General features: G+C 38.2%; 2 protein-coding genes and 4 long non-coding RNA genes across 10 annotated transcripts in view; 3 read left to right on the top strand and 3 right to left on the bottom strand.

Annotated features, from left to right (window-relative positions):
• The window catches only part of LOC310730601, a 12,736-nt gene extending 4,220 nt beyond the window's left edge, over positions 1 to 8,516 (bottom strand). The window contains exons 1-4 of one of the 2 annotated variants that reach the window (XR_014534858.1): positions 8,389 to 8,516; positions 7,787 to 7,911; positions 7,498 to 7,649; positions 7,262 to 7,415 (exon numbers count right to left, since the gene is read on the bottom strand). This is a non-coding gene — a long non-coding RNA (uncharacterized lncRNA). Of the gene's footprint in view, positions 1 to 7,261; positions 7,416 to 7,497; positions 7,650 to 7,786; positions 7,915 to 8,388 lie in introns of both variants that reach the window. The other variant, XR_014534859.1, reaches the window with a different exon arrangement.
• Positions 8,517 to 16,121: 7,605 nt separating this feature from the next.
• Positions 16,122 to 20,352, bottom strand: LOC310730603. Its single transcript, XR_014534862.1, has 3 exons — positions 20,107 to 20,352; positions 17,629 to 17,776; positions 16,122 to 16,160 (listed from the first exon to the last, which is right to left on the bottom strand). It is a non-coding gene; the product is annotated as an uncharacterized lncRNA (long non-coding RNA).
• Positions 20,353 to 20,475: 123 nt separating this feature from the next.
• Positions 20,476 to 22,421, bottom strand: LOC310730602. 2 transcript variants are annotated; one of them, XR_014534861.1, is made up of 4 exons: positions 22,308 to 22,421; positions 22,075 to 22,177; positions 21,894 to 21,957; positions 20,476 to 21,407 (listed from the first exon to the last, which is right to left on the bottom strand). It is a non-coding gene; the product is annotated as an uncharacterized lncRNA (long non-coding RNA). The 2 variants fall into 2 exon arrangements; XR_014534860.1 differs by having other exon boundaries at positions 20,476 to 21,957.
• A 13,833-nt stretch (positions 22,422 to 36,254) lies between these two features.
• On the top strand, positions 36,255 to 40,678 carry LOC310730599 (uncharacterized protein). Of its 3 annotated transcripts, XM_083549631.1 has the most exons (7): positions 36,260 to 36,966; positions 37,155 to 37,305; positions 37,441 to 37,773; positions 38,381 to 38,470; positions 39,602 to 39,649; positions 39,756 to 40,022; positions 40,470 to 40,675. In XM_083549631.1, the coding sequence occupies exons 2-7, from the start codon at positions 37,248 to 37,250 to the stop codon at positions 40,523 to 40,525; spliced, it is 852 nt and encodes a 283-aa protein (XP_083405757.1). In that variant the 5' UTR covers positions 36,260 to 36,966; positions 37,155 to 37,247; the 3' UTR covers positions 40,526 to 40,675. The 3 variants fall into 3 exon arrangements, with proteins under 3 accessions (XP_083405758.1, XP_083405757.1, XP_083405756.1); XM_083549632.1 differs by having other exon boundaries at positions 36,255 to 37,305; positions 39,602 to 39,655; positions 39,771 to 40,022; positions 40,470 to 40,678; XM_083549630.1 differs by having other exon boundaries at positions 36,260 to 37,305.
• Positions 40,679 to 40,721: 43 nt separating this feature from the next.
• LOC310730600 lies at positions 40,722 to 43,027 on the top strand. Its single transcript, XR_014534857.1, has 4 exons — positions 40,722 to 40,782; positions 40,863 to 40,925; positions 41,779 to 41,835; positions 42,756 to 43,027. It is a non-coding gene; the product is annotated as an uncharacterized lncRNA (long non-coding RNA).
• A 7,024-nt stretch (positions 43,028 to 50,051) lies between these two features.
• Positions 50,052 to 71,188, top strand: dhx40 (DEAH (Asp-Glu-Ala-His) box polypeptide 40). Its single transcript, XM_083549622.1, has 16 exons — positions 50,052 to 50,553; positions 58,854 to 58,999; positions 59,099 to 59,218; positions 59,367 to 59,594; positions 59,704 to 59,770; positions 64,290 to 64,421; positions 65,209 to 65,308; positions 65,464 to 65,550; positions 65,652 to 65,834; positions 65,926 to 66,006; positions 66,668 to 66,825; positions 66,928 to 67,042; positions 67,134 to 67,242; positions 69,925 to 70,089; positions 70,175 to 70,403; positions 70,935 to 71,188. The coding sequence occupies exons 1-16, from the start codon at positions 50,379 to 50,381 to the stop codon at positions 71,051 to 71,053; spliced, it is 2,214 nt and encodes a 737-aa protein (XP_083405748.1). The 5' UTR covers positions 50,052 to 50,378; the 3' UTR covers positions 71,054 to 71,188.
• Positions 71,189 to 72,089: the final 901 nt, after the last annotated feature.

Raw genomic sequence — 72,089 nt, 5'->3', positions numbered from 1 at the left:
TCATTGACTGTAGTGTCGATTCTTATTAATTAATTCATTTATTTATTAATTCATTCATTCATTCAATCAGAGCAAGATGTGTGAATCCTATGCTGACAAAACTTATAAAGGATAGCATTAGCGTACCCATTTCTTCTTTAATAGGAGAACAGGATTATAAGAAGTGCCCACGCAAAGCGTACAGTAGCATTTTTAGCTACTTTGTTGATACATTTTCTTGTGATGGAAATACAATGAGCAATGTGAAAAGCTCAGTGGCTTACCAATACCTTCACAGTAATAAAGTCAGTTGTGTGTTATTAAATGAGTCAAAGCCTGAATGTGTCACATATAAAGCTTGGGTTTTAGTGTCAATGTCACAGGCCGGGGTGGCCTTCCCTCCCCTTCACAACGTACCACCTCGAGGAGTTACCCAGACACACCAACAGACCAGACAAGGTAATTAACATCAAAAACTTGTATTTTATTTAGTTAAAATAAGTCCAATCTCAAACTAAAATCCACCGACTGATCCTCCTCTCTCTTCTACCGGGTTGCGTGGGAAGTTCGCACAATGATCCCTCTTCAGACGGACAGAAGCAAACGATGGAGCAGACACTGGTAAGGGTCCAGACAACAGGTCCTCTTCGGCCGGAAGTAAGTAATGGAACAAGCACCGATAAGGATTCGCACAGCAACTCCTCTTCGGCCAAAGATGAGTAATGTAGCAGACACAGGTAAGGATCCGCCCAGCGGCTCCTCTTCAACCGGAGATAGGGGTTGCGGCAGGCACTGGTAGGAAATTGACAACAAGGGAAAGGGTTACTCTTCTCACAGGACAGCATCAATCATTTGAGTGTCACCTCTTTTTGGGATAGGGGGGAAGGATCGGGCAGGGGGTCATCTGACGCAATACAATAGTCCGTCGTAGATGGCACCCGGGGAGCTCTCTCGTTCCCTCCACGGGACGCACCCGCTAGCTGGGGGCCACTCCCCTTCCACAAGCCGACGGCCGTTGAAATACAGCGACGGACAGTAACTTCCTCACAGAACAGTGATGGACGCCTCCACTGGCAGAGGACAATTTCTCTACGTTCACAGGACAACCGTGGTGAGTACAGGATTTGACAATCAACAACTAGATCTTACCACAGAGCAGTAGTGGCAGCATCCAATGGCAGAGGACAGTTTCTCCATGTTCACAGAACAACCATGGTAAATACAGGATTTAACAATCAACAACTAGATCTTCTTACCACAGAGCAGTAGTGGCAGCATCCAATGGCAGAGGACAGTTTCTCTATGTTCACAGAACAACCGTGGTAAATACAGGATTTGACAATCAACAACTAGATTTTCTTACCACAGGGCAGTGATGGCATAGATCTCTCATAACTCCTCTTCAACTCAGACAGAATAGAGCTGCATTCCTGTACAGCATATGCTCAGCACACAGCAGTTAATTAATTTCAGTTTGACCTTCAGAGCCCACAAGTAGCCAAGTGGGTAACGGGCAGACACAAAATTACAGTTTCCACACCAGTGCACAATTCAGTCACTTCAAATGATCACACGTGTTCACTTCACATTAGGCACTGCAACTCACATCAACTCACAGTGAATAGGGTCTTTTCTCGTGGTCCCGGCCGACTCTCTCCGCTCAACTGACAAACTGTACATCCAAGCTGTGTAGGTGGTTGACTATGGGAACACAACTGACATTGAAAGACTTCAAAACAAAACTCACTGAACGCCGGGGCGGCTTTACCACATCATAGCGGGTAGCGGGCACTACAGGTATTAACTTCCTAATAGGACTGGCAGATAACACTTATCTGTTCAATGAGATAACGCAGTTCAATCATACCACTGCTCTCCAGCTCTTCCTTCTCTGCATACAGTCTTTCCCGTCCTTTAACGATCTGCCCTCTCGTGTACTGCTCGACGGGATCAACAGATCAACAACCAAAGATTTCCTCCAGTCTGCATCAACCCCAAAGATTTCGCTCCAAAGTTTTCTTCTCCTGCTGCACATCAACCGGATCCTTTTATAATCCCCCTCACAAATCCATATCCCTCGTGGCCCAATCTCTGCTTATTGCCCAGCTGCCACTCATTCCCTCATTAGCAAGCTCCGTCAACCTGTTTACACGGAAAAAACCCGGAACTGTTCTGGTGTTACATTAAACTCGCTCCCACCGGAAACAAGAATGGGGAGGAACAGTTCCGCTTATTCTTCACCCCGTGACATCAAACATCAGGTGTCATACAGACAGCAAGGTGCTCATGTATAGCAGGTCCAGAACGGTCATGTAGTCACATAGCTGCAATACTGTAGAAGGTCAATAAATGAAGTAAAAAAAAATTGTGAAGACCCACTTTGAATAAAGTTTGTTTAACAACTATGAACTAACATTTAGATTGATCATTTGAGACAATGCACTGTGAATTGTGTAAATAACGTATTTTCCGGACTATTTTGCACGCTTTAAACCCCGCAGCTTAAACCACGAAGCGGCTAATATATGGATTTTTCCTGGGTTTTTCCTGGTATCACAAACTTCAAGCCAAAAAATGCTTCACCAATGGCGATTTTTAAACGCACAACGATGCCAAAAGAAAAACTCCGGAGAGAAATAGTTGTGAAAGGAAGGAGGAAGACAGTAAACAATGACTTTCTTGGTAGGCTACTGTTTAGATACAAGCCTTTGTAATGCATTGAGTCAGGGTCATGGGAGAGCTCACTAACTCCAGTTGCAACAAAAATCATATAAGCACAGACAGGCTTCCAAAACTCGTGCTTTTTTATTTTTCTTGGCAACAGCGTTACGGGTTAGTCAAAGAAACTTAGAAATGAGCAACAGAAAATAATGACATATTTCTCGGTCTTGCACACATGCAGTAATAGCGGAAAAATGCGGCGGCAGGCTATACCCAAAATGCCGCTCTGCTCTTAAAGGAGCCTCAACATATTTCAACCATGTAACAGTCGGTAAAGTCTGTGTAAAGTTCATTAGTTTCAGTGTAGACAGGTGTGGCTTATAGACAGGTGCGGCTTATTTATGTTCAAAATAAAAATCTTTGTAAAATTCAGTGGGTACGGCTTATATATGGGTGCGCTTAATAGTTCGGAAATTACGGTAGGCTTTTCCATTGTACTTATATTTGCCTGAATGTAATTGCATCTAAAATTATGCTGTTAACCCTAAAAGATTTGTCGCATTGTACCTAACATGGTAATTAAAAAAGAAAATGTTTTAAACATATGCACATAGTCATTAAAGACACCTAGTATGAAGTGGGATTGATGATGATGATGATGATCGTGATTATATTATATTATTAGTATTATTATTAGTATTAGACTAGTATTAGAAGCACGATCTGAGCACTAACTAGTGTTAAATATCTGAAAGCTCTAATCCTAGAGAGGCAACAAATTAAGAGTAAGAAAGATTATTATTTCTTTTATAAAAGTTAGAGAATGCAGTAAGGCAGGGAAAAACTCACAAGTGCAGTTTGCTCTAACTTTAGGTTTGTGTATATACCACTGTGCTTTAAACCACAAATTAAGCATTGTCTGGTTCTAAGTGCAACCATGAACAGCACATTTTGTTCCTGAGCTTTTTAATTCCTGAACATATCCCCGAGTGAAAAACAAACCACACACAAACAAACTGAGTAGTTCACCTCTCAACTCTTCTTGTCCGAGTATCACGTGACTCCCATAGACGCTACAAAATGCAATAGATCAGGATTTTGACAGTATTGTTACAATAATTATGGGAGTCACGTGAAAAAGAATTAAAGTCACAGGCTGCTCATTCCGTTTTCTGTTCTGTCATTCTATTTTGTCCTGAGCTGCAATGTCATATCTTTTTCTGGTTTCTGGATCATGTTCACATGTGGCTTTTTATTTGCATGGTAAAGTTTAAATCTGCATTTGTATATGCAGTGTGAATCAATGTGTTCAATGAGAAAAATCTTTTCTGTATGTATTTCTGAGCCAGTGTAGTGAATTTCATTACACAATCATGTCTGTTTTTAATGCAGTGCCACTGAAGGCCCGAAGATTACAACCAATCAATACTGATTTTTTTATATTCAACGCATGTATGTTGAACATTACATCAGAATAGCCACAGTTTTTATACTGTCGATTGGTAAAACTTTGCTAATTTTTACCTCTGACTCGGCCCCTCTAAAATATACTTTTTATACCCAATCATGTTACTGAGCTTTTGCCAATTAACCTAAATAGTTGCAAAATGTCTCTCTAGCTGTTCCTTTTTAGTAACACCTACTTTTTTCAGCTTTTTGTTGCAACCATTAAATTCAAAATTACTGTACATTTCCTCAGTTTTATTGTGAATAAAATGTGTTTTATTTTATGAGATTTGCAAATCACTGCATTCTTTTTTTTCTTTTTTTTTTTTTTTTATAGTTTACATGTTCCCAAATTTTTTGGGGGGTTGAACATTTATCATTGGATTAGTGAAAAGAATTTTGATCCTTATTTAAATTGATTACAATTGTTCAAAATTAAGCTTTATATAAATGCTGTTCATAATTAAGCTTTATAAAGATTCTGTTCATTCATGTTAATTGAGCTTTCTATAGGTGCAATATCATTATTCTCATTATTCAACTGGGCTCAGAAGTGTTGCTCCCATGTATTGTGTAGAAAATTTCACATAGTATCAAAGGTGTATTTACTGATGCACTTCTTCTTCCATTGTTATTATAGTAACAGCTCGTTTACAGAGACCTGTATGGTACTAACAATCAGAGAAACCACCACTAAAAGGTTTTCAGTAGAATTGCTCAAGCAATTTTTTAGTTTTGGAAATGCTTAATAAAGTAAACTGATGATAGTTCTAGCAATAACTAACATTCTTCACAGATGGGTTATGTTACTTTAACTTAAGTAACATACATCCTGACAATTCTGTGTGGTATAAGAGGAATTAAACACTTCAAGGTATAAACATAATGAACTCTTAGTTAGTAACAGTACTGCTGGGACTGTGGGTGGATGCTGAAACAGGCAGTCAAATCTAAACCCAAATTGCCTCTGAGACCCTCTAGTGGCAGACAGCAGTATATTTTTTAACCCTGCCGATTTCAATGTTAATGGAGAAAGAGCCAACAGAGTCTCACAGAATTTCGTGATATAATCACGAACTTCAGTCTATTAATTCGTGTTTATGGACACGAATTTCAAACTTTTTTCGTGTCACTAAGCACAACTGCCTCCTTCTGGCTCCGTCTCCAGAGGATGTAGATGATCATGGGTAATGCTGACAGAAATGCCAAAGGTGATCTTTTTTTCTCCATTTTTATCAGAGAATAAGGCAGAAAATATACAGTTAGGGTAAAGGTTAGGCTCATACTGTAATAAAAGTGTGTGTCTCTAATTAAATCAGTCTCCTTAATTAAGAGAATATATTAAGGAGAATATACAGTATTAACTGTATTTTGACTGGAAGGAACCACTGATGATGGTTTATAACGAATATAAAGCTATAATAACAAAGCTGCTTAAATGTTGAGTAATTTTGCTTTAAGAAAATAAAAAAATCAATAACAAATGAGAAAAAAACAATACAGTGGCTGTGGTATCCAGTGTCAAAAAAAAAACTGGCGGAGGAAAAATACCAAAAATACTTCCTTTTGAAATACATTAAATGGAAAGTTGTAAAGGTTACAAATGCATAACACTACTATTAGTATGATCCCTCAATAATACAAGGCTTCTAATGGATTATTAAACTGTTATACACTGTTATAAACAAATGTCTAGCAGCGATAAAAGTCTTACTCAAACCAAACCCACAATAAATAAACTTCATGTGACACTATCTTGTTGCTTGCTGGTATGAAAATGGGAATCATATAAAAGTATTAAGTATAAATTAATTGGGGACCATAACATCTGTTTCTTGTTCAACTAAAGAGATAATTTTCTCCAATTTCATGTGGTTCATTCTTCAAAATGCAATTTCTTGCATTGAACAAATGTCAACTGATCATTTTCTGGTGTCTTTACAAACGTATATATTGCATTTTTCTGCTATTCACCATACTATCATTCTGTCATAGTAATAATTCATAATCTGTCATACTTGTATTCATAAAATAAAGTGACTTTCCACCCAAAATAACCTCAGCAATGATTAAACTATAAAAAAAAAAATGGACATTTGGTGGCACCCAGATAAGGATGGGTTCCCTTTTGAGTCTGGTTCCTCTTAAGGTTTCTTTCTCATACCATTCCATAGAGTTTATACTCGTCACTGTCGCCACTGTCTCGCTCATCAGGGAAAACTTAGAAACTTATTGTGTATTGCTGAATTTATTTGCTTCTGTAAATGTGGACTTATGTGCTTTATTGAATTTAAATACCAGCATACATTTACTACCATAACTAGATCTTGTAAATACAGAAATTATTCACTATAAAATTATAGATGTGCAGCTGTGGAAGAGTAGGTACACAAATGATATTACAGTTCCAAATAAGTGTCCTGACTCAGTCTTTACAGCAATTAATGCTACATTACCTGCATTTAAATATGCCACAACATATGCTTGTAGAAATTAAATTAATTCTAATTTATAATATTATAAAATCTTATTAACTACAGGTGCATCTCAATAAATTTGAATATCATTCAAAAGTTGATCTATTTTAGTAATTCAATACAAAAAGTTAAACTTGTATATTATATAGATTCATTACATACAGACTGATCTATTTTAAATGTTTATTTCTTTAGATGATTATGGCTTACAGGTAATGAAAACCCAAAAATCAGTATCTCAGAAAATGTGAATACTGTGAAAAAAGTTGTGGTGTCACACTCTAATCAGCTAATTAAATCCAAACACCTGCAAAGGTTTCCTAAACCTTTAAATGGTGTCTCAGTCTGGTTCAGGCTACACAATCATTGTCTGTGTGTGATGAATCTATATAATATACAAGTTTTATATTTTTTATTGAATTACTAAAATAAATTAATAAAATAAACTTTTTAATAATATTCAAATTTTTTGAGATGCACCTGTATGTACTGTAGTAAAATGGTGACAAGTGAATTTGCTTATTACATGCTCAGATTGCTCCAAATCACAGTATGCTTCATGCTTGCAATGTGTCTAAAATAACATTTTAAACAAAAATAAAAAAATTATGTATAAAATATGGCATACATTTTTTTTTAAGTGGGATATAAAATAGACATTTACAGCAACTCATGCACTGATGCATCTTCACACTTACCCCTATAGCATAACGAACAATCCCCTCCATCTGTGGCATGTTCAAAACCTCTGTGAGGGTTCTATTGTCTCCTCTCATTCTTCCATCCGACAGTAGAATAATAATTTTTGTTGCATTTTCTTTTGATCCACTTTGGGGATCAAAAACCTCTGTTCTGCAGGTGGTACAGGACACAAAGTGATTGTTTAAATATTGAGTGCCAGCTATTGACTTTTCTTTTGGGTCTAAGCACTTACAGAACATGGTAGATGGCTGAAGCAGTCTTGGTAATTTGACCAATTTGTTTTATGTTCTTCACCTTATCCAGTGCTCCTAAACTGTCAGTGTTTTCTTTCAAAGAGAGTTCTGTCCTAATATCTCTCCCATACTGCACTACTGCAAACCTGCACTGAGCAGATTATTATATCATTATATCATTTGTTGTATTAGAGACATTTTAAAGGCTTATGATTAAATTATAAATCACACTTTTAAAAAAATATATAATTTTTTAATACTACTTCAATTAATAAATGTCATACTTACACTGGAGCATGCTACCCAAATATTATTCATCACATTAATAATAAAGGCTTTGGCCCTTTCAAAATCCTCCTGCTCAATGCTACCAGAGCCATCCAGCACTAAAGCGATCTCAATTCCTGCATCTTCTTCTATAATACCAAGATAAATAAATGTCATTTGTTTTGGGTTGACATTGACCTCACTGTATACCACAATACCAAAAAAAGTTGGTACACATTAATGGTAACACATTAAGAACAGCAGAATCTAATATCTTCAAATCTCATAAACCCATATTTTATTTACTGCAGAATACAGATGAACAATTTTAAGGAATCAGTAAGGCAATTTTGATTTTGATGGCCACAACAGTCTCAAAAAATGTACCGTTACTCAACAGCTGGAGAAATTAACTTATTTAGTTAATTGGCAACAGGTCAGTAACATGATTAAATATTTAAAGTGTATTTTAGCGCATCTGTAGAGTCTCTGAAGTAAAGAAATTGCAAAACAATTGAGGAACAATTTCAGAATAATGTTCCTCAACATCAAAGACTTTGGACATTTAATGATCCAAAGTCTATATTATGAAAAGATTTAGAGAATCTGGAGAAATGTCTTACCCTCAGTCCTTATTATGTTTTGTTCCAAAGAATGGAGAATGTCTTAAATCAGCATAGTTAGTAACCTTGATAAATCGTTCTTCATTGCCAGCTATTTCTGTCATCTCTTTTCTTGCCCGTGATTTATCTCTGGCCCAATCTGAGAATAAAACACCAATGTATTAAAAAAGACAATACAGTGGAACCCACTTATCTCGACCTTGGTTAACTCGCCAACCCTATTAAGTCGACGTTTTTGAAGTGGAACCGCCAAATTCTCGCTCTGTCTTGGCATTTTTTAATCGGTTATGTCGATTCTTTTATGTCGCTGAACCCTGATATTTCGAGCACAAAGGGGGCAAATTTGCCACTTAATGTCGGTTATGTCAGGAATCCCCCTGCCACGCCCCCTTTGTCGGCGGCATTCCCCGAAGCACCCTGCTTCTTCTCACTCATCCCATCTCCTATTTAAGCCCCTCACCTCCACATACTTGGGGTCCGTTATTGTTTGTGCATGATCGTATGTGTTGGTTCATGGCGGTCTCTGTGGGTTCATGGCGGTCTGTGTAATCGTGTATACGTATCCCGCTATGTACCCTTCTTCTCGGACTTCGCATTCTCTCAACGGCACCCCTGCTTACCCCGATCCTGCTGTTTTCCATGTTCACGCTGTCTGCACCACGTTTATCTGTTGCTGCCCAGCGCTGCAACATAGCGCTGATCTGTGGATTCTCTAACTTTGTTTGCGTTTACTTTGGCTCCCGCCTCCTTATTTGCATTACAGGTTATCTCGATCCTCATGACCAATCAAACAAATCTCGGCAACGCTGTTGTGTAAAAAAACCTCCAAAAACACGTGCACATTCTCATTTAAATACGCACATCATGAACATAAAGAAATTTCAAGCACGTTAATATATTGCCGCCATATTGGTTTTCGTTTATCTCGATCATCGTTATCTCGATTATTACAGACATTCATTACCATTATTATTTATTTACACATATTGTAATATAAAGCATTATAATTTATTGTAATGTTAAACAGGCCAAAAGCAGTCATCAAAAAAACTTAAGTGACTTTTGTTAGTTTTTCAGTATGGGAAAGTGTTCAGGAGAGGAGATATAAGTTGCAGTTTTTAAGAGTTAGTATGAAACTTTTGTTGGGTTAAAAAGCAACAAAATTAAAGACTTCATGAGATACTGTAATTTGAAAATAATAACTCCAGGGTTGCTTTGCATCAGGTTCACCTAGTCATTGATTATTTTTCACCTAGTCTTTTGAGACTCACGCATGTTCTGTTTGTTTCTATGCAAAAAACACGTGAGAATTGGGCAGTTAATGACCAAAAGAAAGTTCTCTGAACAGATGAATTCATATTTAACATCTTTGGCTCTAGCTGTAGAACGTATCTAAGACAGAGGACAGGAGAGATGTTACTAGATTGCCTCACACCTACAGTCAAACCTGGAGGTGGAAACTTTATAGTTTGGAGTTTTTTTTAGAGCAGCAGAAAAACCAACAGAGATACCATTCCATTTTTCACCACCATTCACTTCCATCTGAAGAGAGAGCAAACAGTTAGCTAGAGTGTTATCATGGAATGGCCTCCCCATTTACTGCACCTGAATGATGCAAGAGGCATTGCAAATTATTTCAGCTGAATGTTTGTGTTTGTGTGTGTGTGTGTGTGTGTGTGTTTTACACAATATTTAATTTTCTTAAGACATCCTCTATTTAACTGTTCTACTTATTTCAGCATACTTTAACAAATGTATTCATTCCTTCCATCCTTTATTTATTCACTCCCTCGGTATGTGGAATTGTTAGGATTTTTAAGAGAAATTCTTGAAGCAACCACTAAAGAATTAAAAGCGTTGCCGGTGGCAGGAAGTATCACTGATTTTGTGCGTGCGCAAAATAAAATCTGGGTTTTACAATTCTCTACAAATCGTATTTTGGTGCACTACAAACTGTACTCCCTGTACGGAGTGAGCAGCCACAGTGACACGGCACTAACTCTAGTTTCTTTTTTATACCCCTGGCATTGTTGTGTATTTTTTCCAGGTTTAATAATAATAATAGTAAAAAAAAAAATGTTCCTGAGGGAACTTAAATTTTAACAATGTTCCACATGTAAAAAAGGATAATCATAATTAATCAATTCTGAACTGTAAAACTATAACTATAGAAATATATTTTCAAAAATACAATCCCCTTTTCTAATCTTTTAATTTTTTTTTTTATTTTTTTTTTTATTTTATTTTTTTTTATCTTTTCTAATCTTCTAATTTTCTATACTTATAAGTATAAATAAGTATATCTTAAATGTTTTTAACAATGTTTAAGATATACTTTGAGAAAAAGATTGACTATTAGTGTATACTCTATAGATTTTCTAAATGAATATAACAATAATACAATAATTGAAAAAACTATATTTGTTGAATAATACAGTGAATGAACCCATTTTTATTATTAATTGTTTTTAAACGGTTTTTAGCAGTTTTCAGTATGTCAATAATTATATTATTAGGTTTGTCTGGATAGCATACTATACATTTTTTCCACTCTGTTTGATGCCCCACTTACATTTAAACATGTTGTCCAAACATTTTTCATCACATTACTAATAAAGTCTTTGGCTTGTTCAAAATCCTCCCACTCAATGCTACCAGAGCCATCCAGCACAAAAGTGATCTCTTTCCTGATTTCCATCCCTGCATATTCAAACAAACAAAAGCACAAGGAATTTCACAAATATCGCCTATATGAGAATCTCCACTGTAGTTTAAGGAAGTGATGTACATCAGACACCACATACATCAGCCACCTGAACCAGTGTGCTCATAGTGTTCATGGACTGTTTTATTCATTATATATATATATATATATATACACACACACACACATACACACACAGTGAGGAAAATAAGTATTTGAACACCCTGCTATTTTGCAAGTTCTCCCACTTAGAAATCATGGAGGGGTCTGAAATTGTCATCGTAGGTGCATGTCCACTGTAAGAGACAATCTAAAAAAAAAAAAATCCAGAAATCACAATGTATGATTTTTAAACTATTTATTTGTATGATACAGCTGCAAATAAGTATTTGAACACCTGTCTATCAGCTAGAATTCTGACCCTCAAAGACCTGTTAGTCTGCCTTTAAAATGTCCACCTACACTACATTTATTATCCTAAATTAAATGCACCTGTTTAAGGTCGTTAGCTGCATAAAGACACCTGTCCACCCCATACGATCAGTAAGAATCCAACTACTAATATGGCCAAGACCAAAGAGCTGTCCAAAGACACTAGAGACAAAATTGTACACCTCCACAAGGCTGGAAAGGGCTACAGGGAAATTGCCAAGCAGCTTGGTGAAAAAAGGTCCACTGTTGGAGCAATCATTAGAAAATGGAAGAAGCTAAACATGACTGTCAATCTCCCTCGGACTGGGGCTCCATGCAAGATCTCACCTCGTGGGGTCTCAATGATTCAGCCCAGAACTACACGGGAGGAGCTGGTCAATGACCTGAAAAGAGCTGGGACCACCGTTTCCAAGGTTACTGTTGGTAATACACTAAGACGTCATGGTTTGAAATCATGCATGGCAGAGAAGGTTCCCCTGTTAAAACCAGCACATGTCCAGGCACATCTTAAGTTTGCCAATGACCATTTGGATGATCCAGAGAAGTCATGGGAGAAAGTCATGTGGTCAGATGAGACCAAAATAGAACTTTTGGGTCATAATTCCACTAAACGTGTTTGAAGGAAGAAGACTGATGAGTACCATTCCGAAAACACCATCCCTACTGTGAAGCATGGGGGTGGTAGCATCATGCTTTGGGGGTGTTTTTCTGCACATGGGACAGGGCGACTGCACTGTATTAAGGAGAGAATGACCGGGGCCATGTATTGCGAGATTTTGGGGAACAACCTTTTTCCCTCAGTTAGAGCATTGAAGATGGGTCGAGGCTGGGTCTTCCAACATGACAATGACCCGAAGCACACAGCCAGGATAAAGAGGGAGTGGCTCTGTAAGAAGCATATCAAGGTTCTGGTGTGGCCTAGCCAGTCTCCGGACCTAAACCCAATAGAGAATCTTTGAAGGGAGCTCAAACTACGTGTTTCTCAGTGACAGGCCAGAAACCTGACTGATCTAGAGAAGATCTGTGTGGAGGAGTGGGCCAAAATCCCTCCTGCAGTGTGTGCAAACCTGGTGAAAAACTACAGGACACGTTTGACCTCTGTAATTGCAAACAAACAAATATTAACAATGACTTTCTCAGGTGTTCAAATACTTATTTGCAGCTGTATCATACAAATAAATAGTAAAAAAAATCATATATTGTGATTTCTGGATTTTTTTTTTAGATTATGTCTCTTACAGTGGACATGCACCTACGATGACAATTTCAGACCCCTCCATGATTTCTAAGTGGGAGAACTTGCAAAATAGCAGAGTGTTCAAATACTTATTTTCCTCACTGTATATATATATATATATATATATATATATATATATATATATATATATATATATACACACACACACACATACATACACACACAGGTGCATCTCAATAAATTAGAATGTCGTGGAAAAATCCATTTATTTCAGTAATTCAACTCAAATTATGAAACTCATGTATTAAATAAATTCAATGCACACAGACTGAGGTAGTTTAAGTCTTTGATTCTTTAAATTGTAATGATTTTGGCTCACATTTAACAAAAACCCACAAATTCACTCAAAAAATTTAAATACTTAAGACCAATAAAACATTTTTAGTGAATGTTTTGCCTTCTGGAAAGTATATTAATTTACTGTATATGTACTCAATACTTGGTAGGGGCTCCTTTTGCTTTAATTACTGCCTCAATTTGGCATGGCATGGAGGTGATCAGTCTGTGGCACTGCTGAGGTTCTATGGAAGCCCAGGTTTCTTTGACAGTGTCCTTCAGCTCATCTGCATTTTTTGGTCTCTTGTTTCTTGTTTTTCTCTAGACAGTACCTCATAGATTCTCTATGGGGCTCAGGTCTGATGAGTTTAATGGTCATTTAATCAACTTTTGGTGCTTTTGGCAGTGTGGGAAGGTGCCAATTGAAATCAGCATCTTTAAGAAGCTGGTCAGCAGAAGGAAGCATGAAGTGCTAAAATATCTTGGTAAACGGGTGCAGTGACTTTGGTTTTAAAAACACAGTGGACCAACACCAGCAGATTACATTGCACCGCAAATCATCACAGACTGTGGCAACTTAACACTTGACTTCAAGCAACTTGGGCTATGAGCTTCTCCACCCTTCCTCCAGACTCTAGGATCTTAGTTTACAAATGAAATACAAAGCTTGCTCTCATCTGAAAAGAGGACTTGAGAAGAAGAATTGGACTGTTGCCCATTGGTCTATTCAGCCCAGGTAGGACGCCTCTGGTATTGTGTGCTTTAGGAGTGGCTTAACAAGAGGAATACATCAACTGTAGCAAAATTCCTTGACCTGTCTGTGTGTGGTGGCTCTTGATACCTTGACCCAAGCCTCAGTCCATTCCTTGTAAAGTTCACCCAAATTCTTGATTCGATGTTGCTTGACAAGTCTCTCAAGACTGAGGTTCTCACGGTTGGTTGTGCCTCTTTTTCTTCCAAACTTTTTCCTTCCACTTAACATTTTGTTAACATGCTTGGATACAGCACTCTGAACAGACAGCTTCTTTGGCAGTAAATGTTTGTGGCTTAATCTTCTTGTAAAGGGTGTAAATGATTGTCTTCTGGACAACTGTCAAATCAGCAGTCTTCCCCATGATTGTGTAGCCTAATGAACCAAACTGAGAGACAATTTTGAAGGCTCAGGAAACCTTTGCAGGTGTTTTGAGCTGATTGGCATGTCACCATATTCAAATAGTTTTAGTCTGTGTGCATTGCATTTATTTAATACACGAGTTTCACAATTTAGGTTGAATTACTGAAATAAATGAACTTTTCAACGACATTCTAATTCATTGAGATGCACCTCTCTCTTTCTCTATATACTATACGTAAATATTCAGTGCTTTTTTTTACTTTTAGTGAATGACCTACATTTTTTTTATTATAGTACACAGGGCTTACAATATAAGTGTGCACCTACAATTTGGCTTACATCCAATTTTAATTATCGTTTTTTTCCAGTGACGAGAGAATGTTATCCAAAGCAGCGTAATTGCAAACACCAAAAAAAAATAAATTAAAAAATAAATAAAAAATCGGTCTTCACTGCCAGCTATCTCTGTCATCTCTTTTACTGCCTGTGTTTTATTCAGAACCTCTGGCCCCACCTGAGAATAAAAAAATCAGTTCGCTGGTCTGAACCACTGAGGTGTGCATTACCACAATTTCAGATAGAAACAACATCAGCAATCACTTCAGAAAAGCAATTGTTGCTGCCCATTAATCTGGGAATAAGTCCATCATATGACAGTGGGGAACATTATTCACAAGTGAAAAACTATCAAGATTCCAATCGTCACACGAGTAAACATCTCAGCAAATTCACCCCAACATCAGACAGTAAAATCTTGCAAAAGATACATCTTAGACGCCGCAGACACTGGTTGGCATGACAGGAGATAGAAACAGAACAATGATCCCAATCACACAAAAAAAAAAATCTACATCAGAATGGCTGAAAAAGAACAGAATCAGGGTGTTACAATGGCCAGACCTCGTCCTGACTGAAATCCTGTGGGATCTTGAGAGAACTGTGCATAAAAAATGCCTGCAAACCTCAATGAACTCAACATTGTAAAGAGTGAGCCAAATTTCTCCAAAAACCTGTGAGACACTGATTAGGTCACACAGAACAATATTACTTCAAGTTATTTCTAAAGGTGGCTCTACAATCTCCTACATCATACGAATCTAGTGTAATAAATTTTTTACACATGGTTATTCTATTTTGGATTTATTTTTGGAAAAATAAACAGTGACGCTGTAATGTCATGTGTTGTTCTTCTGAAGTTTACCTATGTCACGCGACGTAGATGGAGGCGGAGGCAGAAATAGAAGCCGGTGTCTTTATTAAACAAAACAGGCAGAGCCAAAAAAAAAAAAAAACACCCGCAGCGCGGGATAAACCGGCAAACGGAAGTCCGAAATACAAATGATAAACAAATAATATCCACGGTGCGCGGTGTGGCGCGGAGGAAGAGACGGAGAAGCGTCAGAAGTCCGAGGCGCGCCGGGAAACTCACACGCCGCCGTGGAGAGAACGGGGAATCCGGAAGGCGAAGATGCGTAGCGTGGGAAGCATACGCGGAGCAGCGAGCTACCAGGAACCTGCACAGACCAACACGAAACTACACACACGTACATCTAATAACCGACAGTTCGTGAAGGTGAGTGCGGGGTTTATATGGGTGGTGTGATCGGACCCGGAGATGAGTCTCAGCTGCGCCTCGTGAAGCCCGATTGCGAGCAGCTGCATGCGGGCGGGGCACGCACGAGAACAGGAGTGCGGTGCGTCAGGGAATCCCCGGGAAAGACGGCCTCCGAAGGGGGCGTGACAGGGGGATTCCTGACAACCTAATTCTAAAACCTGATAAGGAACATATGATTATTGTTATGTACAGATGTGTAAAACCACAGAATATATATGACTGTATGACTGGTTTGGTAACAATGATCTATATCTATACCTTTGTTTGCTTTTTAAGTCATCTGGTGATTAACAGTATTCCTATTATACATTTTTATTTGATATGATAATGATAATTTTTTTGGTGTTCACTTTGAGGAACAAAAATGTCTGTGCTGCAGGTAAAATAGGATATGTACGGTGGCCGAGAAGTGCAAAACACATGAACAAATCCGAAAACAAATTAACAAATCCAAAAACAAAACAACAAATCCAAAAACAAAACAACAAATCCAAAAACAAATTACCAAATCCAAAAACAAATTAACAAACCCAAAAACAAATTTACAAATCCAAAAACAAATTAACAAACCCAAAAACAAATTAACAAATCCATAAACAAATTAACAAATCCAAAAACAAAACAACAAATCCGAAAACAAATTAACAAATTCAAAAACAAAACAACAAATCCAAAAACACATTAACAAATCCGAAAACAAATTAACAAATTCAAAAACAAAACAACAAATCCAAAGACACATTAACAAATCCGAAAACAAATTAACAAATTAGAAAACACTAACAAATCCAAAAACAAAATAACAAATCTGAAAACAAATTAACAAATTCAAAAACAAATTACCAAATCCGAAAACAAATTAACAAATTCAAAAACACATTAACAAATCCAAAAAACACAACGACAAGCCAGACAAACCGGAAAAGGTAGGTATAGTTTGCGAATGGATTGCAAGATCATTGGACAAGACACCTGTCAGTCAAGATATACAGGTGAGTGACAGGTATCTCGTCCAAAGATCTGTAAGTTTCCATTCGCAAACTATACCTACCTTTTCCGGTTTGTCTGGCTTGTCGTTGTGTTTTTTGGATTTGTTAATGTGTTTCGTGCAACGATTCAGACAAACCGGAAAAGGTAGGTAGTTTGTGAATGGAAACTTACAGATCATTGGACGAGACACCTGTCATTCACCTGTATATCTTGACTGACAGGTGTCTTGTCCAATGATCTGTAAGTTTCCATTCGCAAACTATACCTACCTTTTCCGGTTTGTCTGGCTTGTCGTTGTGTTTTTTGGATTTGTTAATGTGTTTTTGAATTTGTTCATTTGTTTTCGGATTTGTTAATTTATTTTTAAATTTGTTTTCGGATTTGTTAATTTGTTTTTAAATTTGTTTTCGGATTTGTTAATTTGTTTTTGAATTTGTATATTTTTTTTTGGATTTGTTATTTTGTTTTTGGATTTGTTAGTGTTTTCTAATTTGTTAATTTGTTTTCAGATTTGTTAATGTGTTTTTGGATTTGTTGTTTTGTTTTTGAATTTGTTAATTTGTTTTCGGATTTGTTGATTTGTTTTTAGATTTGTTGATTTGTTTTTGGATTTGTTAATTTGTTTTTCGATTTGTTAATTTGTTTTTGGATTTGGTAATCTGTTTTTGGATTTGGTCATTTGTTTTTGGATTTGGTCATTTGTTTTCGGATTTGGTAATTTGTTTTTGGATTTGTTAATTTGTTTTTGGATTTGTTAATGTGTTTTGCACTTCTCGGCCACCGTAGATATGGATGCTAATGAGGCATCAGCTATAGAAACTCATGATAAATTTTTGGGTTTGGGTACTCACAGAACATAGTAGAGAGCTGAAGCTGTCTTGGTGATTGCATGGATCTGTTTTATGTTCTTCACCTTGTGCATAGCTTTAAGACGTTCATCATTTTCATTCAGAGAGAGTTCCTTATGTCTCTCCCATATTGTACAACTGCGAACTTGCACTGAAGAGAAAATTTACATTTACATTTACAATAATACTACAATTATATAATATAATCCATTATATTATATTATATTATATTATATTATATTATATTATATTATATTATATTATATTATATTATATCATGAGCAATTTTGATAATGGCCTATGATTTAACTTGAAACCACATTGTTTTTGAAAATAATTTTAAAGTCTGCTTTGAATGCTTTAGTAGCCAGAAACTGTAATAGTAACACTACACACTTTATTATGTGTGATAGGGTCTGTCTATGGGGCTGCAACATTTATTAGAAAGGAGAAGAAGACAATAAACAGATAAAAAGGACTGAAGTGAAAGCAAGGGTTCTTGAATTCATCCTTTAATTTATTTGGCAGGTCAGAAATCTGGGTCCTGTCATTCCTGGGAAGAAGTAAATATTAAATAGACATGACTTGTGGGTCATGCTATACATTTGAAAATGAAAACTTATACAGTAGACAGTCCAACAAAAGGAATCCAAGAAGGCGTGAGGATAGGGGCCAGGGGCTGTCAGTGACGTGCAGATGACAGTGGCTCAGGGCTTGATTGATCATAAATCCAAACAAAGTCACCAATCGTTTTCAGAAAGTGTTTTGCTTCTTGCACAAAGTGTTTTGCTTCTCTGATGCTTCAGAGTTAGTAGACTGTGTTATACAAAACAAGGGTTTCTATTCTGAATAAGGATTCAGAATAAGAATAGTGATTTTATTCTGATTCTTTACATAAGATGAATTAATGCAACCACAGGAATAGTCCACTCTTGTCAACCTGCAGTATGCAAAGGTACATTGTGTCACCACTCTAGAAGACAAACATTTTCTAAGGTTTGTTTTTCATAGACAAGCATTTTAGTCACTGGTGGAAGTAAGTCAACTTCCCCTGTTGAGGGGACGGTCAAGAGTCACAGAGCAACGGAATGCTTTTTGAATCATAGCATCACGATTGAACATATTAGCTGGAGTTATAAACATTCATCTGGAATGCAAATACTTCTTACCATTTTCAAGATCAATACATCAGTATTCACCGAGACAGTGCTAACTTGTTGGCAGCATTATGTTCAGATACAATGACACATTTTTGTGAGAGTAGTGCATTATAATCAACACTGTGTGTTGACAATAACTGATGCCATGCAGCTCACATTTGAGTGGTCAAGGGTGAATCCCTCGATTAGAATATTTTTTTTGAAGACTGCTCTCCTAAGGCTATCATAGTCTTTTGAGACAGTAAGCAAATGCCATGGCAGCATGAGCCCAGAGCCCATACACAGTTAGGCTTTTTAAGAGGGCCTACTTTGCCAGGAATGCACAATATGAATGGCATCTGCATCTAACAGTATTGTCCCAGATTGGGACTTATAGCCATTCTAAAGGGATGAGATGCCTGTGTCTGGTACAATGTCCCAAGATCTCAGCTTGGGACCTCACACTTGTTTTTATTTTACAAAGATGCTTCACTTACACGCCCACACGGGATGTAAAAATGAGTTTGAAATCTGCTCTGATGTGCACTAGTGGCCAGATAATTTAATAGCAACTCAATTTAGGGTTCCTGATTCTCAACCACTGAGCAGTCTTTGCTATGCTCAGTACATACACTATATGGACAAAAGTATTGGGTCACCTGACCTTGGGTCACTTGTGGTTCCTCTCCCAACTGTTAAAACAAATCTGGATGCACACAATTTTTTAGGTGTCTTTGGATGTGGTATAATAAAATTTTGCTTTTCTTTTGAACTTGAAAACCCAAACCTGTTCCAGCATGGCAATGCCTCTGTGCACAAAGTGAGCTCCATGAAGATCTGGTTTGGAGAGGAAGATCTTGAGCTGCCTGCTATAGAGCTCTGATCTGAACACTACTGAACACCTTTGGGATAAATTTTAACATTGACCGCACCTTAGGCCTCCTCACCTACATCAGTACCTGCCTTTTGTAATACCCTTGTGGCTGATGAACACAAATGTTCACAAGCACACTCTAAAACCTAGTGGAAATCTTCCCAGAAGAGTGGAGGGAATTACAAGAGCAAATTAAGACTAAATATGGAATGCCATGCTCAAAAAGCACATACAATACTTATGATCAGGTGTCTGCAAACTGTTGTCAATATAGTCTAACCTACACAATTCTCTAAGCAGGCCCGATGTAAGTGTAGGGACACTAGCTGTTCTCCTATCTAAAAGTCATGTGGGCCAGGTGTTAAAAATCTACCCCAGTCATTAAAATGGTGTTTGTGTAATACAATTACTTAACCTTAAATTTTAATGTATGACTTTAGTGCTTGGTCAATTTGATGCATTACTTACACTGAGACATGTTGTCCAAACATTTCTCATCACATTATGAATAAATTCCTTGGCCCTTTCAAAATTCTCCTGCTCGATACTACCAGAGCCGTCCAACACAAAAGCGATCTCTGTCCCTGTAGCAGAAGGGTTTTACAAAATATTGAATATATTAAAATCTAATCTGTAGTAATTTATGTCAGAAACCACATGTTACAAATACCTGATATCAGTTTTTCTTATAGATTGATCGACAAAAATCTAAATACCTTCGTGATAGCATCATTTTATGGAGATCTTCTCTTCCTCAAGGGGTCTAATTAAAATCAATATTGACAATTTTTTAATATATTAAAATTGCATTGAAATAAAATAAAATAAAGAGGGGTTCATTATTTCATTTAAATTATTCATTTGATGTTCATACCTTGATAAAAAAGCAGGTTGATTAGCTTGGTATTTATTTTTATTGTTGCTGTTGCTCTTCATGGCATTTTGTTCCTGGAGCTGTAGTGCATGTTATTAGGTGAGGGTCTTTTAAGAAGTCTTGTGTATGATTTAGTGCAGACACATACCCAACTTACTGGGATACATTTTACTCTTCTTTTGATAGTTACAAACATACAGTAGATTTTAAGACAACAAATGTTTTATGTAAGGTTTATGAAATGTGGAAATTAATTAGATTTTCTTCATTTAACTTCAAACTGCCAGTGGAATAAATAAGTAGATAAGTTGTGTTTGAGGGATTTTGTGTTACTTATATAAATTAATGACTAACTAAATAAATAAAAAGAAATGAATGCATGAAAGAGCGAGCAAATTCATGTTAATGATTGTCAGATATACATTACTAAACATTTTCTGGCTAATAAATTATAATTAGGATATGCTTTATTCATCCTATAGAATAGTTTTTAAATTTATTTGGTAACATTAAGTTGTCTTAAACCAGATAATCCGAATTACAATGCAGATACGTGGAGATTGTTGTTAGGGAAGTTTCTTCTGTTTGGTTACACTAATAATAATTTGTATATATACTGTGAATCTGGTTTGCTCAGAAAAAGCCATGAGAGACTGGAGGTGGCTGTAGTACAGGGTAAAAAGAATTTAGCAGATTTGGTAAATGATCTTATTCAGAGTAAAATACAAAAGTCTTACTTGTACCTCAAAAGAGAGTTGGTCCAATTAAACAGTGCTAGAGACTTTTTTTAATTGAAATTGAAACCATGGTGTTAAAAGGGGGTAGAAAGTAATTAAAGGTATGTGGTTTGTTTTTGGCTTTTGTGGGTAAACAAGAAATGGCAGATTTTACCCATCTTTGATTTAGTAAAGTCATCAGCAGATAGAAAGAGGAAACAAAAATGCTGTGATTAGAAAATTCAGCAGGAAATATCTTCCAGAGCAACACATCTGACAGCTAAGGAGTAGGGTAGAAAGGCTGTCTACATCATCTGCCTAGTTGATATTAATCAATAGTATCATATTAAACCAGTTTTATCTACAGTCTACACTGTGTTTATTTCAGACTTCAGGTCAGCAGCTGCACCATTTTGTATCTTTTCCTTTCTAAGCTAATTTGTGATGGAAAACATCTTACTGCCTAAAAGAGAAGTCATAATCTCTAATGCATTTAGCAGCAGAAACTATGGAGAACTAGGCTGTCAGAAAAAGCAGAAATGAAATTACAGTTCTGACCTACAGTTTGAACAAAATTAACTTCTAATTTCCAAAACAATATATCAGTGAATTATCATGTAAGGCTTTCAATTTTTTTATCTAATTGAAAATATGAGACAATATACCAGAAGCTGATGTTCACCCCAGTTGGATGCTATACCTCCAGAAGTAGGAGTAGGATCAAAAACTCTGAAATAAATACAAACACAAACATTTAACTATACATAGTTAAATATTACATTATTACTAATCAATGTCTTAAATCAGCGATTTACCATATATCAAAATATAGTAAAAGATACTGACCCATCCTTTGAATGAACATTAAATGGACCAAACAGTGGATCTTCATTTGTAAATTTGCTTTCTGGCTTTTGGAATATGTTAAATCCTACTGCTGTGTGTATGCCTACAATTTAAAAAATATATTCAGAAAATTAAGAAGGTTTGAAACCTAGTAAAGATTATTAACAGAAACCTTTATCTTAGATGAAAATAAATATGATGCCAATATAAATCATGCAAATTTAAAATGATACCTGCTATAAACAGCACTGCTGCAAAGATCTTGCTGAGACAGTTAAGTAACTGCAGTGCAAGGAAAAAAGTGCTTGTTTGAGTTCTTATATTCTTACATATTTGGTATACTAAATGGTTTCACATCCTTGTCCAAAATGCAACATGTGACAAGGCGAACATAAAAAAAAAAAACTAAAATAAAATGGTCAAACAATTGTTGCAACCCCTGTATCACCTTCAAAAGGCTGTGATATTGCAACTACTACTGCAACCAAATTGTATCTTCTTATTATTGTGGAGGATTTTTTGGACCACTTCTAGAAGTGCTTAATTCAGCCAAAGTGGAAGGCATTTAAAGCTTAGACACAGTGTTGCCATTAAGTTCAGGACTTAATAACTAGGGGTCTCATTTATAAAAGTATTTACTAAAACTTACCAAAACTAAAACTTCTTACTAAAAGTGTACATGCGCCCGAAAGCAAAAAATATTCAGACTTATAAAACATAGAACAAGTAAGCAGTGTTTACTTTATAAATCACAAATCATCTGCAAGTGTGCATACGTGAATCAGGCTCATTTCCCACCCTGTACATGCCCACTTTTACCCATAAATACTGTAGTCAATGAAAATCACATCATGAATGCTGATGAGAAAAGAGAAAAAGAAACATAACAGACACTGAGATATGAGCCCTTATAGCAATATGAGTGCAGTCAATTGTGCTAATTACATTTGGGAAACTGGACATTGCTGCAAATAATTTTGTCCATTTCCATGTCTGCCATTAACCCCAAAGCGGTAAGGACCTGTATTTGGCCTTGGGTGGCATACAGTGCCTTGCAAAAGTGTTAACCCCCCTTGGCGTTTTTCCTATTTTGTTGGCTTACAAACTGGAATTAAAATGGATTTCTTGGGGGTTTGTATCATTTGATTTACACAACATGCCTACCACTTTGAAGATGCAAAATATTTTTTATTGTAAAACAAACAAGAAATAAGACAAAAAAAAAAAAACAGAAAACTTGAGCGTGCATAACTATTTACCCCCCCAAAGTCAATACTTTGTAGAGCCACCTTTTGCAGCAATTACAGCTGCAAGTCTCTTGGGGTATGTATCTATAAGCTTGGCACATCTAGCCACTGGGATTTTTGCCCATTCTTCAAGGCAAAACTGCTCCAGCTCCTTCAAGTTGGATGGGTTCCGCTGTCCCAGTCTCAAATCTCTGGAAGACTGAAACAGTTTTCCCTCAAGAATTTCCCTGTATTTAGCGCCATCCATCATTCCTTCAATTCTGACCAGTTTCCCAGTCCCTGCTGATGAAAAACATTCCCACAGCATGATGCTGCCACCACCATGCTTCACTGTGGGGATGGTGTTCTCGAGGTGATGAGAGGTGTTGGGTTTGCACCAGACATAGCGTTTTCCTTGATGGGCAAAAAGCTCAATTTTAGTCTCATCTGACCAGAGTACCTTCTTCCATATGTTTGGGGAGTCTCCCACATGCCTTTTGGCGAACACCAAACGTGTTTGCTTATTTCTTTCTTTAAGCAATGGCTTTTTTCTGGCCACTCTTCCGTAAAGCCCAGCTCTGCGGAGTGTACGGCTTAAAGTGGTCCTATAGACAGATACTCCAATCTCTACTGTGGAGCTTTGCAGCTCCTTCAGGGTTATCTTTGGTCTTTTTGTTGCCTCTCTGATTAATGCCCTCCTTGCCTGGTCCGCGAGTTTTGGTGGGCGGCCCTCTCTTGCCAGGTTTGTTGTGGTGCCATATTCTTTCCATTTTTCAATAATGGCTTTAATGGTGCTCCGTGGGATGTTGAAAGTTTTGGATATTTTTTTATAACCCACCCCTGATCTGTACTTCTCCACAACTTTGTCCCTGACCTGTTTGGCGAGCTCCTTGGTCTTCATGGTGCCGCTTGCTTGGTGGTGCCCCTTGCTTAGTGGTGTTGCAGACTCTGGGGCCTTTCAGAACAGGTGTATATATATATACTGAGATCATGTGACACTTAGATTGCACACAGGTGGACTTTATTTAAGTAATTACATGACTTCTGAAGGTAATTGGTTGCACCAGATCTTATTTAGAGGCTTAATAGCAAAGGGGGTGAATACATATGCACGCACCACTTTTCCGTTATTTCTTTTTTAGAATTTTTTGAAACAAGTTATTTTTTCATTTCACTTCACCAATGTGGTCTATTTTGTGTATGTCTATTACATGAAATCCAAATAAAAATCAATTTTAATTCCAAGTTGTAAGGCAACAAAATAGGAAAAACGTCAAGGGGGGTCAATACTTTTGCAAGGCACTGTAGATCCAAGAACAGAGCTCTAGCAAATCTAAATCGGCTTATTAGCCAGTCATCATAGGCCAGGAAATCATCATGGTCCATGAAGGATCTTTCTCTTCTTATTCTTCCATTGGCTTAATCCTCCAGCAGTGCCAGGGGTTCAATAATGCAAAAATTATGCACGGGGGTCACCGGAGCATTTATACTGTACTGTATGTTTTTGCAGCAATTAGAGTGACTTAACACCTTGCCAAAATTACAGCATGATTTAGTGGTATCCCCCGCCCAAGATAAAATTTGAAGACTGAAGTTAGGACTAAAATTGAGGACATAAGAGACTGGCTGTATTTTCAGATTTTGAAATTTGATGTTAGAGTTTACTTACAGGTGAGCACATTCTCCTGTCAGGTCAGCCTTTGCGTGGAAAGTGGCCTGTGGTTTCATTTATAAATAAGTATAGCTTTTTCAACCTACCACTGGTGTATCATTTCCTGGCTCTCACACACCACAGACGTAGGCTAGTTTACGAAGCTAATAACCAGCAAGGCAGAATGCAACAAGAAGTATGGGGTTAGACAGTGGAGGAGACAGAGGGAGTCAGTGATGCAAACATGACTGACAACAGAGACATTCCTGATCACCTGATCATCATCGTCTTTTCTCTGCTTGTGTTCTATATGGTGGTTGTTCGACCTTGATACATTCATTAGGTAACCACATTTTCTATTCTTATGTGTTAATATATTAATATGATGTGAGTTCCAGTTAGCAGCATATTGTGCCCTTATAGAACATAGCTATGCTCCACTAGACAGATAGCAAACACTCAAATAAAGTCCCAAGGCGTGCTTTTCTTGGTCATTACTCTCTACTTTTTGTAAAACTGAAAAATGCAAAAAATACAATTTATAAACAAAATAAAATATGAAATCATGATAAATATGAAACAAGTTCAGAAAGGCTGCCGTCCACTCTTATTTCCTAGCTTTACATCACACAATGATTCTTGTAAATAATAGTGTTCTTTTTAACTTTAAAACATGTTGCGTTAAATTAAACCATCTTGCTTGAAATTTGTAAACTTGCTTACAGTCAAACGTCTTCCAAGGTTAGATGGTTTAATAGACAAACTTCTCCTGCTCTCGTGGACAAATAAGGACTTTTTAAACTCTGCTGCTCTGTGTTTTACTGAAATCTGGCAGAATGAAGCCATCGCCAATCGCGAAGGTGGTGGGACATGCTTTTACATCATTCTAAAAGCACTCTTTATCAACTGTAAGCCTTTCTACTCATCACGGGGGTTTCCCTCTTTCGTTCTGGTCAGTGTTTACATTCCTCAGCAAGCGCATGTAAATGCAGCGTTGCTACAGCTGGCAGATCAGATAACATATCTGATTTGATCTGGATGAGCTTACAGACTCTGTAACATCTTATATTAGCTTCTGTGAGGATATATGCATTTATATCAGGACTCATTTAACATACAATACTCATACAGCTTTGCCAGGCCAAACAGGATGCCTACAGGAATGAGAACAGAATCTTGTACAATCAGGCCAGGAACACACTGACAAAGGAGATTAGATTGGTGAATAGGAGCTAGGAAATAAATTTTCAGCCAATGACTCTGCTTCAGTGTGGAAAGGCCTAAGAGACATCACAAGGTACATGACAACATCACCCAGCTCTGTAGGGAATCAACAACTGGTTTATGACCTCAATGAGTTTTACTGCAGATTTGAAACTCCCGGTCTCGCACCTCATACCCATCCTGACCATCTTACAACTCGACCATCAACACCTCCAGCAGCCTCCCTCTCCCCCTCCTGTGCTTCAGATCAGTGAAGATGATTTGCGTCAGGTCTTCAGGAAATAAAAAAGAAGGAAAGCATCAGGACCAGATGCCATTTGACCAGCCTGCTGTCCATCTTTTTACAGATCTTCAATAGATCACTGGAACTGTATGAAGTGCCTGCCTGCTTCAAACGTTCCACCATCATCCCCATTCCAAAGAAACCAAAAATCACTGGACTTAATGACTACAGACCTGTTGCCCTAACATCTGTGGTCATGAAGTCAATTGAGACACTGGTGTTGGCTTATCTGAAGGACATCACCGGACCCTTGCTGGACCCCCTGCAGTTTGCTTACCGAGCAAACAGCTCTGTGGACGATGCGGTGAACACGATGCGGACTGCACTTTATCCTGCAACATCTGGACAAAACAGGGACTTATCCTGTTTGTGGACTTCAGTTCAGTCTTTAATACCATCATCCTAACACTCCTCCAGACCAAACTAGCTCAGCTCTCTGTTTCTAGCTCTACCTGTCAGTGGATCAGCAGCTTTCTGACGGATAGAAAACGGATAATGAGTCGTACTATGGGCACTGGTGCCCCCCAGGGATGTGTTCTCTTCCAACTGCTTTTCTCCTTGTACACCAACGACTGCACCTCTACAGACCCTTCTGTCAAGATCCTGAAGTTTGCAGACAACACTACAGTCATCAGCCTCATCAAAGACGGTAATTAATCTGAATATAGAAGTGAGGTTGCAGTCTGGCTGCTGGTGCAGTCATAACAACCTGGAGCTTAACCCCGCTCAAAACAGTGGAGATGATTGATGATTTCAGGAGAAACCACCCCACAATCTGCCAAATCACCATCATGAACAGCACTGTCGCAAAAGTGGAGTCATTTAGGTTCCTGGACACCACCATCTGTCAGGGCCTGAAGTGGGACAATCACATCGACTCCATTGTTAAAAAGGCCCAACAGAGGATGCACTTAATTCGCCAGCTGGGGAACTTCAACCTGCCACAGGAGCTGTTTACACAGTTGCCCATTCTACAGGAACTGTACACATCCAGAATGAAAAAGGGCTCAGAAGATTACTTTGGCTCCCTCAATCAAACCATATGCTTTTTAAACTTTTGCCGTCTGTCCGACGCTACAGAGCACCAACACCAGGACAGGAGGCACATGAAAAGTTTCTTCCCTCATAAACACTTACATGCTCTCCCTTTTGTACAATAAATAAAAAATATGTGCAATACCACTTCTGTACCTTCTGTGCATTATTACTCCTTATTTATTTTTCTTTATAAAAATGTGCAATAACACTTTCTTATCCTTTTTTTTATCATTTTTATTACTTTAAGTTTATTGTTATTTATCATTAATAAAATGTGCAACTGGAAGCTTCTGTGACTAAAACAAATCCCTTGAAAGTGCAAACACACTTGGCAATAAAGAATCTTCTGATTCTGATTCTGATTCTAATGATAGCATGCATGAGTTGTGATACAATGGTTTCCCTTCTCTCACGTTTCTGAAGGTAATAGAGCACGTGCAGTTTCGCCATACACGCATTTTCAAAATAAAAGTAAAAAAAAAAAATCATTAATAATAATAATAATAATGATGATAATAATAATAATAATAATAATAATAATAATAATAATAATAATAATAATAATAATAAAAAATAATAATAAGATACCGGATGTTCAGGAACATGTTCAGGAACATTAGGAATAACAAAACTATGTTTTCACTAACACATTTCATATATTTGAAAGAAAAAAAAACATTACTGTATTACTAATTTTAAGTGATAAATTTATGTAAATAAATTCACATTTAGTGTTGAGTATGCATCAAAAAGGAAACAACTTACTTATAAATTCACTAAGGCGTCTTTGTGTCTGCCCCCAGGGGTAGGTCTCTGGTAGACACCTCTGCTTTCTGGCCGACGTGATGAGGTGGGGCAACGCCCTCTTCGGAGGTCTGAGATGAAGCGACGGCTTCTGCGGAGGTCTGAGGTGAAATGATGCCCTCTGCGGAGGTCTGAGGCGGCGCGACCTCTGCAGAGACCATGATGTCGGCGAAGCCCAAGGCCGAAGCCGTGTCGGGACTCTGGAGCAAAGCGTTGCCCTCTGGGGCAAAGAGACATCTTTGTCATAACTCAGGAGCGAAGCGTCCACCTTGTCATGGCAGGAAATGAGAAAAGTAGGCAGGAGTACAAGGAGACACGGAATCAGGTAAAAAGGGATGTGGCAAAAGCCAAGGAAAAGGCCTATGAGGAGCTGTATGAGAAGCTGGACACTAAGGAAGGAGAAAAGGATTTATATCGATTGGCCAGGCAGAGGGACCGAGCTGGGAAGGATGTGCTACAATTTAGAGCAATAAAGTATGCAGATGGAAATGTTTTAAAATAGTGTGTTGAAAAGGTGGAGGGAGTATTTTGAGCAGCTGATGAATGAGGAAAATAAAAGAAAGAGAGAAGGTTGGATGATGTGGAGATGGTAAAGCAGGTAATGGATAGGATCAGTAAAAAGGAAGTGAAAGCAGCCATTAAGAGGATGAAGAGTGGAAAGTCGGTTGGACCAGATGACATACCGGTAGAAGCATGGAGATGTTTAGGAAAAGTGGCAGTGGAGTTTTTAACCAGATTGTTTAACAAGATTTTGAAACTTGAGAGGATAGATAGATAGATAGATAGATAGATAGATAGATAGATAGATAGATAGATAGATAGATAGATAGATAGATAGATAGATAGATAGATAGATAGATAGATAGATAGATAGATAGATAGATAGAACTTTATTGTCATTGCATTGTACAGGTATACAGCAACGAAATGCAGTTTGGCATCTACCAGAAGTGCAAAATGTAGCAATCGTGCAAAAGTGCAGATAAATATGTGGCATATTTACAGCAAGTGATAAAGTCATAAATATGTAAACATATGTACAGTAAATAAATATAAAGGCAGTAACAGTGCAGAGATGTGTGGACATCATTATGAATTACAGAATGGCATTTTAGAAGTTAGCAAGTCGAATAAACAGTCGTATATATATATATATATATATATATATATATATATATATATATATATATATATATATATATATATATATATATATACACAGTGAGGAAAATAAGTATTTGAACACCCTGCTATTTTGCAAGTTCTCCTACTTAGAAATCATGGAGGGGTCTGAAAGTGTCATCGTAGGTGCATGTCCACTGTGAGAGACATAATCTAAAAAAAAAAATCCAGAAATCACAATATATGATTTTTAAACTATTTATTTGTATGATACAGCTGCAAATAAGTATTTGAACACCTGTCTATCAGCTAGAATTCTGACCCTCAAAAACCTGTTAGTCTGCCTTTAAAATGTCCACCTCCACTACATTTATTATCCTAAATTAGATGCACCTGTTTGAGGTTGTTAGCTGCATAAAGACACCTGTCCACCCCATACAATCAGTAAGAATCCAACTACTAACATGGCCAAGACCAAAGAGCTGTCCAAAGGCACTAGAGACAAAATTGTACACGTCCACAAGGCTGGAAAGGGCTACGGGGAAATTGCCAAGCAGCTTGGTGAAAAAAGGTCCACTGTTGGAGCAATCATTAGAAAATGGAAGAAGCTAAACATGACTGTCAATCACCCTCGGACTGGGGCTCCATGCAAGATCTCACCTTGTGGGGTCTCAATGATCCTAAGAAGGGTGAGAAATCAGCCCAGAACTACACGGGAGGAGCTGGTCAATGACCTGAAAAGAGCTAAGACCACCGTTTCCAAGGTAATACACTAAGACGTCATGGTTTGAAATCATGCATGGCATGGAAGGTTCCCCTGCTTAACCCGGGACATGTCCAGGCACGTCTTAAGTTTGCCAATGACCATTTGGATGATCCAGAGGAGTCTTGGGAGAAAGTCATGTGGTCAGATGAGACCAAAATATAACTTTTGGGTCATAATTCCACTAAACGTGTTTGGAGGAAAAAGAATGATTAATAACATCCCAAGAACACCATCCCTACTGTGAAGCATGGGGGTGGTAGCATCATGCTTTGGGGTGTTTTTCTGCACATGGGACAGGGCGACTGCACTGTATTAAGGAGAGGATGACCAGGGCCATGTATTGCGAGATTTTGGGGAACAACTTTCTTCCCTCAGTTAGAGCATTAAAGATGGGTCGAGGCTGGGTCTTCCAACATGACAATGACCCGAAGCACACAGCCAGGATAACCAAGGAGTGGCTCTGTAAGAAGCATATCAAGGTTCTGGCGTGGCCTAGCCAGTCTCCAGACCTAAACCCAATAGAGAATCTTTGGAGGGAGCTGAAACTCCGTGTTTCTCAGCGACAGGCCAGAGACCTGACTGATCTAGAGAAGATCTGTGTGGAGGAGTGGGCCAAAATCCCTCCTGCAGTGTGTGCAAACCTGGTGAAAAACTACAGGAAACGTTTGACCTCTGTAATTGCAAACAAAGGCTACTGTACCAAATATTAACATTGACTTTCTCAGGTGTTCAAATACTTATTTGCAGCTGTATCATACAAATAAATAGTTAAAAAATCATACATTGTGATTTCTGGATTTTTTTTTTTAGATTATGTCTCTCACAGTGGGCATGCACCTACGATGGCAATTTCAGACCCCTCCATGATTTCTAAGTGGGAGAACTTGCAAAATAGCAGGTTGTTCAAATACTTATTTTCCTCACTGTATATATATATATATATATATATATATATATATATATATATATATATATATATATATATATATATACACAAAGGTTATATACAGGTTACACAAAGGTTATATACACCTTTGTGTAATATACACACAAAGGTTATATACACAAATGAATTAAATGTCAGGCAGAATGTACAGTAGGGATATAAAGATACATAGATAAAAGTAGTGCAGATGTAATGAGTAATAAAAAATATGTAATATGAACATGTATATTACAGAGTTATATGCAGTGTTTTGTTTTGTGTTTTGTTTTGTAGTGATTTAGCGGTGTAGTGTAGAGTTCAGTAGTGTGATGGTGGATGGAAAAAAGCTGTCCCTGAACCTGCTGGTTCTGGAGCGTAAGTTCCTGTATCTCCTTCTTGATGGAAGGAGGTTAAACAGTTTATGACTGGGATGTGAAGAGTCCTTGATAATGTTGTGAGCTCTGCGCAGACATCTGCTGTGGTGAAGGTGTTTAATGGCAGGTAGTTGGGTGCCAGTGATGCATTGGGCAGTTTTGACCACCCTTTGCAGGGCTCCGTACCATATAGTGATGGAGTTGGTCAGGATGCTCTCAATGATGCAGCGGTAGAAACTCGTTAAAATCCCCAGGGACAGATGAGATTTCTTAAGACTTCTCAAGAAGTTCTGGTGCTGTTGTGCTTTTTTACCCAAGGCTGAAGTGTTCTGCTGCCATGTCAGATCCTCAGAGATGTGAGCTCCCAGGAACTTAAAGCTGGAGACTCGTTCTCCCTCAGTTCCATTGATGTTGACTGGTAGATGTCTCCTGCTGTTGGATTTCCGGAAGTCCACAATGAGCTCTTTGGTCTTCGTGGTGTTAAGGGGCAGGTTGTTGGTGGCACACCATGCTGCCAGATTACAGATCTCTTCCCTGTAGGCCGATTCGTTGTTGTCGATCTGGCCGACCACGGTGGTGTCATCTGCATACTTGATGAAGATATTGGAGTTATACAGAGGAGCACAAACGTGGGTGAACAGGGAGTAGAGTAGTGGGCTCAGAACACAGCCCTGCGGGATGCCAGTGTTCAGAATGAGGGTTGAGGATACCTGGTTGCCCAACCTGACAGATTGAGGTCTGTTGGTGAGAAAGTCCAGAATCCATCTGCAAGTGGAGGTGCAGATACCCAGGTCACTGAGCTTAGTGATCAGTACAGTGGGGAGGACTGTATTGAACACAGAGCTAAAGTCAATGAACAGCATTCTGATGTAGGTGTTGCTTTTATCCAGGTGGGTGAGGGTTGAATGAAGAGCCATGGAAACTGCATCCTTTGTTGACCTGTTCGGGCGATAGGAAAACTGGTGTGGGTCCAGTGTAGGTGGTAGGCCCGCAGTGAAGTGATTCAGAACCAGTTTCTCAAAGCACTTCATGTCGATAGAGGTGAGTGCAACCGGGCGAAAGTCATTCAGGCATTCGGCAGCTGAGTGCTTAGGCACAGGTATGATGGTAGTGGTCTTCAGGCATGTAGGAACCGTGGCTTGGGCCAATGAAAGGTTAAAAATGTCAGTGAAAACCTGTGCCAGTTGTCCAGCGCATGCTCTTTGCATGCATCCACTCTGCTAAACACTGAATAGACGTCCGTTGTTGAGAGTGGAAGTGGGCTGTAAGCTGTAGAAGAGGTGCCTGAGGAATGGAGAAGGAGTGTGCTGGTACTGTTTTTTTAAGAATAAGGGAGATGTGCAGACCTGCAGTAACTACAGGGATAAAAAGTTGATCAGTTACACCATGAATCTATGGGAAAGAGTAGTGGAAGCCAGGCTGAGAGAAGAGGTGACCATCTGTGAGTAACAGTATGGTTTCATGCCGAGGAAGAACACCACAGACGCATTATTTGCTTTGAGAAGTTAATGGAGAAGTATAGAGAAGGTCAGAAGCATTGTGTGTTTGTGGATTTTGAGAAAACGTATGACAGGGTGCCGAGAGAGGAATTGTGGTATTGTATGAGGAAGTCAGGTGTGTCAGAAAAGTATGTGAGGGTGATGCAGGACAGTGTAACAGCAGTGAAGTGTGCAGTAGGAACGACAGACTGGTTTAAGGTGGAGGTCGGACTGCATCAAGGATCGGCTCTAAGCCCTTTCCTGTTTGCAGTGGTGATAGACAGGTTGACAGATGAGGTCAGACAGGAGTATCTATGGACTATGATGTTGAATTGTGGAAAGAGTAGGTAGCAGGTTGAGAAGAGCCTGGAGAGGTGGAGGTATGCGCTGGAGAGAAGGGGAATGAAAGTCAGTAGGGGTACATGTGTGTGAATGAGTGGGAGGGCAGTGGAGTGGTGCGGTTGCAGGGAGAAGAGGTGGAGAAGGTGGATAAGTTTGGGTACCTGGGGTCAACATTGCAAAGTAATTGAGAATGTATTAGAGAAGTGAAGAAAAGAGTGCAGGCATCATAGCAGAATTTGGTGCTTGATTTAAGACTTAACACATTAGTAAAACAAATGTTTAGTGATTTAAAAAAAAAAATTTCACTTGTTTGTGTCAGTAAAAATATCTTTTATATTTTAGTTCTTACAAAGCTCTGGCACGGAAAACTATCAGGTCATACAATTACAAACAAGAATATAGAAATGAAGACATTATGAAAACTATTTTAAATACATATACTGTATATATATATACACATATACACACACATATATATATATATATATATATATATATATATATATATATATATATATATATATATATATATATATATATACACACACACACACACACACACACACACACACACACACACACACACACACACACACATGGACAAAATTGTTGGTACCCTTTGGTCAATGAAATAAAAACTCACACAATGGACACAGAAAAAACTTTAATCTGACAAAAGTAATAATAAATAAAAATTCTATGAATGTTAACCAATGAACGTCAGACATTGCTTTTTAACAATGCTTTAACAGAATTATTTAAAAAAATAAACTCATGGAACAGGCCTGGACAAAAATTATAGTACCCCTAGAAAAGATTGAAAATAATGTGACCAAAGGGATATGTTAATTCAAGGTGTGTACACTAATTAGCTTTACAGGTGTCTACAATCTTGTAATCAATCAGTGGGCCTATATATAGGGCTCCAGGTAGTCACTGTGTTGTCTGGTGACATGGTGTGTACCACACTCAACATGGACCAGAGGAAGCGAAGAAAAGAGTTGTCTCAGGAGATTAGAAAGAAAATTATAGACAAGCATGATAAAGGTAAAGGCTATAAGACCATCTCCAAGCAGCTAGATGTTCCTGTGACTACAGTTGCACATATTATTCAGAAATTTAAGATCCATTGGACTGTAGCCAACCTCCCTGGATGTGGCCGCAGGAGGAAAATTGATGACAAATCAAAGAGACAGATAATCCGAATGGTAACAAAAGAGCCCAGAAAGATTTCTAAAGAGATCCAAGGTGAACTCCACGCTCAAGGAACATCAGTGTCAGATTGCACCATCTGTCATTGGGAGACGACCAAGGGGATCAGGCCCACCACAACAGTGTCGTCAGCAAACTTGATGATGGTGGTGGAGTTGGAAGTGGCCACACAGTCATATGTGTACAGTGAGTACAGCAGGGGGTTTAGAAAACAACCCTGGGGAGCTCCAGTGCTGAGGGTAAGGGTGGATGAAGTGTGTTTGCCCACCTGTACGGCTTGTGGTCTGTCTGTCAGGAAGTAAGAGATCCATTGGCACCGGACCAGTCCCAGGACCTCCAACTTAGAGGTGAGTGTGGAGGGAATTATGGTGTTAAATGCTGAACTGTAGTCCACAAACAGCATCTTTGTATAATTCCCATTTCTTTGGTCCAGGTGGCTCATCGTAGTGTGAAGGAGATGAGCAATGGCGTCCTCAGTAGAATGGTTCTGACGGTACGTGAACTGTAGTGGGTCCAGTGTGTCTGGTAGTAATGCAGTGATGAAGTCTCTGACCAGTCTCTCAAAGCACTTCATCACTACTGAGGGTAAGGCTACAGGGCGGGCTGGGTTTTTTTCGGGTGGTGGACTGTTTGAAACATGAGGGGACAACAGTGTGTTCCAGTGAGAGGTTGAATATCTCAGTGAACACCGGTGCTAGCTGGTCAGCGCAGGCTTTCAGAACCCGACCTGTGATGCCATCTGGTCCTGCTGCCTTCCTGGTAATCACTCTCTTGAATGCCCTTCTCACGTCATGCTCCGAGATGGTGAACGTGTTTACGTCTCCGGCTCTTTCAGCGTGCATGCTGTTTGTGCTGCTAGCGCCACTAGCGTGGTTAGCTGCAGCCTCGAAGGTGTTTAGCTCGTCTGCCAGAGAAGACGAAGAAGGTGTTCTATAGTCCGTGATTGTTCTTAGTCCCTGCCACAGGCTCCTAGAGCCACCATGTTGAAACTGTGACTCTAGTTTTCTCCTGTAGCGCCGCTTTGCATCCTTCACCGCTCTGCGAACACTGTAAGACGCAGATATATATATATATATATATATATATATATATATATATATATATATATATATATATATATATATATATATATATATATATATATAAAATATTTGTATGTACATAAACATTTTAATTTAGCAATTTATAAAGCGTTGAAATTAGTTTGTAATTTACATATTAAAACTACTGGTGGAAATGGCAAATGTAGATTATATAATTTATTTATTTTTTTGCACCAAACTTTGCACATATGGTAATGGTCATGGAATATGTACATTAAAATACAGCAATACTTTGCCATTTAAAATATTGCATTTTATATTTAATTTTGCTACAACTATGCTTCCATAGTAGCCAGACTAAACTCAGTTATGGAAATCATTAAAACACAAACACCTTTAGTTATTATTATTATTATTATTATTATTATTATTATTATTATTATTAAAATAATCATTCATAAATAAGCCACTAAAACGTTCATGTTTACACAGTCACGTGGGGGCGCTGGTGTTTGATTGTTGTCACTTTATTACCCTGATTGTAACTAACCTGTGTTATGTAAAATAAGGTTTAAAACAAATGCTCTAGAAGGAGCAATTTAATTATAACATTTTGCTGCACTGGCTTTTTTTATTATACTTTTTCACGTTATATTAGGATCCATCCATCCATCCATGTGACCTACCTCTTCCTGAAACAATTGAATAGCACTTTTTCCTTATAAAGTTCCTAATTATATTATATAATTCCTCCCAACAGAGTTTAAGGCAGATGGTATCCTAAGTTTGCAACCTAATGAACCAGTGTTGATTTATTCATTGATGGAATCTATAAAAGCAATTTTGTGTGTCGCTCTGGATAAAGGCGTCTGCTAAATGCTGTAAATGTAAGAATTAACAAAAATGTTAAAGGATTTGAAGGAAACAGTGGTTTGATGCTTCTTTTTAAAAACAAGCATAGACCATGTGATAGTGTGGTTTTCATGCAACTCAGTGCTGCAAATCTGAAGTGAAAGAGGAGTGTGCACTTCACTGAGATCTTTATTTATCATTTTATCATTTCATGATCCAAATTCACAAGTTTCATAAGATAAGGTTAAACACTGGTGGAACTGAAAGTTGCAAGGATTGATCATTTTCCTTATTATTAGTGCAGTTTTATTCTTTTATTGTGGTTACCATGTATAATTTAATATCTAAATAAATAAAGTATTCGAGTTTAGACAGCACAAGCAATGATAGAAATGGAGGTTTTCATTTGTTTGATGTTCTGCTTAAATGTACAAGCTGTATCAAACTTACTTTCTAACAGGATGTGGTAAAGTGGATAGGCGCTAAAGTGAAACACTGCCTCAGTAAATGTGAACTCGACCAATTCCAACTGTTTCACAGATATCAGCAAGTGTACGCAAAAAGATTTTCCTTTGAATATGATGAAATATTGGTGTTGAAACATTGTTTGGGCTTTTGCACTGTATGCCGTAGCAAACATTATTCATTAGGAAATGTATTAAAATAACCAATACATACAGGTTTTATATTATACATTAACAAGTGTCCACGTCAAGGTTTAAAACGTGGGTGTCTTTCAGGAAATGACAGAGGACAGCCACATACAGGATGGACTATTTTTGTCCTTCACGTTACAGGTTTCATAGTAAATTTGCGTAGGTAACGGGCAAGACATGCGTGTGAAACACTTCGTTCAGCTTTTAACATTTTTCAGCGCCCTTGTGCCGAATGGTGAGTGAAAATTCCCTTTAAATATTCTGAATTAAAGATAATCATAAAACCTTATCTATACTATGAGCACTACTTAGTGCAAAATGGTTGATTAAGTTTTTGATGCGTCACATGTTATTCCCCATTGTTGTTCAGGATTAAATTGTCCAGTGTCGTGTAGGAGCATTTCTCTCACTGCTCGTCTGGGCTCGGAGGTCTTGCTGCCATGTAGCCTTTCGAAAAGTAGCAAAACCGAAGAAGCCAGGTGGAGCCAATCGTCCACGCTTCTGAGCATCAGGCCACATGGAAATATCACCTTTGAGGATCCTAAAGATGGGAGAATGACTGCATTCCCCTTACTGTTCAGCAGAGGAAACTTCTCCATCCTTGTTCATCAGTTCCAGACCAGTGACATGGGCATATACTGCTGTCAGCTGACCCATGAGTGCCAGAGAGTGGTAATAGAAAATTCAGAAGAACATGAAGGAGGTAACACTCGAAGACAAATAGTGTTTTATACAATATAATTAAAATAAATGTGTTATAGGAAAAAAACGGTTGGATAAGTTATAGTCTAATTAGACATCATTCAACAAAAAGTGACAGGGCGAAGGCTTTAAGTTGTAGTTTGCACATAGATCAACGGTGCTTCTGACCAGGTAAAGAATTTACTGAACATTTTTAATAGCTCGACAACGAAACTGTGCCATGCGTTATATTGAAAGGCCACAGTGATGGCATAGTAATAGGGTCAAATATTACACAAATTTAGAGTAATAAGCATTATGATTTCTAATGTGCTCAATGCCCTTTTGGGATCATGCTTTTATCCCAACCAAATACCAAATATAGTCATTTTGGAGAAGATGTTGCATTTTGGAGAAAAGTGGATTAATTGAGTAAAAAATTCATCTTATTCATGTTATGGATGCGTAAAATTATTATTTCTGTTTCATCACATTTACACCAGTCATAAGGCTCCACCTCTGTTTAAACCGTAATAAAAACACTGCCTCTAGCCACATATTGTAGATTAAGCCATGTTCAGGTTGACTTATGTCACTATACTGAGACTGTGGTCATTATGTGATTCCAGGTTTGAATTTCCCGTGGTACTACATTGCTGCTGGAGTTGTTTCATTTATTTTTCTCGTGTTTGTATTGTGTCTTGTCTGTATATTCAAAGGTGAGCAGTTTCACATTTCAATTTACTTGTTTTTACATAAGAATGTCCTTATGAAGGGAATGCTTTTTTTGTTTTTCTGTGTTTTGTTTTGTTTGGGTTTTTTTTACAAAATTGTGCTGTTGATTTAGATCATTCGAGCACTGGTTAACAGTAAAATACAAAATGTGTAGTGCGTTATCTCCTGTCATTAAAAGGTGTGAGAAAATCGATGCTCGTTGCAAACATGAGTGCAGAGAGAACGGTGCTTGAATCAGTGCAAACTAATAGAGCTCCCTGTGGTGGCACAGTGGTTAAAGCTTTGAGCTACTGAATAGAACGTTGTGTATTTAATTCCACCGCATTGTTTTGAACAAAACATTTTGCTCACTTGCAGCTGCTCCTTTCTCATCAGCCTTAATTTCCTTTTTTTTTTTTTAAACTTCAGACAAATGAGCAAATGGATTATGTCTTATTTAATACTGTAATTATATTAATCCTATTTAAGTGCCAAATTTACAGTTTTCAGTGCAACCTTGATACTCTCGGGGGTTATGTTCTGTGATTCTGAGTAACAAAAGATCACAAGGTTTTGACTCTTCTTTTGATGTACTGTACTGTAAACTCAACAAAAATTTGGAATTACTTGTCATAAATGTTTTATTGAATACTTTAAATGAATAATACAATAATACGATAGTTTCTTTAACATTTTTATGTAATTTATTAGTACAAACTCTGTTTTGAAATGTTACTTCAAACTTTGGAGCCACTCGCGGCTTCTCGCGAACGATCAGATTTTTGCCGAGTTACTCTTAGTCCGGTTCCAAAAGTCGCAAACTGTCAAGGTCGCGAGTATCGAGGTTCCACTGTATTGCTAGTAAATACAGTAATATAGTGTTTAAAATGTAATTATCTGCAAAGATATTACAGCACTTTATTGTAAATAGGTTTGGATTGTTCAATGTGAATTTAAATCACTTTGCTGCTAAAGCTATTAGCCTTAAATTGCTGTAAATTACAAATTAATTTAAAAATATATATATTTTAGAACACGATTTTCGTAGAGAAACACAAGTGTTTGCGTGCAATACAATTTGTGTGTACTGTAATTTATCTGGAAAATACAGTCGTATGTTTTCTCTGTGTAAGCAGGACATTGCCTAAAGAAATTATCTGATTCTTATTACATCAACTCGGAAGGTAAAGGTGCATAAAATTTGTTGTCATCCAACCATCTGTACAGGTTTATGAAAGCAAGCCAGTTTCCTTTGTCCACCCAACTTATATACATATATATGTATTGTAGAACAAGGAGAGGCAGAACATAAAGGGCCTATTGAGATCGCCAAGGTTGATGAGTGTGACGGTGAGTATGAAGACATTGAGAGTGAGCTACATGAAGCGGATTATGAAAACTCACCGGGAGCAGAACATGATGGCCAGTATGAAGATACAAGGAGTGATCAGCAGGATGAGGATTATGTCAACACTGACAGAAGAAATTATTACAATCAGCACAACGATACTGACAATGAGAACTCTGCGGTACACCATGTGGAGATAGTTATGCAAGGTAATGGATTGTTTTCTTACAAAATATCATATGAGAAATGATAATTTTTACTGCACTTGGTTTTATTTAGGAGCACTATTACCAGACACAAACCACTTACATTTCAAGCACCATCTTTATTATTATGTCAATACCTACAGTTTGCTGATCGCATTTTAAAGCTTAAATGAGAACAAAGCTCTGCATTGGGATTAGGATGAATAACGAACCAAGCTAATCAAGCTTATTAGCAACGATGTGCTTTGTTCATTGTCAAGTAATGTTCCATTAATTAGTTGAATTTGATAAGTTCAGGAAGTCAGTAATTAGTTTTCGGGTGGAAGACATATTTCAGCCACTAAATCTGAAATAAAAAAAACTTTATCAATTAATTGACAATTCACATTCAAGTGACCAGTTTATTTATTTGAATTAGTTTTAAGTGGCTTTTGTTCATTTTTTTTCCAGGTCAGCAGGCCAGAAAAAGTATCTATGGTATGCTTTTTACTGATTTAATAAGCTAATTTTCACTGAAACATGGTTCAATAAAATAATTACTCTTTATATAACACAATACAGTATGGAAATGTGTAATATTTATTTGGCATTGGTTTTATAAATGTCATTGGATACGAACATATTTATCTTTTCGTTCCCAAATACTACCCCCTGTTGTTCACTGTAAAAAAAAATTAATACATGTTGTCTGGGTTTTTTTTTTTTTTTTTTTTTAAAGACAATGAGCCCACTCCAAATCCAAGGTCAAAACCAACCAAAAAAGGTATTTTACTACATACTGTCAGAAAATTAAAAAACTTAATGCTTGTAAAAATCAAAAAGGTGACTGGAACTCTTCTTCAGCAGAAGCAGCGGCAGTATTCAGAAAAATGCCAAACCAGCAGCCAAATTCAGGACAATATTATGGTAGGTTGACATTTCTCAGATTTTTATATTTCTTTAGCATTTGATATGTACTAAAACATTGAAACACTCTTAATATAAGATAAAAAACATAAAACCAAGTTACATCTTTTCAGTTTTTCCACCTTCACCTACTGTGAACCTAAAAACCCCTTTAATTAATGTTTTGTTTGAAAATATTTTGAGCATTTGTTGTTTTTTTTTTTTTTTAGAGTCTTCTATTGAATTAGGCAATTTTATTCCAATTTCCAAGTTGAAAATGTTGCTCCGATGCACTGCCATCTTCAAATCATACCACAGATCTTCAATAGTATTTAAATCTGAGCTCCTTTTCTAAATCCATATTTTTACATTCATTTGAGCTGTGGGCTGTGATTGTACTAGAGGGTGAAACTGATCATCAGATAGATGTTGAGGACTTTCTTCTAGCCACTCTACACCATAGCCTACACATAAATAATGTAAATAATACAAAACATGTAGAGAGTAACCAGTACATGCCTTGTATTCCTGTAGCTATTTTAATATTGCTGTAAGTCTTTTGATTGGTTTGAAAATTCTTTGCTAAACTTGATTGATACCTTCCAATACCTAGATCCCGTGCATGCTTTGTAAGCTTCAGCGTTCAGATGAAATTGAGATTATATCGGAAAAATCCTGATGAAACAATTGATCTCTGGTTTGGGGTCAGTTATAATCGCTAACGGTTATTTGTGTGTCACTACAATTCGGTTGGTTCACAGGTCGCAAAAAGTTCTTTACTTATTTACTTATTTGTTTACATCATTGAACTTTAGTGTGCAGAAATTTGAAATCCACTGTGTATAAAAATACATCTTGTTCTTTTGTTATCCAGCCAATCAGTCCGAGATTAACAAGTCTGGCCATCCTCGAAAGAGAACCAAAGACAAAGGTACGCTGACACTACTGAAGAGTTTCATCTAAATTATACAATGTGGTTACATTCTTGAATATGACCGGCAGAAGGTTCGCGTTATTTTTGTAGGACTTGAGTCAAGTTAGCACAGTGATTTGAAGATTTTTAAAGGGGTTTAAAAAAACAAGTTGTTTAATAAAGATACAATTACAACCAATAACATGGTGAGGTTTTTTTTTTAGGAGATATGTGAACATGTAAGTCAGTAGATAAATTAAGCATTGTAGCAGTTTATTCCACAAGTCTTTGTGGTATAAACAGAATAACACACCTCAGACTCTGCGTTTATTCTAAAAATATATTCACGTCAGGGTCGAGTCACACCACCCCTGTTTGAATTCTTTTTGCACAACTGCATGGTCTGTCATGTTACTTCCTTACTATGTGGAATAGAACAAATGCCATATTGCAATAATACAACACTTTGATAAAGTTTTTTTTAAATGATCATGATATGAACATTTATTCTGATTTTATATATACTGTGTGTGTGTGTGTGTGTGTGTGTGTGTGTGTGTGTGTGTGTGTGTGTGTGTGTGTGTGTGTGTGTGTGTGTGTGTGTGTGTGTGTGTGTGTGTGTGTGTGTGTGTGTGTATGTATGTGTGTATATATATATATATATATATGTGAGCCTATCCAAACAAAGCTGATGCCTAATGGAATCTAGATCATACATAAAATTATTGATATTATATACCCACATGTTATGCTCTTTAACAGCCCAGTATGAACTGTATATATATCACAAATTTCAAAATTATTACTATAATATTTCATAGAAATATTTCTGTGGCCTATTCACTGAACAAGTCACGTTGACTTTAGAATTGTTATGAAGCTTTACACAAAATATTACACCAGAAAATGTATGTTTCTCCTTTCTCATTTCTTTACAGCAGAATATCAGTTCAAGAATCCATTATATGACCAAACTCCAGCGAACAATATATAATGTCATCTTTACTAAAAAATATGCCTGTGAAATGTAATATATTGTAATATTCTGTTAATTATTGAAACACTGGATTTGATTCCTGGATCTATTATGTGTAAAGATGGTTGAGGTCATGCAGGAATGTGATTTCTTTTATTGATGACTACTTATAATGAACATTTATATACATTTGAGATCTTTACCTTGTGGAAATAAACAAACTTCTCAACTCCTCTTTTGATTTTGATGATTATGTGCCGAGGTTATGCAACATGCAGAATTTATAAAACTATAAAAAGGCTTTTCTCTGAGGCTTGGTATTAGATCGATGAGGCCTTTGGCCTAAAGCATTAATATAAAGAGAGTGTACTTTAATTGATAAAAAAATCTGAAGATTTTTATATTTTATTTTGTTTAGCAGGGAAACACAGCAGCGTAGTTATCTAAAAAAAAAAAAAAAAAAAAAAAAGGTTGGATTAGAGATGCAATTTAACCTGTGGCCAACACAAAACATGCTGAAAATAAAACACTGACATCTTGCTTTCAACTCAAAATCTTAATTGTCCTGCCTAGTTAACCACTTAAGAAAGTGAACACTACACAAATTCAATATTCTTGTATTTAATGGGAGTGGAGTGTTCAACGTTGCTGGTTCCTCAAAACCCAAACAAAAGGGTGCCAAATTAGTTTAACCCAAAAGTTAAAAAGAAGTCAAAAGGACTGTTCAAAAATGAGTCAGGGAAATCTGTCATTAACCTTTGTTTAAGCCCAATGTGAATCAAAGTGAGCTGCGCCTACCTGATTAAGCAATTCCCCAAAGCAAGACACAGCATGTTTCAAATTTATACATGCATTCACCTCCTTTAGAACCAATTACTCCTATGTTGAGAATGAATTGTTGGCATTTTTGGCATTCAGGTAACTGGTTTGGGTGGCTGCATACACCCACACCTGGAGGAGTCATAGTTTGGTGCTTTATCATTTCCGTGCAACTAGACAGAGAAAAAAAACGTTAGGAAATTTTATTTGCAACCTGGCAACGTATGCCCCCTGGAACAAAAGAAAGGTGGGTGGGGAAATTGGGTAGGTGTTTTCAATGCAATGCATTGTGTTTTCTCACACTTTTCACTCATAGATCTTTCAGCATTTTGTGATACAGTTGCTCTCCTGTTGAATCAGATGAGGTGGCCTTCACTCCCCACATGCATCAATGAGCCTTGGGCACCCATGAACTTGTCATCAGTTCACCATTGTTCTTACTTGGGCAGATTTTGGAAGGTACTAACCACTGTACATCAGGACCACTCACACAACATGCCTTTTTTGAAGATGCTCTGGTCCAGTTGTCCAGCTATCAAAATTTGGCCCTGAAAGTTGCTCAGATCATTAAACTTCCCTGTTTTTTTCCTACTTGCAACACAAACTTCAAGCAGATTGATTACTTGCTTTCTAATATATCCTAACCCGTGACGGGTTCAAATGTAATGAGATTTTTTTTAAACGTTATTCGCAGTAGTGGACAGTAATGAAGTAAATGTAATTGTTATTGTACTTGAGTACTTTATTCTTGTATCTGTATTTTGCTGAAGTATTTCCATTTGGGGGACACTTTAACTTTACGACATTTTAAAGTTAAATATCTTACTTTTTACTTAACTACATTTAGTGATATCAGTGAAGTTATGACATGGTTTGGTAATGACAGCTAACAAGAAATTTATAAAGACAATTGACGATTGATAAAAAATTCCTTGGTATTCATGAGTGGATAAAAATGTAACTGGTTAATCACGCAGAAAGCCACCACTCAGGGTCAAACGTTCAAGTAATGAACTTGTTTTGATTGACGCTTGGTGGAATCTACTTACCACAACCATACAGTTCAGTGTCAGTTTAACAGGAAGCAGAACATTTTGAGAGTAAATAATAATGGTAGTAACTACTGACTCTAAGTTGCCACAACACCCTTTAACACCCCTTTTTTAAATAGTTGAAAAGAAGGTTTTTGGTTCAAGATAATTTTAATAGATATCAATCATTGTTTGACTTATTAATATTACTATTTTTTACTGCTTCCAGCCACTAGTGGGCCTCAGAGACATAACATTGGCTTCAAGTTGGTTTAATCGTCTGTTACAACATTCATCAAAAAGACTGCATACGAGTATTTGAGTTTTGGTTAATGTTGATGTCTCCCCATGTGTTTCCTCATGATTCATTTTATGAGTTATTCTGATAAATCCAAAAAAAGTTCATACATATATAATGAGTGCAAATGTTGACTGCTGTTTACCAGAGAATTTCCAGTGGGTACCTTACTTTAACTACAGATACTTACATTCCTTTGATTAAAGTGATGAATAATGTCAGCTTGCTTGCAAATATACAATCACAGTATATACAGTACACATTATTTGAAATGACATTGCAGGCGAGCTCCATAATGCCAAACTGATTGCCGGTAGGTGTTCACATGGCGTAACAGATACACCAGACTTCGTTTTTATACTGTTCGTATTCACAACACAGTAAGATCTTTTTTAACTTCTTGGTTAACACGGGCGTAGTGCTATCTAGACACTCTTCCTAGGAACATGGTGCAGTGTGCAGTGTATAGATAGGGAATTGGGCTATTGTCTGTCCATTGCACATGTGTACATCCCTGCATACTACAAAGAGATTTCATTGCTGTGGTACTTCTGTGGGGTCCAGTCATTTGTGTCGGCTTACCAAGAAGAAGCAGTACCTGTTTCCAACAGCTTACAAATCAGTGTTGGTTTTTGCAAGGTTATGCACTGTTTCATGACCTTTTACTGTACCACTGAATAAACAAAAGGTTTTACTGTATTTAATACTTTTTTATGCTCATAATTCTCCCAAAATACACTTGACCACACATAGTACATCTTAATTAAGAAGAATGAAGTCAATCCTCTATTAGAGTGCTCAAAAGTAACTGCACTGCCCACGTCTACTAAAAAATAGTTAGGTATAGGGCCGTGTACAGACATTTTGAGGGTCAGTGGACCAAACCAAAAACCGGACACTAAGGGGGTCGCTGCTTGTTAATACAAACTATCCAGTTGTTACAAATATACACTTAAAGAAGAACGTGGATCATTTGTACAAGGTGTTAACACTTTTAGAAGACCGAGAGCAAATAATATCAACAGAAATACAAAAATAAACTACAAAATAGCTCATTTAGAGGATCAACCACTGACTGTAATGTGGATTATAATGCATATACCTGCAACAACCTTTGGGAACTGTCGCCTCCACTCTCCGAAGAGAGGCACACAATTTCACACAAAGTGAGAAATTTAGGTGAGAGCGACACCGTGGTTGGTGACGGGATTTGTTAATTTTCTCTATTAAATAAACTTGCCATGTAGCTAAGATCATGTGAATTGACCAATTTTGCTGGTTAGGTGGTGTTAGTTCTAGTGCAGTGGTTCTTAACCTGGGTTCGATCGAACCCCAGGGGTTCGGTGAGTCAGTCTCAGGGGTTCGGCGGAGGTCAAGACACACACCCGACTCATATGATTCGTGATGACACGCCCCGCTTAAGAAGGGTTCGGTGGATGCGCATATGAAACTGGTGGGGGTCAGTACCTCCAACAAGGTTAAGAACCACTGTTCTAGTCTATGTGTGACAGTCGTTCAAAAAAAAATAATTATTTAAATTAAAGTTAGAAATCATACTTGGATTATCTGTATAAAAAACAGCTCACACACACGGATATGGATGCCCTACCTCTGGATGGAGTTGATGCAGCTGGGGATGGTTCCACCTCAACAGTATAAAGATCTATGAAGTTACTGAGCAACTCAAGAACTGGATTTGAGGATAAATTTGGACTGTAATTATTATAAAAAGTCTACTACAATGGATCAGGAAAACAGTTTGCATGAACATTTTTCCATTTAAGCCGCACACCTTAACAACGATGAACTATAATGAATGGAAATCTGGTTCCTCTCAAGGTTTGTTCCTCATGCCATCTCAGGGAGTTTTTCCTCGCCATAGTCGCCACTGGCTCGCTCATTAGGAATAAACTTACAAGTATAAAAATCAAACTTATAGGCACTAAACGAAAAAAGATTTGTATACAACTTTATAACTGCTTTATCTGTGTAAAACTACTTTGAGACTGAGTCCATTGTTGAAAGCACTATACAAGTAAAAATGAATTGAATTGAATATGGAGATTGTTGAGTGATGAATTAAGCGTTTTTTTGAAGATCTGGTTCACAAAATAAATATTACATTCTGGGAGAATATTGTGGAGGTAAAGTCTCCCCATTCCAAGCGGCGATCAATAGACACTCTTTTTCTGCAAACACGTATAATTAATGTTTTGATTAATGTTTAATTACATTTTTAACCCTTGCCTCTTGATTAAGTTTACTCGCCAACTGCTTTTTCCCAGACTAATTGTTTTGTACATACACACTGTGGCTAATAAGGTAAAATATTTAATATTAAAATAATGTTATTATAGCATTTAAGCAGCAGTACTGAGGACTTTTTTAGATTCTTCTTTAAGGAGCTTCTAAAACACCTCTTGTAAGCCACACTCTGGGGGGGTCTTGGTTTTGTGCTTAACGATTGTCGAGCCACACCCAGTCCTGACCCACATGATAAACTCAGATGGAATCTTCTTCACAGAGGGCACGTTATTCAGCTTTTTCGTTGATTATGTTTTCTATATATCCTTGGCCTGGTTTTATTTTTATACAGCTTTCATTCTTGCAATACAGTTTGTGGGCAAATAGATGTAATTAAGAAATCGCTTACTCGCTCATTCCCTCTTACTTTTGAGCTTGTGTAGGCATTAGATAAGGATATGCTATGCCTGTTTTCTCTGACCCTGTTTTACTTTAAAATGGACAGGAACTTTCTGTGGCTGACTGTGCATTTTTGGCATAAGAGACAGGATGTTCCAACATCAGCCCAATGCCTGGAAATGTAAAGAAAGTCGGAATCTAGCTGTAAGAGCAAAAAGGGGAAATATTCAAAATAAATTTTTGAATGAGGCCACGATGGACACACCACTAAGTAATGAAAGAAACGGATCTTTCTGTGTAGTGCAAAAGTTTTCAAGACTTTTTTCAAGTATTAGTAGTATGACAAGCTGCATTTTATTGTCTTTTTGTTTCATGAAGGCTGATAAGAGAACAGTTTATCTAATATAAGTAATAACATGAGCTGACTTAGTTAGTGGGTGTTCCCCAACGTTAAATACAACTCTATCCAGATAAAAAAGGATGAAAATATTGTAAGCATTGTAAACAAACTGCTGTAGGATAAGTGGCTTAAAACTCTTGGGGACATAATAAACTTGAGTGGAAATAGTAACTTTGCTTGCCACAATCTCTTTATCTAAAAAAATAACTAGCCTTGTTGGAGTGGATAACAGCACATGCTTTTTTTTAAAGCCAGGTAAAGTGTTTGAATGTCCACCATATACAAGGTGAAAATGTACAGTACGCAATAGGGATAAAGATTTACGGTTCCTTTAAAAATAGAATAACTCAAATGAATGCAATGCACTTTTTATTATATTGATTAAATTGAGTAATAAATTAAATTGGCACAAATTAAATTGATTAAATAAAATTAAATAAAGGGGGAAAAAATATTAAATCATTTACTTGTTTATTTAACAAATAGTTAAATTTTTAGACCCTATTTGGATAATACGGACTGAGTGACCACAGTGACACTGCGCTAACGCTAGTTTCTTTTTTATACTGCTGGCATTGTGTATGTTTTCAAGTTTAACTATAATAATAAAAAATGCACTCAAAGTGCGAGGTGTAAAATAAACAAACTCTCGGTCCCCACTTACCACCTACCTGTGGGAACTCAGATTTTTACTATGTTCCGCAAGTTAAAACGATTGAATTCAGTACACACATGTACATGTGTACCAAACAGAGAGCCCTGAACTGAAAGATTTCGGTACGAATACGTGTACTGTTACACCATAGTACACAATGAAACGAAACAATGTTCCTCCAGGACTAAAGTGCTGGAAATGGTATGGAAGTGGTAGCTCAGTGGTTAAGATGTTGGTCACAGTTGACAAGCTGCCACTAAAGGCCCTTAACCTTCATCTGCTCAATTGTGTTAGTGTTAGATACATGTAGATCGCTCTGGATAAGGGTGTCTGCCAAATGCAGTAAATGTGAATGTAATGTGCTACATGATATGACATAGGGTTAATTAAGTAGAAACTAAGACCTAACACAGCACAATAATAACACTAGCACAGTAAATTACAGAGCAGGGCTGACCAGTACACAGAGCTGATTGTCCATATAACAAATACTGTATACGTGCCGTGTAATATTTTATTTTCTTCCATATTTTCAATTTCGTTTAAATTACATCTTAGTAATGATGTACAAAAGTTACGAAAGGACTTTCTTGCAATATTTATTTTTCTATTTTCTTTGCTAGCCTCGGAAAGATGATGACTTCAGTGGTAAAGCTCAGTCTGGTGATGCAGTTAAATATACCAATTGACAGAGGATCCTCACTAGGTTACTTTTGTAACTTTAGTTCCCTGAGGGAACGAGAGCTGCGTCGAAAAAGCTTTGGGAACGCCTCGCAAACAGATCCACGTGGGCTCTGTAATATCGCTGCCAAATCTGCTCCACCACCTCGGGGTGAAGCCTTCATTCCCCAGGCCTCGGCCCTTGCCTCGAAAGGGCATCTGCTCTCCAGTTCAAATGAGCAGATGTTGAAACCAACATTAAACTTTTGACTTACCCACTTAGATTCTCCTAATTTATTTTCAATTTACAATTTTTACAGTTTAAAAATAAAACAAATGTTAAATCGCTTTTTCATCTACTCATATACTGTATGGCATGGGCCAAATCAAAGGTCTCCATGAGCCAGCTTTGGCACACAGGCGCTAATTTGGGCATCTCTGATTTAGAGAGTGTTCGAAGGAGACGAACATTTTATAAAATTTTCAAACAAGCCCATCTGATGCCAACATCCATGCCAAGATCATTGTCCAATCAATCTTAAATAAAGCGTTGATGAATGGCTGGCCTGTTAACTGATGTTATATAACTTATGAGATAATACAGCTATTCAACCTATAAGCTATACAGCCGTATGCTTGTAATATTAGCAACCTTTAATTTATTTCAATGTTTCATGTGAACATTAAAAAAGCATTGATGAATGATTGACCAGAAAACCACAATAATGTTCAGTTGTGCAGCTGCACACCAAATGCAGGTTTTATTTTCTCTATGTTGTTTGGTCCATTCCTCCAGTCCAGTAGATGGCAGTGGCGTGGACCGTGTCGACGCACCAGCCCGAATTTGATGATGTAGTACGAATGCGTACATGATGCCGGAAAGAGAACAGCATTTGTAAAAGCGGTGTTTATTATTGTATTCAGTGCGGCTTGTTTTATATATATTTTAGTAAATATCACCCATAATTGTTGTCAAACCACAATCAGTACTAAAGAGGACCACGGTTTTTTTTTTGTCTAAATTCCTGTAGTTTCTGGAGCATATGAACACATGATCATTTGCTTGTCTCAGATACAGCATGTCAAAGGAGAAGGAGTCCAAATGGACAGAACACTCCGAGTCCAAACACCTTCCCATTTATCAGCACAGACACAAACTAATAGAAGCTGTAAAGGAAAACCAGTTCCTGGTTGTAACTGGTGAAACCGGAAGCGGGAAAACCACGCAGCTGCCGCAGTACCTGTACAAAGCCGGTAAGCTGCAGCACCAAGTGCACTTCTGTTTCAAAAATAAAAGAAACTAGAATAATTATATGTTGGACCATTCAGAATTATGCGCACATTTGCTCCTTTCCCCCCTTATATTTTCATTATTTTCAACATTGTACACACTGTGTGAAAAGCTTGGCACACTCATGGCATTCTCTTATCAGATTCATGAGGTAGGCAGCAGGAGTGGTTTACAATTCACAGAGTTCAAAATCAGTTCAAGACATTTCTTGCCTTTCTAATGTACTTTAGACCATCACTTGTCTTGTGCAGAGGAAAGAGTGTGTAAAGAGTCAATAGAACTACTTGTGCTACTATAACAACTGCACAAATCCAAATTATGGCAAGAAACACTCAGTTAAGTAAAGAAAATAGGCAGTGCATAATATCTTTAAGAAATTAAGGTCAGTTAACCGAAAGGGTCTTCAGAACATTAAATGTATCCCCCAGACTCCAAAACCATGAAACGTTATGATGAAACAGGCTCTCATGATGTCCGTGCAAGGAAAGAAAGACTGAGAGCTACCTCTGCTGCAGAGGATTCGTTTATTAGAATTACCAGCCTTAGAAACTGCCGATTTAAGTAAATGTTTCTTGAAGTTCACTTGGCAGAAATATTTCAGCATCCACCGTTCTGCATGAGTCAGGCTTAATGGTCGGTTTGTGTTGAAGGAAACATTTCTTCGGAGGGACAGCAAGCAGAAGGGACTTGCTTGGGCCAAGAAATGGACATTAGATCAGAGGAAACTTGTACTTTCCCATTTGAAGAATCTAAAATATCAAACAGATTCTGGGTTTATTAACACATTTTGGTTTACTACATAATGCCATACATGTTCTTTCATAGGTTGGATATCTTAATTATTAGATGGTATATATATATATATATATATATATATATATATATATATATATATATATATATATATATGTGAAATATTAGGCAGGATGTACAGTACTGTGTATATATAGATTCACATAAAAAGTGCAGATGTATGTAAGGCACAATATGTTTAGAGAATGGTATAAAGAATACAATCTGTAATATGTATCTTGTATGTATAATTGTACAGAGGTTATATACAGTGTTAATACAGTGATCTAATAGTGTAGTGTAGAGTTTAGTAGTGTGATGGTGGATGGAAAAAAAAAGCTGTCCCTGAACCTGCTTGTTGTGGTGCGTATGTTCTGTATTCTTTCTTGATGGAAGGAGGTTAAACAGTTTGTGACGTGGATGTGAAGAGTCTCTGATGATGATGTGAGCTCTGCGCAGACATCTGCTGTGGTGAAGGTGCTCAATGGAGGGTAGTTGGGTGCCAGTGATTGTTGGGCAATTTTGACCACCCTTTGCAGGGCTTTAAGTTCATACACAGTGGAGGCTCCGTTCCATACAGTGATGAGTTGGTCAGGATGCAGCGGTTAAAACTTCCCCGAGGACAAATTCTTAAGACTCCTCAAGAAGTAAGGCGTTGTTGTGCCTTCCTAAATAGAGCTGAAGTGTTCTGGTGCAAGGGCAGATCATCAGAGATTTGAATTCCCAAGAACTTAAAGCTGGAGACCCTCTCTACCACAATTCCATTAATGTAGACTGGGAAATGTCTCCTGCTGTTAGAATCCGGAAAGTCCACGATCTGCTGTTCAGTCTTCGTTGAGGGTCAGGTTGTTGATGGCACACCACGCTGTCAGGCTTCTGATCTCTTCCCTGTAGGCCCTGTTGTTGCTGATCTGGCTGACCACGGTGGTGTCATCTGCATCTTATTAATGTTTAATTTTGAATATAATTAAAAATTAAGAAAGACCACTGAAGGAGAAGGTGTGTCTTATCTTTTGACTGGTACTATACATCAGTGGCGGGCAAAGCATTTGGTACCTGGGCCTTCAGTGGGGACTTACTTGACTTAATCCACCTCTTAATACTACCACTATCACGTCGCAATTATAGAAACCATCAATACTATACAAACACGCAATTAACAAAGCGTGGCATTACAGAGAGAGAGAGAGAGAGAGAGAGATTTTTACATTTTACTAAAGCAAGAAACCCAGTTAAGACTCCAAACCTCTACACTACAACCACAACTGTGCCACCTACATCATCTGGAGCAGTTCAGAATCAATATTTGTTTAATTAAATGACAAAAACATAAAAATGTAAATAAAATACAATCTACTCACCAGAGATGCAGACTCATAATGTGCACTGCTCCTCAGAGGCTGTATTCCAGTGGTACCGCTCGTATTCACTGGTCTGGAAGTGGCGAACGAACCCTTTCCCGGGCTGAGACAGGCTAGCTAGCTTCAGGGTTGGCCGACCTCTCCTCACGATGTGTAGCTTTTCTTGAAAATGTATTTTTAAGTATGCCTGAGACCAAATAAATGTATCTTCCTCCATACCACTTTGCCACCAGATGCACCCCAGACATCTTCACCCACTCACTCTTGCGTCAGAATGGTATTGTTCAGTGGTGGAGAGTAACAAAGAAAATGTAATTTGTTACTGCACTTACGTAGCTTTTTCACAAATCTGTACTTAATAAGTATTTCCATTTTGGTATACTTGAACTTCACTACATTTCAAAGTCAAATATCTTACTTTTTTTTACTCAACTTCATTTTGCGAAATCATTCGTTCCTTTTTCAACTTCTGCTTCAAGAGTCAAGAAGCTTTTATTGTCATTTTAACCATATATAGCTGACCGTGAAATGAGAAAACTTTTCTCCAGAACCCTGGTGTTACATAAAACAGCATACAGCTACAAGAACACAGAGTTTAGGACTAAAGTAAGTTGTCCTCACCAAGTGCGTTGTGTGCAAGCTAGTGCAAACAGACAACATAAGACAGTGTGGGACAGATACACAAAAACACAAACTAGCACCGCCAGTAAACCTACTGTATGTTATACAGTGGGTTTTTTTTTTTATTGTGATGCTGAATTTTACAGTTCAGCATCAGTTCAACAGCATGCAGAACATTTTAAAAGGAATGGTGGAAGGAAATGATAAAAGAAACTCCTGACTAACTCGCCACAGCACCCGTGGCCTTATTTGTGTGATATTTCTTTGTTTAATAGTTGAAAATATTTTGGGCTCATGATAATTGTAATAGGTATCAATTGGTGTTTGACTTATTAATATCATTCTATTAATAGATCGGTGGGCTGAGAGTAACAGAGTCTTTTCACATAAACTGAGTTGATTAAGCAGAGTCTTGTGACAGAAATGGTAATAGGAACATTATAGCCATAATGAATCAAAGTACTTTGGATACTTAAGTAAGTTTGAAGGCAAATACTTTTGTAGTTTTACTCAAGTGAAAGGGTAAGGGAGCACTTTTACTGGAGTAATATTTGACCGAGTGTATCTCTACTTTTACTCAGGTACCGTAATTTCCGGACTATAAAGCGCACCCACTGAATTTCACAAAGATTTATATTTTACCGAACCTGTCTATAAGCCGCAGTTTCATTGAAACTAATGAACTTTACACGGGCTTTAATGAAAGACAGTGTCTGTTACACTGTGTAACGGGTGAAATATGTTGCGCTTCCTTTAGGAGCAGAGCGGCATTTTGGGAATAGCCTGCCGCTGCATTTTTCCGCTATTACTGCATGTGTGAAGACCGAGGAATATGTCCTTATTATTTTCTGATGCTCATTTCTAAGTTTCTTTGACGTAACGCTGTTGCCAAGAAAAATAAAAAAGCACGAGATTTGGAAACCTGTGTGTGCTTATATGATTTCTGTTGTAACTGGAGTTAGTGAGCTCTCCCTTCACCCAGACTCAACGCGTTTCACAACTATTTCTCTCGAGAGTTTATCTTTTGGCATTGTTGTGCGTTTAAAAAAAAAAAAAAAAAATTTTTCCCGATGCCGTGCAGCTCAGAACACAGGTGAGTTGCGTTTTTTTGTTTCTGTTCGGAAATTTCATTGGTCTAATGTTATGGGGTTCAGTTTTTTGGCTTGAAGTTTGTGAAACCGGGAAAAACCCAGACAAAATTCATAAATAAGCCGTGGGGTTCAAAACATGGGAAAAAAGTAGCGGCTTTTAGTCCGAAAAATACGGTACACGGATTGCGTACTTCATCCACCTCTGGTATTATTGCTTCAAGTGGGAATAGGACGTTAAGAAAAGTACATATGGCTGCGATGGTTAGGTGTCTACAGAGGACACACAAATAATAGACTGGATTTACAGTTTATTGTAACTTGTTTGTTTTTTTAAAGATTTGTTATTATGATTCTTGTTTACACAAAAAAAACCTTTAATTTTGTGTCAAAAGACCCAGAGCCTGTCAAAAATTTGGAAACACAGTCTTTTAGGGGTGGTTAGGGGAAGTGGTAGCTCAGTGGTTAAGGCTCTGGGAATGTCGGAAGTCCAAGACCTAGAATCACCAAGCTGCCTCTCTTGGACCCTTGAACAAGGCCAGTTAGTTTCTCCCAACTTTCAGCTAAAAGACTTCCTCTCGTGATTAATTTGGTGTTCTAGTAGATTTTCATGGAGGAGTCGTTATGTTCGGAAGGGAGTGTCAACAAACCGTCTTTTTTTTTTTTTTTTTTTTTTTTCTTTTCTTTTCTTTTTCACCTTCAGAGACAGATTGTTGGCTTTACACCAGTCCATTAACCTCTGCCCTTCCTTTCTGTATGCTGACTTGATGTTCTTGCCGGTGAGACCGACCACAGCCATCAGCGAACTTGATGTGATTCAAGCTGTGCATTGCTACACAGTCATGACTCAGCAGCAAGAACAGCAAGAGACTGAGCACACAGCCCTGAGGGGGGCAGTATGCAGTGTGGTAGTGCTGGAGGTGCTGTTCTCAATCCAGACTGCCTAATGTCTCTCAGTCAAAAGGCCCAGGATCCAGTTGTAGCAGGAGGTGTTGAGGCCCAGCAGGTTTAGCTTCCTGATTAGATGCTGAGGAATGATTGTTAATGAATGATAACCCTACGAATCAAATTTGATGTCTCTTTTTTTTTTTTTGGTGAGGGCCAGGTATAGTGTGGTGAAAAAGGCATCAACATACATGTATTTAATGAGTTAGCATGTTCTCCAAGTATAAACAGAAAGTTGTGAAATGGAATATGACATAGCTAGATGTCCCATTAGGGGTCACCACAGTGGATCATCTGTCTCCATACCCCCCCTGTCCTCTACATCTGCCTCTTTCAAACCAACTACCTGCATGTTTTCCCTCACCACATCCGTAAGCCTTCTTCTTGGCCTTATTTTTTTCCTCCCACCTGGCGGCTCCATCCTCAGCATTCTCCTACTGATATAACCCATGTACCTCCTCTGCACATGTCCAAACCATCTCAATCTCGCCTCCCTCACCTTGTCTTCAAAACGTACTACATGCGCTGTCCCTCTTATAAACTCATTTCTAATCCTGTCCATCCTCGGCACTCCCAACAAAAACCTCAACATCTTCAGCTCTGCTACCTCCACGACCGTGGTGGGTCCCATCAGCAAAAACGAGGAGTCAGCATACAGACAGCAGCTGTGACGGTTAACAGCCTGGTGTGGAGCGAAGAACCTGTCTCTGAACGTTGACCAAACGAAAGAACACATTTGTTTACATTTTTGTTTAATTACAATGTTCACTTTACTCTTTTACACACCGCAGTGCGCAATATGCAACAGGTTGGCACTATTTTGTGTTTTGTGTATTTGTCTTAAACTGTCTTGTGTTGTCTTTGCACTGTTTGCACTTTATGTGGTGAGAACACTTACTAGTCCTTAGCCCTGTGTTTCATGTGATGTAGCTCTATGTTGTTTTATGTAGCACCAGGGTTCAGGAGGAAGGTTGTTTCATTTTACTGTGTACTGCATCAGCTATATATGGTTGAAATGACAATAAAAGCTTCTTGACTTGACTCTTGACCTTCTCTTTTACTCTTTCAGATACCCTTCAATCACAAATCACTCCACCCACTCCAATCTGCCTGCACTCTTCACTTCTCTAACACACTTTCCGTTACTTTGCACTGTTGTCCCCAGGAACCTGAACTCCTCCACCTTCTCCACCCCTTATCCCTGCAACCACACCCCTCCCCTTTGCTAAAACGCATATCTTCACCTCTCCAGTCTCTTTTCAACCTGCTCCCTACTCTCACCACAAATCACAATACCATCTGCAGACATCATAGTCCAGACACATGCCTGTCTGACCTCACCCGTCAACCTGTCCTTCACCACTGCAAACAGGAAGGGCTCAGAGCCGATCCTTGATGCAGTCCAACCTCTACCTTGAACCAGACTGTCGTTTCTACTGCAAATTTCACTGCTGTCACACTGTTCTCATACATGTCCTCCATCACCCTCACATACTTCTCTGACACACCTGACTTTCTCATACAATACCAAAATTCCTCTCTCTGCACCCTGTCATACTCTTTCTCTAAATCCACAAATACACAATGCAACTCCTTCTGACCTTCTCTATACTTCTCCAACAACATTCTTAAAACATGTAATGCATCTGTGGTGCTTTTCCTCAGCATAAAACCATACTGTTTCTTACAGATGGTCACCTCTTCTCTCAGTCTGACTTCCACTACTCTTTCCAATAACTTCATGGTGTGACTGATTAACTTTATTCCCCTGTAGTTATTGCAGGTCTGCACATCTCCCTTATTCTTAAGGATCAGTAACAGCACACTTCTTCTCCATCATACAGCTCCTCATATGCCTTTCCTTGTCTTTTGCCACATCCCTCTTTACCTGCTGCTGCATCTTCTTGTACTCCTGCCTTTTCTCATTTGTCTGCTGATCCTTTCTCCTTATGCTCTCCTGCACTTCCTCATTCCACCACCTCATCTCTTTGTCTTCCTTTCTATTTCCAGATGTCACACTAAGTACCTTTTTAGCTGTCTCACTTATCACTTCTGCAGCAGTTGCCCATTGATTCAGCACCTCTTTACCACCACCGAGCCCCTGTCTGACCTCTTCCCTGAATCTCATACTACAGTCTTCCTCCTTCAGTTTCCACCATTCTTCTTTCAGTCCTCACTCTCCTCCTATTTTTCTTCACCTCTAAAACCATCCTACAGATCAGCACCTGATGCTGTCCAGCTACACTGTCCCCTGCCAACACCTTACAGTCTCCAATTTCCTTCAGGTTGCATCTCCTACATAGAACATAGTCCACCTGTGTGCACCTTCCTCCACTCTTATACGTCACCCTATGCTCCTCCTTCTTCTTAAAGTAAGTGTTCATCACTGCAATTTCCATCCTTTTAGCAAAATCTATCACCATCTTCCCTTCCACATTCCTCTCCTTAAGGCCATACCTACCCATAACCTCCTCATCACCTCTGTTCTCTTCACCTACATGCCCATTAAAGTCTGCCCCAATCACCAATCGTTCACCTTCTACCACTCCATCTAACTCACCCCGGAATTCTTTCTTCTCCTCCATCTCACAACCCACTTGTGAAGCATAGGCACTGATGACATTTATCATTACCCCTTCAACTTTCAGCTTCATTTAGTCTCCTGAACACACAACATGTCTACCTTTCTCCTCTCCATCATATCAGCTAACTCTTTCCCTTTACCAGTCATAGTACCAACATTTAATGTACCAACCCGAACCTCCACTCTCCTCCACTTCTCCTTTCCCTGGCATCTCTGTAGACGTCTTCCTCCTCTCCTTCTACTCCTTTGGCCAACAGTAGCCCAATTTCCACCCGTACACCGTGTTGGCTAAAAATACCTGTAGTGGTCGTTGGTAACCTGGGCCTCGACCGATCCGGTATGAAATTCTTATTCGTGATCCACATATTCGATTTGGCACATGTTTTACGCTGGATGCCCTTACTAACACAACCCTACCCATTTATCCGGGCTTGGGACCGGCACTAAGCGTGCACCAGCTTGTGCCTTCCTAATGGCTGGGTTGACAAAGGTACATGTATTTCATCCAAAGACCTATTGTTATTGTCTAATTGGACAGTTTGATTAGATTTAATACCAATTACATGACCAAGTTTGTTGCTTATAAACTAAAAGGAACATTTATTTGTCTCTCAAAAACAAGATTTTTCAAACTTTCGACAGACACTAATTGTAATATAATAAGCATTAGAGTCAGCACCTAATTTATTTAAGAATATTTCTTTGTGAATTGTTGAGCACGTGAATAAAATCTTCATAATCTTCTATATATTAAAATGTCTCTTTATTTCATTTTGCATTATACATGGTATAAAAGAAGACTCTTGCCCTTCAATACGAATGTTCAGGAAATATTTGATTAAATAAATATATTTGTTTAAATCTATTTGCAGGTTTCTGTCAAAATGGAAAAATCGGTGTCACACAGCCGAGAAGAGTGGCAGCCATCACCGTCGCTCAGAGAGTTTCTCAGGAGATGGAGGTCAGTTTAGGGCACCAGGTTGGTTATCAGGTGCGATTTGACGACTGCACTACAAAGGTAAGTAACAAAAGGGTTCTAAGCGCTTAAAGCATATCTATAAGTCTGTAGCTTGTACAATTCTTTATTTTGAATTGATTGTGCTTTTTTTGCACTTAGGACACTTTGATTAAGTACATGACAGATGGCTGTATGCTGAGGGAAATCCTTACAGACTCAAGTTTAACGCAGTACAGTGTTGTGATCCTTGATGAAGTTCATGAGAGAAGCCTCAACACGGTATCATCATTCATTCATAAATGCTCGTTTTTTTTCCCTCCAACTTTATCATATTCTCTTTCCCAGTTAACTTGACTTCTATAAAACTCTGGCCAGCATGTGCCCTGCCGTGTGTGTTTATAGTCCTCACACCATTGTTTCCTCACAGGATATTTTGCTGGGATTACTGAAGAAGACTCCGTCTCGAGGCTCCCATGGCCGCACGCTTCCTCTGAAAGTGGTAGTGATGTCTGCCACTCTGGAAACAGATAAGCTGAGTGGATTTTTAAATGGTTCGCCTGTATTTGTGATTCCGGGAAGAACCTACCCTGTGAAAGAACTGTTCTGCAATTTGATTGGACCAAAGGAAAAAGATGGTTCTGCATATGTGAAAGCAGTAAGTTAGAGCCTTTTTTTTTTTTTTTTTTTACTTAAAAGCTTAAAAAAAAATTAGATTTCTGCTAAGATAAAGAAAGTGCTTCATGGTTTATCGTTTTTTTCTCAAGGTGGTGAAGGTGGCTTTAGAAGTTCATACTAATGAAGTGTCTGGTGACATTCTGGTCTTCCTGACTGGTAAACATGGGTTTTAGATATTTCATATTTTAGTTGTATGTTTTTAGGAAAAATATGAGGCTTTTCATGTTCTTTACAATATATCATTGATTGGAAAAATGAGCAAGAATAAAACAAATGCACTCATGAGACCTTTTGCTCATTTACTTTTAATGCAGTGAATTGTTTGGGGAAAATCAGAAACCAGGAAACATGTATAATGTTGTCAAAAAGTTTGTTTCATTAATTAATTTTTTTTTTGCATATTTGTCACACTTAAATGAGATCAAGTAAATGCAAATATTACCCAGCGATATCTCAAGTAAATACATGCAACAAAATGCAGGTTTTAAATGATGATTTCATTTAGTAAGGGAAATAAAAAGCTGTACACACCTACCTGGCCCTACATAAAAATGTACTTTTTAAATCAAAACTGAACTTTGATTAATCACTTTTTTCTTTGGAAAGCTGAGTAAAATTTTACTTCCTACTCTCAGGCCTGATTACTGCCAAATCTGTTGGATCAAGAAATTACTTGAAAAAGTCAGGAAGTCAAGTCAAGAAGCTTTTATTGTCATTTCTATCATATATTTCTACCATATATAGCTAAAACAGTAAACAGTGAAAATGAGACAACATTCCTCCAGAACCCTGGTGCCACATTAAACAACACAGAGCTACATCACACAACATAAAAGCTACATAAGTGCATCGAGTGCAACCCAGTGCAGACAGACAACACAAGACACTGTGGGACAAATATGCATAACCAAAAAAAATTTTTAAAAAATAGGGCCGATCAATAAACCTACTTTTTCTTCTTTCGGCTGCTCCCATTAGGGGTCGCCACAGCGGGTCATCCGTCTCCATACCCCCCTGTCCTCTACATCTGCCTCTTTCAACCCAACTACTTGCATGTCTTCCCTCACCACATCCATAAACCTCCTCCTTGGTCTTCCTACCGATATACCCCATGTCCCTCTGCACATGTCCAAACCATCTTAATTGAGCCTCTCTCACTTTGTCTCCAAAGGGCGGTCCCTTTAATAAACTCGTTTCTAATCTTGTCTATCGTCGTCACTCCCAATGAAAATCTCAACATCTTCAGCTCTCCTACCTCCATCCTTTTACTCAATGCCACTGTCTCTAAACCATACAACACTGCAGGTCTTACCACAGTCCTATAAATTTTCCCTTTCACTCTTGCAGATACCCTTTAATCACAGACCAGTAAACCTACAGAATACTCTGATTATACAGTACTGTGCAAAAGAGGATTGAAGTGAAGCATGCTAAAAGAAAGAAAAAAAAAACCATCATGTCATGACGTAAAGCAGTGGTCCCCAACTCCCGGGCTGCGGTCCAGCACCGGTCCGTGGGTCAATTGGTACCGGGCCGCACAAAAAGAATACATAACTTACATTTTTTCCGTTTTTTTATTATCTGATTCTGAATTATTTAATTTTTTTGGGGGGGGGGAATTACCGGATTCTCTCCACCACATCTGTCTATGAGTGACTTTTTATGTATGTCATGATGCCTCGGTCACATGTCTGAACTCCATCCACTACCTTACTAAAGGGGCTGCTCCGGCTGCTAACACATAATACATTACCGCTAGATTGAAACCCCCAAGCGAGCAAAAAAAACAAAAAAACAACACAGTGGATTCACGTTTATTATTTTGTTTAGAAAATATCAGTTTTTTTCCCGGTCGTATCATTTTATTTTGTATTTATCTGCCACACCTTAAAGGCCGGTCCGTGAAAATATTGTCTGACATTAAACCGGTCCATGGCGCAAAATAGGTTGGGGACCGCTGACGTAAACTAATTCAAGAACAGATGAGAAACAAAGTAATTGCCATGTATAAGTCTAGAAAGGTTTACAATCCTATTACAAAGGTTTTGGGACTGCAGAAAACTATGCTGAGAGCCATTACCCATAAATGGAGAACACATGAAACCTTGAATGGAGAAACTGGGAGAGTTCCAAAGTGAAAGCTACTGCTGACCAAAAAGAAAACAAAGAGACGTCTCACATTTTCCAAAAAACATCTTGATTACCCCCAAGACTTTTGGGCAAATATTCTATTGACTAAAGAGGCAAATGTTCAGCTTTTTTGGAAAGTGTGCATCCCATTAGATCTGGCGTAAAACTAACACAAATAAAAAGAGCATTATACCAACAGTCAGACATGGTGGTAGTCTGAGTGGTCTGAGGCTGCCTTGCACCTTCAGGTCTTGGACGACTTGCCTTGCAATTGCAATTGATGGGATCGTAAATTCTGCACTCTACCAGAAATTCCTGAAGGAGAACGTCTGGTTCATCAGCTCATGACCTTAAGTTCAATCTCAGCAGGTCTGAAACACACCAGCAAGTCCACTTCTAAACTGCTCAAATTAAACAAAATTAAGGTTTTGGAGTCAAAGTCCGTACTGAAATCCGATTGAGATGCTGTGGCATAAACTTAAACAGTCCGTTTATGCTCGAAAACAACCTAATGTGGTTGAATTGAAACAATTCTGCAAAGAACATTGGGCCAAAATTTCTCGACAGTGATGTAAAAGACCAGTTGTTCCAAATGCTTAATTGCACTTGTTGCCACCAAGGGTGGCCCAACCTGTTATTAGATTCCAGATCAGATTAGATTAGATTCAACTTTGTCATTGTGCAAGTGTACATGTACAGAGCCAATGAAATGCAGTTAGCATCTAACCAGAAGTGCATAAGTGGCTTATTTGCAATAAATAACAGTAGCTAGATAAGGTATGAGGTCCGTATATACAGGGATGAGGGTGATTAATGTACAGAAGAGTGCAGTAGGTAATAATATATAGTGTATATAGTAATATACAAAACACTGTGCCGAGATTATGCACAGTATGTATGATACAGTATATACAGTATAAATATGGGTAGAGTGTACAGTGAAATGTGTAGTGGATAAGCAGTACGAAATACACAGAAAGTGACAATGCAGTATTGAATCAGCTGTTCAGTACAAAGAAGCTATTCTTCAGTCTGTTTGTGCGGCTCTGAGGCACCTGAAGCGTCTGCCAGATGGGAGAAGGGTGAATAGTCCATGGTTGGGGTGAGAGGTATCTTTGATTATGCCCCAACTCCTATGAAGACAACGTTTACTGTAAATGTTCTCCCATGTGGGAAGCTGAGTGCCGATGACACGTTGGGCAGTTTTCACCCCCCCCCTCTGAAGGGCTTTACGGTCCGAAGCAGTGCAGCTGCTGTACCACACTGAGATACAGTTAGTGAGGATGCTTTCAATGGCACAGCGGTAAACGTTCTCCAGTATCCTGTAGCACAGACGGGACTTTTTTAGTCTCCTCAGAAAAAACAGGCGCCGTTGTGCCTTCCTGATCATGATAGAAGAGTTAAGAGACTAGGTAAGATCCTCAGAGATGTGGACTCCAAGGAACTTAAAGCTGGTTACACGCTCAACAGCAGCTCCGTTAATGTGAATGGGAGCGTGAGTGTGATTGACGGCTCGTCTATAAGCCACAGCGATTTCTTTTGTCTTCTTGGTGTTGAGTGTCAGGGTATTGTCCTCACACCATGCTACTAGGTGCCGGATCTCCACCCTGTACCGTCATCTTGTTACCTCTGATCAGGCCTACCAAAATTAACGATGTTGTCTGAGGCATAGGCAGGTATGCAGTCATAGGTGAAAAGAGAGTAGAGAAGAGGAGACAATAACCCCACTGCTGAGGGTGAGACTGGAGGAGGTGACGGAGTTTAGTCGGACAGACTGTGGTCTGTTCGTAAGGAAGTCCAGGGTTCAGTTGCAGAGATGTGTGCTGATGTCAAGCTTAGCTTGGAGGGGCTAACCGTCTTAAAAGCTGAGCTGAAATCAACAAACAACATCCTGGCATAAGTGTCGGCGTTGTCCAGGTGGGTCAGGCTAGAATGAAGTACCTGGGAAAATGTTCACATAAAGCCAGGCAGGTTTGGACAGCTTTTTTTTTCCCCCTTAATAAATGAAATCATCATTTAAAAACTGCATTTTGTATTTACTCAGGTTACCTTTGTGTAATATAAACATTTGCTTGATGATCTGAATTAAAGTGTGACAAATATGCAACAAAATAGAAAGTCTGGAAGAGGCAAATACTTTTTCACAGCACTGTATATAAATTTACTTACGGTATATAGTCTGATATAGTTTGATGTAATGTTGATGTTTAAAGTTATCGTCAATAAATAGAACAATATAGACTTTTGTGTCTGCTACTTTACCCACAATGCTTCAACGGTTAACAAAATTAGTAGGAAATCAATTTATTTGTGAAGTTATTTTAACTGTTAGTTTAATCTTCAAATTTCTTGATCAATTGTTTGTTTTTAAGACCATTAAAGCCTAATGCTTTGCAATTTTTTTAGTGGGTTTTTTTTTGCCCAGGTGTGTAGATCAATTTCACAAATAATTTTTTAATAAGCTCTAAGAATGTCCTCATTGACGATTGCATTTGTTTTTATTACAGACATCATCTTTTTTTGGTTGACTTTCTTGTTCTTTCAGGTCAGTCTGAGATCGAGAAAGCCTGTGACATGCTGTTTGAAAAGGCAGAGTCCATAGACTATCGTTATGATGTGAATGATAAAACAGTCGAAGGCCTTCTTATTCTGCCTTTGTATGGATCCATGCCGACAGGTATTCTCCATCTGCTCGTCCCTGTTTATCTTTAATGTGGTTGTTTAAGAGCGTAACGTTTTAAACATGCACAGATCTCATTCTGAACAATACGTGGCCAGCACATTAAAGTGGGTTTGGATTGGATTGGATTCGGACACACTTTTCAGTCTGTTTCACCGTTTCATGCTTTGAATGCACTGAATGTTAACATAAAACAGTGTTTACTATAGGACACAGTTTATCCTCAAGTGTGTGACGATCCCACCAGTGAAATTTCACCTAACAGAAACTTGATCTCTCCTGCCTGTGGTTCTACTTAACTATACACACAGCTGAGCAGTCTTGTTCACATACAGTATTATATTGCATGTCTTCTACACGTAACATCTAATGAAGGGATGGTCAGAAACAAAACATGCTTATCCAGTATTCTTCCATTATATTCCATGGAATATCATGTTAGCTCTTCTGGAATATAAATTTGTCTTAGTCTTTAAAACGTATAATTCAAACTGGAATCCAAACTTGAACAACAAGGAGATCAAGAAGTTTTAGTATGTAAAATAGGTTGTTGGGCTCCTTTTTTTTTTTTTTTTGCATCTGAGATGCTGAATGTGCACTGAAAACCATCTTGTTTCCACATTGGATTTCTGTATCAAACTGTCAGATCTATGATTTCATGATTGTGTCGAACATGTTCTAGGTATGAGCATTGTATCATGTAGCATGTAAAGTAATGCCTGTATGTAGTCATGGCCACAGAAATTATAATTCCATGTGCTTAATTGTTTTTTTGGGCTTACAGATCAGCAAAGGCAGATATTTCAGCCCGCTCCTGCGGGTGTGAGGAAGTGCGTAGTGGCAACCAACATTGCAGCAACATCGCTCACAATTAACGGAGTCAGGTGAATCAGTGTAAAACAGGGTAAAACGTGAGATGTGCGATCTCCAGAAAGTTGTTATAATATTGCAGTGCGTGCAGATATAAAAATCGGATTGGGAAAGTAATCGTGTGAATTCTGTCTAACATGCTACTGTAATTTTCTGTATTATTTTTAAGGTATATCGTGGATAGTGGATTCGTGAAACAGTTGAATCATAACTCACGAGTTGGCCTGGACATCCTTGATGTGGTGCCAATATCAAAGTAATGTTCCAGACTAAAGCACATCGAGTTCTATTGCTGTTTTATGTAACGGATTTGAAAAGAAAAAAAAAAAAAACTATTTGATGTTTTTTATTGTGCAGAAGTGAGGCCCAGCAACGAGCAGGCAGATCTGGTAGGACTGCACCAGGAAAGTGCTTCAGAATCTACAATAAGGAATTTTGGGAGAAATGTATGCCTGAATATACAGTTCCAGAGATACAAAGAACTAGTCTCACTTCTGTTATCCTTACCCTCAAGTGTCTCGGAGTTCATGATGTCATAAGGTTGTGTTCACTTTCGGCTTTTAAGGTTTTAATGAAGCTTGTAATCGTCTGCGGGAATGTTTACAGTGTTTCTCTGTCACTCCGTGTGCAGGTTTCCCTACCTAGACCATCCGGAAGAGAGGTTTATCCTGGACGCATTGAAGAAGCTTTACCAGTTTGATGCAATTGACAGGTTGGTTTTGTTCTTAAGCTTCTTACTGATGCTTCGTAGGTGGCATGCATGTGCTATTAGTTATTGTTATGCGCTCAACATTAGAGTAATCTCATAATTGTGTGTAAGAAATGTAACATAAATATATCATGCGCCTGGTTGAAAGGGGCCAGTGGTGGCAGTTAGGGTGGTGGGGAAGGTGGGGGTGATTGTCATTCATCACGTTTCAGAAAAGTGCTGAGTGAGCGTTTTTACCTTCCAACTAAATAAAAACTGGAAAGAAAAATGTGGAAAAACATTGTTTTTGAATATATATAGTAAATCGGAGTTGTCTCATTGTCAAAATTCCAAAGTTGCAGCATAACTTATTGGCCTATTTTTTGGGACATCTACCAGTATGTGAAGTAACATCCGACCTCACTGTGGCAGGACACTACAGCTGCAGTGAAGGCAAACAATCTCAGTCATATTTATTTCATTAATATAACTGATGATGCAACACATTTAGATTGTACACTATTGTAATTATGTAGCTGACGGTAGCCAGGACTGGCATGAACATTTTAGTAACTATGTATTTTACATGAGCCAGAAGGTGCTTGAAATTCCGAAGGGAAAATAAATATGCTGAGTGTGCAAGCAGCCTAATTGTGTGTGTGTCACTCTTTTATGATTTATAAAGGAAGGGTAATGTGACCAGTCTGGGAAGGCTGATGATAGAGTTTCCTCTTCCTCCCGGCCTCACTCGTGCTCTGCTCAGATCTGCTGCTGTTGGCTGTGAAGAGGTCATGCTTCCCGTGGCAGCCATGCTGTCAGTGGAAAACATCTTCATCCGACCAGGTAGCAATTTCAGCACCAGGAAAGACAACTGTTCTTTTTTTTTTTTTTTTTTTTTTTTTTAATAAATGAAAGTACACTAAATTTGATGTTTTATCTATAAAGGTCACCCGGAAAAACTAAAGGAGGCTGATCTAATGCACAGCGAGCTAGCAGCTAGTGCAGGTAGCTGTAATGATTTCCTTATGCTGCTCTGCATCTTTGAGAAATGTCGAGCAAGGTTGGTTGCTTTTCTCTAACCATGTGTTTTGATCGCAACTTGTAAAGTGCTGGATTATTGATCACCACCATCTCTGCCTCTCTGTTTACAGCGAAAATCCATCTAAATGGAGTAAAGACCACTGGATCCATTGGCGGGCTCTCAAGTCAGCCTTTAGTGTCGAAACTCAACTCAGGGAAATACTTCTCCGTCTGAAACAGGTATTCTGTTAATGGCAAAAAGAAAATACATTATTGTTTCTGTTGTAGGAACATACACTTGTAAGGACATATATGGTACTTATATGGTAGCTGTTCCACCTAATTTTATTTTGAAAATGTGTGAAATCGTTTTTTTTTTGTGGTCTGTGGAAGGAGTCTCCAATGTCACAATTGTGCAATAATTCTAGGTAAAGCTGAAATTTAAAGAGAGAGAAGGGTTAGGGGGTAGGGGAGGGTAGTGTTTATAGCTGCTGTAATGTAAGTGAACAACAGGAAGTAACTTGTTAAATGTATAGGGCCTGTCAAAAGATTGGATACAGCTAGTCTTTTATGGTTTTTAAAACATATACATATTCATTTATATAAAACAAACTGGGTACAATGGGGGAAATAATTATTTGATCCCGTGCTGATTTTGTAAATTTACCCCCTTACAAAGAAATGAACAGTTTATAATGTTTATGGTAGGTTTATTTTAACAGAGAAAGAAATAATATTAAAAGAAATTCAGAATTGTTTTTAAAAGTTAACATTATATATGAATTAATTTGTATTTGTTCGAGTAAAATAGGTATTTGATCCCCAACCAACCAACAAGAATTCTGACTCCCACACACCCAAATTAGTCCTGTCCCTTTAAGAAATATCTACTTATATCATCTCATTATGTGTATAAAACACACCATTCACAGAATCAACCTCTTCCATTCAAACCCCTCAACCACCATGGGCAAGACCAAAGAGCTGTCAAAGGACGTCAGGGACAAGATTGTAGACCTGCACAAGGCTGGAATGGGCTACAAGACCATCAGCAAGAAGCTTTGTGAGAAAGAGACCACTATTGGTGCGATAATTTGAAAAAAGAAGAAAAACAAGATAAGTCAGTCGCCCTCGCTCTGAAGCTCCATGCAAAATCTCACCTCATGGGGTAAAGATGATTCTGAGAAATATGTGTCATCAGCCCAGAATTACACTGAAGGAGCTTGTTAATGATCTCAAGGGAGCTGGGACCACAGTCACCAAGAAAACCATTAGTAACACACCAAGGTCTCTCTGCTCAAGAATGCACATGAACAGGCCTGTCTGAAGTTTGCCAATGAACTCCTGAATGATAAAAAAAAAAGGCTTGGGAGAAAGTGAGGTGGTCAGATAAGACCAATATTAAGCTCTTTGGCATCAACTCGAGTCACTGTGTTTTTAGGCAGAGAAATTCAGAATATGACCCCAAGAACACCATCCCCACTGTCAAACATGGAGAAGGAAACATCATCTGCTTTGGTGCTGTTTATTTGCTAAGGGTACAGAAAGACTTCACCAACACCCACATGAATGGGGCCATGCACTTTAGAATCTTGGATGAGAACCTTCTGGCCTCAGCCAGAACACTGAAGATGGGTCGTTTGATGGGTCTTCCAGCATGACAATGACCCAAAACATATGGCAAAGGCAACAAAACTGATGTTCTTGTAGCCCATTCCAGCCTTGAGTTGAGTCTGTGACTGGTGTTGTTTATACACATAATTCCAAATTGGTCATTTTTGGCTCTAACAGAAGAACTTATAGAGAAAAGTGGCAGACTGCCTCTAATCTACAGTCCAGCTTGGAGGTGGAAGCTAAATGGTTTGGGTAGTTTTAGAATTATTTAGCAGTGGTAGTAATACTAAACCACCATGGCTACCATTCCATAGTTCAACACCATGCATTTCCGTCTGGACTGCGGATAATCGGAACCATCTTCACCATACAACAAGAAAATGACCCAAAGCATACGTCCAAGCTCTGTTAGCATTGTTTAGGGAGCAAACAGTCAGCTGGAGTGCTATCTATCATGGAATGGCCTGCCCAGTCACCACAACTAAATCCAATTGAACTCCTCAGAAAGGATTTTTCCGATGAATATCAAGTTCTACATGCATACATTTAGATGTTTGTTTGGTCAATGTACATTTTTATACAGTTAAATTACATAGTTTGTTACATATAAACAAAAAGATGTATGCGTCTCTTAAAAATGATAAAAGCCTGTTTATTTACAAACTTTTCACAGGCACTGTATCTATAAATGTGTTAAACAAATGGTAATATAAGTGCAATTTTCAATAATTTTCTAAATGCTGTGTTATCGGAGAAATCAAAAAAGTCAGGACAAGATGTCATTGGGAAAAGAGTCAACTTTTTTTTTTATTGTTTTTCAACCTGACATGGTACTGATTTATTAGATATTAATGAGTCTAAAAAGTCAGCATAATGTGAAAGTATGTGAAGGTCTGCCTTTCTGCATTGACGAATTGTAGGATGAGATATCTGAAAATACAAGCTGACTCGAAGCTTCTTAAGGTTACTTTTCATATTTATTTAGCACTGATACTGTTTGCGCTGTGGTTTGTTGAGTTCTGTAATTTCAATGTGTGTTTTACTTTGTTAGGGTTTTATATTCCATGCAGAAGTGGAATTTTTTTTTTTTTTTTTTAAGTCTGACGTCAGCCTCATCCTTTCTCACATCCTTCAGCAAATGCTAATTGCTTTGTGATTGTTTTCTGTTTTGTGAAGTGTGAAAGTCAATCTACGCCTTGATTTTACTTGTCAGGCTCCATAATAATATAATTTCTTCAGAAGGTATGCTTAGTTCATACATTGTCACAAGATTTCATGTTTTCTTTCTTTCTTTTTTTTTTTTATTAGCAAAAGGATTTTCCACACGAGACATTCACAGGCAACAACAGTGAACTTCTGAGGCAGTGTCTCTGCCAGGGTTATTTTACAAACGTGGCAAGGAGATCTGTTGGAAAGGCTTTCTGTACTATGGATGGCCACGGCTCTACAGTTCATATTCATCCATCATCATGTGTAAGAAATTTCACTAAACCGACTTCGAAAGCTGTAAATTATTCTGTTTGAACAAGAAAATAGTGCATTTATGTCTTTTTTTTAGCTTTTTGGGCAGGAGACACAGCTAGACTGGATCATTTTCCACGATGTCTTGGTCACATCACGGGTTTACGTGAGAACTATATGCCCAATCCGATATGACTGGGTAAAGGACCTGCTGCCAAAGCTGCACGAAATCGACGTTTACGATTTGAGCAGCGTCGCTAGGGAGGAAGTAACCGATGAGGAAATGGAACGGTGGGAAAAGAAAAGAGCAGCACAAAAACAAGCGGGTATGCTATGCAGAAACAAAATAGGGCCAAATGTTTGTGGACACCTGACTATCACACCTATATGTGTATGATAACCTCTACTCCTCTGGAAAGGCTCTCAAGCTACAGGAGCATTACGTTAGTGAGCTCAGGAACTGATGGAGGCATGTGGTTCAGTTGGTGTTCACCACAAAGATTTTCAGAGGATTTAAGATCAAGGCTTAGTGCAGGAGACTCGATAAATCCATGATTTGCTAAGATGGAGTGGAAGATCTTAAGTTCACTTGGTGTAAAACAGAATCCCCATGCTTTTGCATGTTTAGGCCTCCTAGCTACAAAGAGTACAAAGACATCCTACACAATTGTGTGCTTCCAGCTTTGTGACAAATTTAGAAAAAGAAGCATATGTGGGTGCAATTGTCAGCTGTTCAAATACTTTTGTCCATATAATGTAAACTAATTCTTACATAGTTTTATATATAAGTGCAAGACAAGTAGTGTACAGTTACTTTCTGTTAACCATGTGCTGCTGTGTGCTGATTCATTTCACAGATGGCTTTGAGGATGCTCTGAAAAAGGTCGAGAAGAGAAACGATGAAAGCTCCATCACAGAGGCCCGTGCTCGATATTTACAAAGAAAACAAAATCGACTCCAGACAAAACATTCCTGAAAGGCGAATGTTCATATTTTTAGAAAAGAAAATGGATTTACAATATACAGTATATATATATTTTTTTCCTAAAAAAGATCACTGTGAGATTCAAAATATATAGATTTTTGCAATAAATATAAATGATTATAAATACTACTTGTATACAAGTATATTATTTCATTTTTTCTCCCGCTATCCGTAATTCGGGTCGCGGGGGCAGCAGTCTAAGCAGGCATACCCCGCCTTCGACTGCTGCCCAATCCTCACAGCACCGTCCCTTACGGTCCCTCCTGCAGGTGGTGAGCCCACGGGAAGGCGGCCCCACATCACTCCGACGTCACGGACCTTCATATTTCCCTCGTAAGGGACCTCCCGGAGCATAGAGGGTTAAGGGCCTTGCTCAAGGGCCCAAGAGTGGCAGCCTGGCGATACCGGGGCTCGAACCCCAGACCTTCCGATCGGCAACCCAGCGCCTTAACCGCTGGAGCCACCACTCCCCCCTGTTACAGAACAACCGTCTAAATGCAGGCTGAGATGCTGGAGCTTCTGTGTGCTATTTTTTGGGTCGATGAGCAAAATCTCAGTTTTATCAGAATTTAGTATATTATTTCATTTCATAAATAATAAAATGACCAACTCCAAAAAAATATGCAAGCAGGTGGATTGGCTGCACCAAATTGCTCCTAGGTAGGTGTGTGTGTGTGTGTGTGTGTGTGTGTGTGTGTGTGTGTGTGTGTGTGTGTGTGTGTGTGTGTGTGTGTGTGTGTGTGTGTGTGAGAGAGAGAGAGAGAGAGAGAACGACTTTCCATTCTGATGCCGTGTTCCTGTTCTGGATGCATGTTTATCTTGTAACCAGGATAAAGCGGACACTGAATTTGAATGAATTATTAATGATTAATTTCTGAATTATTAAACATTTCTAAAAGTTACTGAAGGATGGTGCTATAATATTGTCACACTGACACTTTGTTAAGTGAAATAAAGTGTATATCTACACACACACACACACACACACACACACACACACACACACACTATGACTGAGTTTCTGTTC

This window comes from Silurus aristotelis, assembly GCF_946808225.1.
Source record: "Silurus aristotelis genome assembly, chromosome: 8".
Taxonomy (NCBI): Eukaryota; Metazoa; Chordata; class Actinopteri; order Siluriformes; family Siluridae; genus Silurus; species Silurus aristotelis.
Note: the sequence above shows the minus strand (reverse complement) of the source record. Positions and strands in the feature narration are given on the sequence as shown.

Bases quoted from the DNA above. Each gene is read 5' to 3' on its own strand.
- LOC310730599 (XM_083549631.1), top strand. From the start codon at position 37,248: ATGCGTGTGAAACACTTCGTTCAGCTTTTAACATTTTTCAGCGCCCTT. The intron at 37,306-37,440 runs GTGAGTGAAAAT...ATTGTTGTTCAG, and splicing joins CAGCGCCCTTGTGCCGAATG to GATTAAATTGTCCAGTGTCG. The intron at 39,650-39,755 runs GTAAAGGTGCAT...TATGTATTGTAG, and splicing joins TTATTACATCAACTCGGAAG to AACAAGGAGAGGCAGAACAT.
- dhx40 (XM_083549622.1), top strand. From the start codon at position 50,379: ATGTCAAAGGAGAAGGAGTCCAAATGGACAGAACACTCCGAGTCCAAA. The intron at 66,007-66,667 runs GTTGGTTTTGTT...TGATTTATAAAG, and splicing joins CAGTTTGATGCAATTGACAG to GAAGGGTAATGTGACCAGTC. The intron at 66,826-66,927 runs GTAGCAATTTCA...TTATCTATAAAG, and splicing joins AAACATCTTCATCCGACCAG to GTCACCCGGAAAAACTAAAG.